Source organism: Pelobates fuscus, chromosome 6, assembly GCF_036172605.1.
Source record: "Pelobates fuscus isolate aPelFus1 chromosome 6, aPelFus1.pri, whole genome shotgun sequence".
In the NCBI taxonomy this organism is placed as follows: domain Eukaryota; kingdom Metazoa; phylum Chordata; class Amphibia; order Anura; family Pelobatidae; genus Pelobates; species Pelobates fuscus.
In genome coordinates, this window is record NC_086322.1 from 281528227 (window position 1) to 281600315 (window position 72089).

General features: G+C 41.8%; 2 protein-coding genes across 2 annotated transcripts; one reads left to right on the top strand and one right to left on the bottom strand.

The window, feature by feature from the left end:
- Window positions 1–468: 468 nt before the first annotated feature.
- LOC134565868 (all-trans-retinol 13,14-reductase-like) lies at window positions 469–16710 on the top strand. The gene is made up of 11 exons (XM_063425541.1): window positions 469–754; window positions 1776–1958; window positions 2433–2662; window positions 7051–7246; window positions 9003–9197; window positions 9571–9690; window positions 12261–12399; window positions 14059–14168; window positions 14459–14625; window positions 15744–15903; window positions 16396–16710. Exons 1-11 carry the CDS (start codon window positions 580–582, stop codon window positions 16542–16544), a joined length of 1824 nt encoding a protein of 607 aa, XP_063281611.1. The 5' UTR covers window positions 469–579; the 3' UTR covers window positions 16545–16710.
- Window positions 16711–17650: 940 nt separating this feature from the next.
- On the bottom strand, window positions 17651–34613 carry TMEM92 (transmembrane protein 92). Its single transcript, XM_063425542.1, has 5 exons — window positions 34321–34613; window positions 22300–22322; window positions 20879–20941; window positions 19160–19310; window positions 17651–18104 (listed from the first exon to the last, which is right to left on the bottom strand). The coding sequence occupies exons 1-5, from the start codon at window positions 34393–34395 to the stop codon at window positions 17997–17999; spliced, it is 420 nt and encodes a 139-aa protein (XP_063281612.1). The 5' UTR covers window positions 34396–34613; the 3' UTR covers window positions 17651–17996.
- Between the last annotated feature and the right edge of the window lie 37476 nt (window positions 34614–72089).

The following is a 72089-nucleotide window of genomic DNA, read 5'->3' on the forward strand; positions in this document are numbered from 1 at the left end:
GAGGAGTTATAGTGAGGTTATATGGAGTAATAGGAGGAGTTATAGGGAGAGGTAATATGGAGTAACAGGAGGAGTTATAGGGAGAGGTTATATGGAGTAATAGGAGGAGTTATAGAGAGAGGTTATATGGAATAATACGAGGAGTTATAGGGAGAGGTTATATGGAGTAATAGGAGGAGTTATAGGGAGAGGTTATATGGAGTTATATGAATATTTGTGTACAATACATACTCTGTGACATTGTGACATTGTTACACAGTATATAAACCAATAGAAGTTTGGTAGAGTATTGTGAAAGCTTTAAATCTCTGCGATTGCTTAGAAGCAGAGAGACCTTTGTTCCTTCTAATCCAGAAACATTCCTGCTTGTTATTAATCTGATTCTGTGTTTGTGTGCGGCTTGCCTGTTGCATGCTCTGTCATTTTAGTTAGCTTTAGATCTTTTTTTTAAAGAGAGCTTGTTCTGTTTCTGTTTTTCTCTTTTATAATTTGTTGTATGTGAAGTAGGGTTGGATGTGAATTTTGTTTGTTTGTCCAGTGTCCTTGTGTCCCTGTGTTTGTGGGAATCTTTGTTTTGCAATGCTACCTTTGGCATCCTGGGCACTGGTGCCACTCTTTCTTCTGCCTCTCCTGGGGGTATATTTGTATTTATACTTATGGTCTGGAAGAGGAAGCCCATTTCGAGAGGACTGTGTGTATCCTCCCAAGCTGCTGGTTACTGATAAGAGGAGCAGAGACAAAGTACTCAAACAAGGTATGTGTACATGTTTACAGGGATAAATGCAGAAAGTGTTCCATGAGGGGAAAAGCCATCAAACTAAATAAAAGACAAGGCAAATTAAAGGGGGTGGGGAGAGCCACTTGACCCCTATTTACCTATGCTATAGACACCCATTTGTTTTTTTGTACCCAATGTTGAAATAAGTCTAAAACTTTTATTGCTGTTTCATCATTAATGCATTCGTTCATTCATTCATTTCAAGGCCTTATCATATAAATGGAAAATTTACGTACGTTAAAGGATTTTTACAAAAACACGGGTAGGGGTGGTGCAAGATTAATCATTATTGGTATAATTGCTGGGATTTTCACTAAAGTGTAAATTGTCTTTCCATTTTTGTATACTTCATTGATTTTGCCTTGTCTAGTGGTAACACTAAAAATTTACGACAAACCTCTGGGGTTTGAATATGGTTACGGAAGGCTGATTGGATTTAGTTTTCCAGCATTGTAGCTCTGATTACCAAAGAAATTAGCAAATTATTGCATAAACCATAATTGTATATATCATTACATCTCCGCTTCATGATCCACTATGCATTTCAATTTCTTCTCTATTTTCGTGTTCATTCGTCACCTTCGTTTACACCATGTTTTCTCCACTCTCCAGCAGATTATATTTAGGTCTCCTTTACTGCTTTATTCTGTTGACTGATTTTCATATAAAAAGAGACCAAATACATGATGAGCTTTAACGGTCAACACTTCAAGTACATTACAAAAAATAGTAAACTTTATTTTAAATCCACCTTTATGAAGGCCTACTGTCCTTGGACAAAAATATTATCTGTCCCTTCTGTTTTTCTCCATTAACTGAGGCTCACAAGTTGTAGATCCATGACCATGATTTAGATGCTCAGCCATATATAGTTTGATGTTGTTATACTGAGACAAAAAAGGTGTTTCTCTAAATATATGTGATATGCCTGCATTCAATTACTCACCTTGTCATCCATTGCTATTCTTAAGTAAATTTATTTTCTATTCCTTCATAGGGTTCTCTGAGAAGAAAATTCCTCCTAACCTGGATGCTTTGGTTATTGGCAGTGGGGTGGGAGGTCTGTCGGTAGCTTCAGTGTTAGCCAAAGCTGGGAAAAGGGTTCTGGTTCTAGAACAGCATGATCAAGCAGGAGGAAGCTGCCACACTTTTCAAGAACATGGATACGAGTTTGATGTGGGTATGGATCCTCAAATAAATGTATCCCTGTGCCTTTACGAAGAGATTATATGCCTCCCATGGGATAATACGAGTTTTGCATGATAATTCTGAGTATTAAACAAAAACTCAGAAACGGAGAAACTTATATATAGTGTACAGTGACCTCCTGACTGCAGATTACCAAGACAGGCTCGACCGCTCTGGGTTTCTATATATAATGTACAATAACCTCCTGACTGCAGGTTATCAGGACAGGCTCAGAAGTAAAGTTATGTCACAAAAATATTTGGTTGAAATGGGGATAGGAAACCTACACTGTCATCCAAACCTAGGTGCCTAGCTAGACTCGAGGTGGGCAAGTCCTCAGTCATACAATAGGTTAAAGAAAATAATGGTTCAGGCACTCAGAGTCAAGCAGATTTATTGGGGGAAAATATATTTGGGACTAGATCAGTTCTTACATTTGCATATTCTTCCTAAATCAATTTCTCAGGTATACACTATGTGGGGCAAATGCATGAAGGAGGCATGCTGCGAGTAATCATGGACCAGCTGACAGAAGGTCAACTTCAGTGGAACCGCTTGGTCGATCAGTATGACTCCATAATTCTTGGATGCCGTGTTTACCGAATTTACTCAGGCAAAAATGAATTTCCTAATGCCCTGAAAAGACAGTTCCCAGGAGAAGAAGCTGCTATCGATAAATTTATGTATATGATGAAGGTATGGACATTTGTATGGCAAGGTTGGGCAAAATGATGGGCCAGAAGGTATCTGGCATTCTGAATGAGGTTGAAGACAAGTTCTATTTTGCACTGCAGGGATGTTGCTAGGGGCTTAAGTCAAAGGGTGTTATCAGGGCTGCCATCAGAAATTTTGGGTCCCCTGACAAAGCACAAGGTCTGCCCCCCCCCCCCTTCCCTCCCGGGCCCGCCCACGCCCTACCTAGTCCGCTGACAATGATGCAGGACTGAATGTGATGTGTATAGTGGAAGTGAATTAGAATGTGTGTAATGGATGTATTGTTTGTGTGTATTAGATACCATTTGTGCAGTGAATGCAGAGTGTGTGTTTGTGTAGTGGATGCAGTGTGAATAGTGAACGCAGAGTGTGTTTAAGTAGTGGATGTATTGTGTGTACAGTGATGTAGTGTGTGTTTGTGTAGTGGATGTAGTGTTTGTATGTACTAGATGAAATGTGTTTAGTGGATGCAGTGTCTGTAGTGGATGTAGTGTGTGTATTAGACGCAGTTTCTGTGTATAGTGAATGCAGAGTGTTTCAATTTGTGGTGGATGTAGTGTTTGTACTGTGAATACAGGATGTTTGTATAGTGGATGCTGTGTGTACAGTTAATGCAGAGTGTGTGTCAGTATAGTGAATCCAGAGTGTGTGCATAGTTTAGTGAATGCAGAGTGTGTGTTAGTGTGTAGTGAATGCAGAGTGTGTCAGTGTAATGAATGTACTGTGTGTGTTGGTGCAGTGAATGCAGAGTGTGTGTAAATGTGTAGTGAATGCAGAGTGTGTGTAAATGTGTAGTGAATGCAGAGTGTGTGTAAATGTGTAGTGAATGCAGAGTGTGTGTTAATGTGTAGTGAATGCAGAGAGTGTGTTAGTGTGTAGCGGATGCAGAGTGTGTGTGTTAGTGTAGTGAATGCAGAGTGTGTTAATGTGTAGTGAATGCAGAGGGTGTGTTAGTGTGTAGCGGATGCAGAGTGTGTGTTAGTGTAGTGAATGCAGAGTATTAATGTGTAGTGAATGCAGAGAGTGTTTGAGTAGTGGATGTAGTGTGTGTACAGTGATGTAGTGTGTGTTTGTGTAGTGGATGTAGTGTTTGTATGTACTAGATGAAATGTGTTTAGTGGATGCAGTGTCTGTAGTGGATGTAGTGTGTGTATTAGACGCAGTTTCTGTGTATAGTGAATGCAGAGTGTTTCAATTTGTGGTGGATGTAGTGTTTGTACTGTGAATACAGGATGTTTGTATAGTGGATGCTGTGTGTACAGTTAATGCAGAGTGTGTGTCAGTATAGTGAATCCAGAGTGTGTGCATAGTTTAGTGAATGCAGAGTGTGTGTAAATGTGTAGTGAATGCAGAGTGTGTGTAAATGTGTAGTGAATGCAGAGTGTGTGTAAATGTGTAGTGAATGCAGAGTGTGTGTAAATGTGTAGTGAATGCAGAGTGTGTGTTAATGTGTAGTGAATGCAGAGAGTGTGTTAGTGTGTAGCGGATGCAGAGTGTGTGTGTTAGTGTAGTGAATGCAGAGTTTGTTAATGTGTAGTGAATGCAGAGGGTGTGTTAGTGTGTAGCGGATGCAGAGTGTGTGTTAGTGTAGTGAATGCAGAGTATTAATGTGTAGTGAATGCAGAGAGTGTTTGAGTAGTGGATGTAGTGTGTGTACAGTGATGTAGTGTGTGTTTGTGTAGTGGATGTAGTGTTTGTATGTACTAGATGAAATGTGTTTAGTGGATGCAGTGTCTGTAGTGGATGTAGTGTGTGTATTAGACGCAGTGTCTGTGTATAGTGAATGCAGAGTGTTTGTGTAGTGGATGCTGTGTGTACAGTTAATGCAGAGTGTATGTTAGTGTAGTGAATGCAGAGTGTGTGTCAGTATTGTGAATCCAGAGTGTGTGCATAGTTTAGTGAATGCAGAGTGTGTGTTAGTGTGTAATAATTGCAGAGTGTGTGTTAGGGTGTAGTGAATGCAGAGTGTGTCAGTGTAATGAATGTATTGTGTGTGTAAATTTGTAGTGAATGCAGAATGTGTGTTAATATGTAGTGAATGCAGAGAGTGTGTTAGTGTAGTGAATTCAGAGTGTGTTAATGTGTAGTGAATGCAGAGAGTGTGTTAGTGTGTAGCGGATGCAGAGTGTGTGTTAGTGTAGTGAATGCAGAGTGTTAATGTGTAGTGAATGCAGAGAGTGTGTTAGTGTGTTGCGGATGCAGAGTGTGTGTTAGTGTAGTTAATGCAGAGTGTTAATGTGTAGTGAATGCAGAGAGTGTGTTAGTGTGTAGCGGATGAAGAGTGTGTGTTAGTGTAGTGAATGCAGAGTGTGTTAATGTATAGCGAATGCAGAGTGTGTGTCAGTATAGTAGATGCAGTGAGTGTGTTAGTGTGTAGTGTATGCAGAGTGCATGTTCTATTAGTGAATGCAGTGTGTGTATTGTATTAGTGTATTAGTGTATGTTGTGTTAGTGTATGCAGTGTGTGTGTTGTGTTAGTGTATGCAGTGTGTGTGTTAGTGTATGCAGTGTGTGTTGTGTTAGTGTATGCAGTGTGTGTGTTGTATTAGTGTATGCAGTGTGTGTGTTAGTGTATGCAGTGTGTGCTGTGTTAGTGTATGCAGTGTGTTTTGTGTTGGTGTATGCAGAGTGTGTGTTGTGTTAGTGTATGCAGTGTGGGTTGTGTCAGTGTATGCAGAGTGTGTGTTGTGTTAGTGTATGCAGCGTGTGTTTTGTTAGTGTATGCAGTGTGTGTTGTGTTAGTGTATGCAGTGTGTTTTGTGTTGGTGTATGCAGAGTGTGTGTTGTGTTAGTGTATGCAGTGTGTGTTGTGTCAGTGTATGCAGAGTGTGTGTTGTGTCAGTGTATGCAGTGTCTGGTGGTCCGGTGGGGCCCCCCCCGGCTCCCTGTTACCGCAGAGGGGGGCCAGGCAGCACACAGCTTCTTCTCTTCTCTCCTCTCTTCCAATAACTCTCGCGAGAACCGCGGAGCGTTGCCATGGCAACCGGGTCTCGCGAAAGTTATTAGCAGAGAGGAGAAGAGGAGAAGCTGTGTGCTGGGCCCCCTCTGCGTTAACAGGGAGCCGGGGGCCCGCGGCTGCACACATAGTTAGCGATATTCGCTATCTATGTGTGCAGAGAGAGAAAGTGGGGCCCAGGACTGCCAGTGCAGTCCGGGCCCCCAGGGCTGCCGGGCCCGTGAGAACCGTCATGGCTGTCACCCCCTGATGGCGGCCCTGAGTGTTATCAATCCTCCCACATGTGTGAACTGAAGCCAGCACTATACCATGCTGTAAGTCTGACCTTCAAAGGTTATTCTAAGCACCATGACCAGAAAATAATTATGATCCAACAGGGCCATGGAGCTTGTGTGTGCAGCATTTCGCTATCAAACACTGCACTTACAGAGTCTAACAAGAGTTCCAGACTGGCTAATGTCACTTCTCTGCATATTCTATGCACAGAGAGTCATTCATTGGCTAGGAGACATCAGATGGACTATGGTGCATTAAGGTGGCACTATCACCAATGAGTTGATTAAAGTTTTGGGGTGGCAAGGTATGGTGCAAGTTATAGTCTTGTATCAAATGAATCAGATTAAACTGATTCAGTATTCAAACATATTTTCTGCAAAATATATGTGGATTCTATTTTTAAAGAAAATGTAGGACTCTCTTAGATTCTAAATAGCACTTCTGTTGAGGCTCAGCTAATGCAGAAGAAAACTTTTTAGTTGGTCCAAACCCAGAGGCACCCGAGTTTCTTTGTCCTTTTAAACTATTGTTTAAACTATTTTTCATTGAGCTGTAACTGTAATGGTTATTTAACATACATGTCTTAATTAATTAACTGAATACCTCTGGTATGGTTACTTTCATGGCTAATTTCAGCTGGGAGATAAAAAGCATTGTGAGTATGTCTTCGGAAAGGAAAAAAAAATACCCAAAATATATAAAAATATTTCGACCATGGCATATGCTAATACGAAAAACATTAACCACCACAGTAAGTTAATTTATTCAAAGTATAAACATAAAATATTTAGGCCTTATTTTAATATTTTTGGATAAACATTTCAAATTATGCAATATTTCAAAAGAATTTGAATATTAATAATTTGATATTTATTTTACATATGTATTGTTTAAATATATATATATATTTTGTTTGTATTATTATTATTTTTTATATATATATTTAATTTTTTTTTTTTTTTTTAAACTCAAATTTTAGAAAATATTTAATCCCAGCCATACTTTGCTGTTTGTCGAAAAGAAGGCTCTGTATCTAAGCAATTAAAAGCCCCATTTTTAAATTGTTCTGTCGGGGACATGATAATGAACAAATACTTTAAAGTGGATCGAGGGTGACTCATTCTCTATGCTCCCACAGAAGGTGGCCCGTCACGTTGCACTGCTAGGCGCCCTAAAGATACTTCCTTATTCTTTGACTTTGCTGCTTTTGCGATCACGTCTTCTGCACTGGATTTCCCCGATATTTAGGATGGCAGAGTCCAGCCACCAGGATATTGTGGGCAACCTGACCAGCAACAAAGACCTGCAGACGGTGTTTAGCTATTTGTTTTATGGTGAGATAATGCTTCATAAAAGATTAACGGAATCTCAAACCAAGAGAAGAACAGAGGGTTTCCTCAGATTCAATTTATGAAAATGGCAGAAAGAGGGAAAATTGCACAAAGAGAACCATGAGAACTATTTTTGGGTGGTATTTATCTTATGGTTATACATTATGTAGCGTAATTTTATATATACTTATCAATTAGATACAAGATTTTGGTGCCGCTATTTACATTGCCTAGTAAATCGAGGTGATACAAATTAAGTGCGGAAGTATACATACCATATATCCTGAGGAAAGTCCCCATGGGACTGAAGCATCGATAATTGAAGGCTTCATAACTTGTTCTTTTAAGTGAACAATAAAAGTTAAGTTTTAATACGAAGACCGTTAGTGCGGACCATCTCTTGGGCTACTTTTGTATATGGATGACCTGGATCCGGCACCCGGCATTGAGTATAGATTGAATTTACAGCCTGCAGTGCAAGGTATTTTTGGATATATATATATATATATATATAAAAATATATAGTTGTACCTTGCACTCTGGCTTTAAAGTTGTATGACCGGGTGCACTACCAGGGCTCCAGTATCCAAATATTTGAAGTAGTTGGCTGCACTCACGGATTTTCTTAAAACGTAACTTTTATTCAGATGTTTGAGACAAGATCAACATTTCAGTCCCCCTTGTGGACTTTCATCAGGATCATCAAATATCCTTATATTTTTTTTTCACATTTTTCTAATTTATTTCTCATTATCCTCCAGATTCAGTGTCACTGTCCTTTTTCCCCTACTCTACTTTGAGCTGTGCATGTGGATTACCCTTTGCTAACCATTCATTAACGTTCCATAATTGGTTTACGATTCTTTAGATTACACATATGATAATCCAATTAGCTATCCAACTAATACCTTGTTATCTTCCATCCAAAGTACAGTAAAAAAAAAAAAAAAAAGAGAGGGTTGGTGGAGAAATAAACATTATGTCGCAAAATATGCAAAATCATTTATTTATTTTTTGCCTTTTTTAACAATCAGGAGATATGAAAGAAATATGTGGAGAAGCGGTCCGTTTTATGAGTAGAACCCTGATTTAATTATCTTGGGTCAGCTTTCCAAATGATCACAATCTGGACTCGGTTTAATTTGTTTGAATCACCACCGGAAATTATTACAGTCTGTTAGAAAAACATTTCAAAGGATTTACCTACAGATTAAAGTCTTCGGGAATTTTTGTAGTTTAATCACTTGAAAAGTTTTACTAACAGATTGTGTTAATTTGAAACAAAATAAATCGAGGCCTAGGTGAGCATAGAAAACATTTAAGATAGCTGTCAATGTATACTGTGTGCTTATATATGTTTATATATAAACACGTATAAAATGTAAGGCTCATAATTACTGCATAGAATTCAGCACTACCAGCTAAACAATATTAAGAGAACGTTTGTCTTGCATGGTTGTTGGGTGACACTGAGGTAGACAAAGAGTTGGAAGAAGGATCAACCTAATGAAGACGTAGCATTGTATAATAAGTTGTATATAATACTAAATAGCAAAATAATCGAGTTAGACTTGTCTTGAAAATAATTCAAATGATATAGTAACCAGGAAGATTCCGTAATGGGAGGGTAGATCGATCTATAGTGGAAAGTTAACTGAACTAATTAAAGAATGGGATAAAAGGAGTAAAAACACCTGTAAAATGAGGAAAAAGTTGGTAATAGTATGCGTCCTTAAACCTACTCTTCTCTCTATAATAGGTGTGCCTCCAAGTGATTCTAGCTTTATGATCAATTCTCTTCTAATACACCACTACAAAAGAGGGGCCTGGTATCCCCATGGGGGTAGTAGCGAAATTGCCTTTCACATGATCCCAGTCATTGAGAGATCTGGGGGACGGGTGCTGGTTCGGGCCCCGGTGTCTCGGATCCTGTTGGAGAATGGCAGAGCAACAGGTGAGTAGAGGCCTAGCTTTATCTGACGGTGTTTGGATAAATTGAAAAAAGAAGAAAGGTATAGTTGTGTTACATCTATTTACCCCTTAAGGACACATGACGGAAATATTCCGTCATGATTTCTTTTTATTTCTGAAGTTGTGTCCTCAAGGGGTTAACCCCTTAAGGACAAAGAAAAGAAAATACAGAGGAAATTCTAATGTGCAAAAGAAGTAATCAGGGAGTGAGCTAGAAAGGACACATAATGCAGAGTTAAATAAAAAAAAATGTGATAAAATAACAGATAAACAGAAACATTAATAGAAACAGATGAATGTAGATATTTGCTAACAGAAATAATATCCTTAAACCTGTCTTTTCTCTCCTCCTCAAGGAGTGGTTGTGCAGAGATCTGATGGGGATGTGCGTATTTATGCCCCAGTCGTGATTTCAGATGCAGGAATATTCAATACCTATAAACGACTTCTGCCACCAGAGATCAAAACATCCCCAGGTACAAAAACCAAAAGTCAATTAATATCTTTTAACATTGTTATTGAAGAGTTTAGGAATCATTGAGGAATGATTTGAGAAGTTATGGAACCATAGTGCGTTTTCTTGACCTGGTAATAGGTTATATGATACTTAAAGTGGAACTGTTATCTCAAAACTAATTTTTTAATCTAATAATCCTTTGATCAACATAAGATAGTGTTCTGCTACTTTTTTTATTTTTTTGTGCATACTAGTGCAATTTTTAATACTTATATATCCTGTATTAAAAAAGTTTCCAAAACAGGTTTGGTTAAAATCTGTTTAATGCAAATAACACTCGATCGTTTTAAAATTATTAGTAAATCAGCAATACTTTGTAGAATAATGAGGGTATATGGTAATTTTCCAGAATAGATATGTTGGTCTCATTATCCTCCAGATTCAGTGTCACTGTCCTTTTTTCGCAAATGTACTTTGAGCTCTACATGTGGATTACCCTTTGCTAACCATTTATGAGTTTCCATAATTGGTTTACCACTGTTTAGATTACGCATACGATAATCCAATTAGATTTCCAACTACGGTAATACCTTTGTTATCTTTCATCCAAAGTACAGTAAAGAAGGAAGTCTTTACTTTCTACTCAAAATATGCAGAAAATATGCTCTAGCATGTGTTTTTTGCCAGCATCTGAACGGAGCACCGGCCAAGTAGTTACTATAGCAACCATAGCACATGTGCTGTGGTTGCTATGGGTGCAGAACAGAGGGACCTTTTTTTGTGAGGTCTCTTTTGCTCTCTCTCTCTCTCAATCCAAATCTATACATTTGCTAGCAAAACTATTAACACGATGTATAGATAGAATTTTAAGCTCTTTTAGAAGAATGTAATATGTTTATGTGATGACATGCTCCCTTTAATAAGTTTGGGAGAGGCTAATTAAATGATGGCTGACCTGATGTCATTAATAGAATAATTATTACATAAGTATTCATACCCAATGCTCGAGAATTGTGTTCAAGAGGTCTTTAGACTATGTAGAGTAAGAGTGATGGCTTATCATATTGCTTCCCTAGCAAATAATTAAAGACAATAGAGGGAGAGACTATCCTAAAAAAAGTTCATGTACAAAAATGATTTTAAAATGTACATACCTAGCAAGAATTAGTAAACTAAGATATAATATTGATGCCAAATGATCAATGCTTCCAGAGAATGAAGGATATATTAATTCTGTCCAGTGTGTGCATGTGACATACAGTATGTGTGTTTAGACCGAAGATACAGTAATAATTTTTGTACATGTATTTTTTTTTTAGTGTAGCCCTTTACTGTTATGTTTTTATTTGGTTACATATTTATGTAGTTAGGCAGGTATCTCTATTTGCAGGACTTTCTATTTGTATATACACAGATATATACTACATTGCAGATGATCAAATGCACTATTAAATCGTCTCTGTCGCCGTCTGGGGTCTTTGTATGATTTGCAAAGACCCCCGACAGTGACCTCTCTGCTGTGGTTTGGAGGCCAAGGAGGGCAAGGGAAGGTATTTATTACATATCTGAACTTTTAGCTCACGGGCGCCTCCATCCATTTCTATACAGTCATCTTCAGCTCCTGGGGCTTCAGTTACCAGGCACTCATGTCAATGTGTTACTTTCGCACATGCATTGAGGTCCATGTAGGATCAAGCAAGACCGCTGGATCCTCCATAGAAAATGCTTTTTTGTTTTTCTTCACTAGTAACGGCTGGGGGAAATGACAAACTTGACAAAAGGTAACTCCTCCGTTTGTCAAGCTTTGTCAAGCGGAGGGAAAATATTGAGACTCCATAAGTACCCCCTACATTGTCTTAATATATCTTTTGACTGTGTTGCTGTTTCTGTGAAATTCCAACACGGTCAATGTGAGTCTTTTATGAAGATTTCAACTTTACAAAATACCCATTTTGGATATGGGGTTACAGAGGCGTTTCTTGAGATACAGAATTTGCATACATGATTATGCTAATAGCAGAAGTCAAATTCATTTTTAGGTCTCTCTAGTAATGGGGACCTTTGAGCCCTGATAACAGTAATATAAAATAATAGTATTAATTATTAATTGATGCTGAACTCTTTTTGGAGTATATCACATGTAATATGATAATCCACACAAAAATATAGTACTTTCTTTAAAGAATAATAAAAAAAAGCAGTTTGGTAAACTGGAATCTGTGCTGAATTGAAAGGAATTGCAAACATTCTCTATTTTAGCTGATCTTCCAGTTCAGTTATTTTGGCTTGTAATTTTTTTAAATCCCTTGTAAAATTCTCTACAATTCCAGATTTAGTAAATAAATCCCAATAACCTTTATCTTTAGTTCTAAAACAATGTGCTTCTTATTGTTGAGACTGAATTACAGAGATTGAAGAGTGTATGTTAACCCTGTGTATTCTATGAAAAAACCCTAATCATGGTTTTTGTTTTTAGTCTTTAATCGTTCTACCTGGCAATTTGGCTAACTTATCTATGTTTTCTCTTTTTTCTATCCCATCACTTGGATGATCTGGATCCTCTTCTCTCTCATTTCTCTCCCATGATAGAGGTCCACTCTCTTCTCTCCCGCCTGCAGTATGGAATGGGGTGCTTTTTAGTCTTTGTTGGACTTCGAGGGTCAACTGAACAGTTGGGGTTACAGTCCACCAACCTCTGGATTTACAAAGATAATGATCTGAACAGCTTGTGAGTCCACAGTTTATCTCACATAACTGAAATAACACAAGGATTTCATAGGATTATCATTCCATCAAACACAAAGACCTAATCGGCCATCTCACAAACCTCTACCAGATCATCTCAAGCACATGGAAAAAATGTTCGGTCAATTCATTTTACATTATGTTTCCCACCAGCCAATGTATGAGATTACACTATTTCGTACTTTGTTTTCTCACAACAGGTGTCATCAGTATATCTCAGGGATAGGCAACCTTCGGCACTCCAGATGTTGTGGACTACATCCCCCATAAGGCTCTTACACCCGTAATGCTGGCAAAGCATCATGTGAGGTGTAGTTCAAAACATCTGGGATGCTAAGGTTGCCTATGCCTAGTATATCATATTAATCTCTGGATTAGACCACTAAAGTGATCATTCAAAGTGATGTTCAAATTTAAGGTCAAAATGGGCAAATTGGAAAAATTCTCTAAGTCAACTATACTTTAATTTTGGATACTCTGGCTTTAAAATTGAAAATCACTTTTAATTCACTTTGAGTACTCACAAAAGGAAATATCCTGTCAAGGAGTTAACTATCATGAAAATAAAAAGAGGTACGATCCTGAGGCAAAGGAACATCAAATCACCAAGGAAACCAAGCGACTTACAACATTTATCACTTTGTACCCAGAACTATTTTATCCTGATAAACCTCCCCCTTAGTTAAATTTTTTTTTATTTTTTTTTTATCCGTTAATGAATGGAGGTGTTTTCAAAGGGAATTGAAAGATTCTCTGAGTGAAGGTACACAATCTCTAAAAAGCATAGTAAATGGGCAGAAGTTTAGAGCCACAGATTAAAAGATATAATATTGGGTTTTCTTCAGGAATTAGCTGCTCCTAAGGGGAATGGGCAGAATTTTAAATCCCAATTTGAATGGGTGGTTTGTTAGAATCTCGTGGAAAATTGACAATTTTTTAGGGTGAATGGGCAGAAGCTCAGATAATTAGGGGGGGATTTATCAAAGTACAATCAATACTTTTACGTCTAATTTTCTAAAAGGTTTCGTCACACTCTATTAAATCCTATTTTTTCATCCTTTGGTCCCTCACTTTCATTTTTGTGCTATAAACCATTTTTCCAGCAATGCAACAAATTTATCAATTTTTTGGCCACTTGGTCTGACAGAAAAGTGGTCTATTACACTCCTCATTATTCTGCCATTCTAAATTTGGTGGTCTTAGAAATGGAAAGCTCTGCAAAAACTGACGGAATTTGTAATTCAGAAAACTGTCTCTTTTTAGATTGGTCTTAGAATGATCAAAATGATGATGGAATTAGACCGTCACTTTTCAGAATAGTTTGTTAAATCTCCCCCTAAGTGTGTCTGATTCTCAGTCACACAGTCTTGAGCTGAGACGGTTTACATTGATTAAGCGATAGGCAAGTCTTTTTCTTTTGTTGACTACCCAGATCAGTTAATTGGGCTGCAATTTGAAATTTGATTTTGCATTTACCCCGTTTCACTGTTCAGGGAATAAACCGCAGTGTGTCAGGATTCACCTATTGAGCAAATTTTCACTTAAGGTTTTTAGATGATTGCCCACACAGAGGTTAAACCATGCGCATGACTACAGGAACTCTTATCACATATTTACAGGTGCCTCTTTTTCTCTCCTGCAGGATGGGGACTTTCTCGTCTATGAACTGTGAAGAAGTTAGTGAGAACCTGCCCCTGATGTTTATCACCTTTCCATCTGCCAAGGATCCTACGTATGACCAAAGACATCCAGGTGAGGATGGAGCGAGTGATAAAAAAAATAATAAAAAGTAAAATTTACAATAAAAAAAACAAGAGTGCCATAGCCTTCAGCATTGAAGTACACCTCTTAAGATGATGGCTACCTGGACAATAGGTTACCACCTGAAAGTAAAATGTTATTCCGAGAATATTAAATACTCTGCAAAAACTGACACAGTAAAAGTAATTTTCTGGTGCAAGTTAACCTTAAATATTCTATCGAGTAGATATTTAGCACTTGTGCCTCTTAAAAACCCATATCTCAATGAACTCTCCCCACAGGTCGATCCTGTATGACTCTTTTGACCATGGCTCCCTATGATTGGTTCTCTCAGTGGAGAGGACAGACGCCACGGCATCGTGGTGAAGAGTATGATGCAATAAAAATGAGACTTGCTGAGAGAATGCTAGCGAGAGCAATAGAAGAATTCCCACAGCTTGCTGGCAAGGTACCAGACACATAACAAGACATGCATGTTTCCGAACAAGAGCTAGAGATTATATGGATACAATAAATTATTGTGATAGGTGCACACATTAATTGCATCAGAGTGGAATAACCAAAAGCCCGACCTGGCATTTGCATAGGGCCCAGAGTTATACAGGGTCACTAGGACCATGATTTTGCTTAGACCCAATAACCATCCCTAAGTGAAGAATAAAGGGGGTCCCAAACTGATAACTAGCCAAGGGCACCATGGGATCGTAATCTTTCTCTGATTACCATAACCTTTTATAGATTGTGTGCAACCCCAAACACACTTAAAGGGGCATACCCGGATAGAAATTACATAATTATTTTTGTCATGCCTTGAGGGTGTGATTGAAGGGTTCATTAATTTGGCTGCAGATTTTATTATTGGTACCCTGGTGGGTGTGGCTATATTGGTACCTCCTCTTCTAAATGTCATTGCTGTGCCATTTGCTAAAAAAAAAGAAGGTGATACATATAGCTATACATGAGCATATACCTGTATACACATTCATAGACATACAGTCAGATCCTCACTCCTATACAGTCAGTAGGCAGGCTGGAATAAACACCACCTCCTTACACCCATCACATTGATCTATCCACATACAGCAACACGCATCACTCACAGCTACTCACACACAGCATACTCATACGTCCACATACATCACTTACAGCTACCCACACAGCACACTCATGGACCCACACACAGCCAAACATCACTTACCCACAGTTACCCACACGCAGACACACACCATTGCTCTCCTTTACCTATACATCACACACATCCAGCTACACGCAGTCACAACACACACATCATAGCAGCTACAACAATTACAGCCACAACACACACACTGTCACCACACACACAGCCATTACGTAAATATTCACTGAAAAAAAAATAACACAGGGAAAGAATTCCTTTAACGATGGCTGAAAATTATTCATATTGTCCCCTCTGTCCTGCCATCAAACCCTCCAATGTCGAGAGGTGTGCATTATGGGAAATGTAGTTGCCAAACATGTCAGGAGCCCATATTATCCATTGCTGCCCTTTCCTGATTTTCCTGAAATCATTGCTTATACTGAGAACAGGTGGATTACATGGAGGCAGCCACACCTGTGAGTAACGAGTATTATTTGCGAGCTCCGGAAGGATCTATGTACGGCGCTGAACAGAACTGCAGTCGGTACCAGTGTGAAATTATTACCAGGATGCGGGCACAGACTGCCGTGCCAGGACTGTATCTGACAGGTAAGAACATTGTGGTTGCCAGCGCCAGTAATGAAGACAATGTAGCACGTACGAAAGAGAATGTTAAATACTAGAGACAGTACGGGCCAGGAGAGTTCTCGTGTGATAGTGGAGATTGCGTAGGTTAATGTCAGATTAAATAAGATAACTCCACGACGCATCTTTTAGACAGGAAAAATTCCAGGACTGTATGAGAGAGGATCAGGAGAACTGTATTTGCCAAGAGACAGTCAGTACAAGAATTGCACGTCACGAGAGATGGCGAGTCTGGAGAGCGTCTGACAAAACTCAGTGATCGTGACATAGCAAGAGAGCCGTCGAAGCAGTTGTATAATCAGTGAGCTTATACATAACATATAGAGATTAATGCATTTATTGGACTGCCTCGAAGAGTTCTAGTTTAGATTTATATAGTTATGATTTTCGATTTTCATTCTAAATCTTTGTTGTTTAAATCTTTGTTAACAAATGTGTCTGTCATCTCTGTTACAGGACAGGACGTGTTCAGCAGTGGGCTGGCAGGGGCAGTGCACGGAGGGCTGATCTGCGCCTGTGCTGTTCTCAATAGGATCCTGTACCTAGATATACTGATCCTAAAAAAAAGACTTAAAAGGCGGATGAGACAGAAGAAATGTGTGTGAGAGAGATGGGGACACAGAATGAGGTGGTACACAGGCTGCACACAATTACGTACAAATGTAATGGAAAGATACACTTGAAAACAACTGTACATTGACTGATATATACTCTTCGCATTATCATTTTACATTATTTAAATTTCAAAGACATTAAATTAAGTTATAAATTGTCACTGTATGTCTGATTCTCACACATACATCATTCTTGTCAAAAGCAAAAGTGCATTTCAGTGCAAATTCAACATCTGTCCAATATAACTCCTCCTATTACTGCATATAACCTCTCCCTGTAACTCCTTCTATTACACCATATATCCTCTCCCTATAACTCCTCCTATTACTCCATATAACCTCTCCCTATAACTCCTCCTATTACTCAATATAACCTCTCCATAACGCCTCATATTACTCCATATGACCTCTCCCTATAACTCCTCCTATTACTCCATATAACCTCTCCCTATAACTCCTCCTATTACTCCATATAACCTCTCCCTATAACTCCTCCTATTATTCAATATAACCTCCCCCTATAACTCCTCCTATTACTCCGTATAACCTCTGCCTATAACTCCTCCTATTACTCCATATAACCTCTCTATAACTCCTCCTATTACTCCATATAACCTCTCTCTATAACTCCATATAACCTCTTACTATAACTCCTCCTATTCCTCCATATAACCTCTCTCTATAACTCCTATTCCTCCATATAACCTCTCCCTATAACTCCTCCTATTACTCCATATAACCTCTCTCTATAACTCCTCCTATTACACCATATAACCTCTCTATAACTCCCCCTCTTACTCCATATAACCTCTCCCTATAACTCCTCCTATTACTCCATATAACCTCTCCCTATAACTCCTCCTATAACTTCTCCTATTACTCCATATAACCTCTCCTTATAACTCCTCCTATTACTCCATATAACCTCTCTCTATAACTCCCCCTCTTACTCCATATAACCTCTCCCTATAACTCCTCCTATTACTCCATATAACCTCTCCCTATAACTCCTCCTATAACTCCTCCTATTACTCATATAACCTCTCTCTATAACTCCTCCTATTACTCCATATAATCCCTCTCTGTAACTCCTCCTATTACTCCATATAATCCCTCTCCATAACTCCTCTTATTACTCCATATAACCTCTCCCTATAGCAGCTCCTTTTGTTTTGTTGAACCAGTTAAAATAACTCCTATTTCTATATAGAACATAACATAACATCTTGTAGCTTCACACACATTCTCTCCTTCCACCATAGATCTCCTTCAGTTGATTCACATAACCACGCCAGCTGTTTTTACGATCCTCCACATTTGCCTTCTGCACGGGGCTCCAAGCGCACAGTGTAACTCTCAGCTTAATCCGCGCGATGTCTCCTGCATGGGGACAGGAAGCAGCTGCAAATTATCATAGACCTCTACACAGTCCGGTGTCCCGTGTTAGCTCTGGTCCTCCCAGACAGCTGAAGATTCTGTTGTCTGTATGACACTGCTATAGGAGGGGGGGCTGGCGTCACTGGGCGGGTATAGGAACGGTTTGGCTGTGACCTGATTAACAAAAGGAAGAATGAGAATTAGTAGAGATCCTTGGAAACACTTCTGCATTAATCTCCAGACCTAAACTATGACAGCAAAGTAAGTACGTAACCTCGACTTGGACATCTACACTCCATCACCCAAGAGCAACCTCTCAAGGGCTGTTGTTACCAAAACCGATATATAGAATTTGTTAAAGGAACACTCCAAGCTAGTACAGCTTGCTCTACTGGCTATGGTGGGAGGAGTATCCTGGCATTACACCACAGTAAGTAGTCAAACCATTTTAGCATATGTTGATGAATTAGCCCCTGCTCCAGTCTTCCCCTGTAGTTGAATCAGGTTAGCACTACAGTTCTGAGCAGGGCTATGCAGGGCTGCACTCATTGGTTGAGAGTGTCAGCCAATGAGCTTAGTCCTGCATTAACCACACTTTATTCTAGAGAGACAACTTACTTCTCCTAAAAATAGTTGCTTAGCGTGTACCTTTAATAGTTTTGAAACCATTAGAGAGTTAGTCGCTGGAAAAACTTACATGACTGACTAAAAGAGCCTAAAGGCCAACCACGTAACATCCATATGATTGCCACTGCTATTGTCGCCAGGCTCAGAAATGTCCTGCAGGTGTGAAAGAATTCTGTCTGATACCATCTGGCCTCCATGACATGATCACTCTGAATGTGGAACAATCATGTAGGCAGAAGATCATGTTCCAGCACCGAGTGGGACACCAGAGAAATTATATGGGCCAGTGGGACAGGAAAGCCAAACTCAGCACTGTCTCGCTGAATTTAAGAATGTTGCCAAGCAATGCTAAAATAATGCTCAACATATCAATGGGCTAGCCTGCTTGATTGGCAGACAGCCTGCTTAGACTTTGCAATGGATGATGGGATAAGGTGTCTTCTCTCACAATGCACAAAATATAACTATGGCATCACCTTGAGTAAGTGTGAGATCTGTAGTAGATCTTGCAGATAACCAGTTTTGTACTCTTGCGCATGTATGAGTATATAAGGTAAATGAGGTAAGTGTGTGATTCTATCTGTACAAAACATGAAACATACCTCACTATATGGTGGTGGCGGTCCCAGGTCCCTCAGTGGGGTCATTCTAGGTGACGGAGGTCCTGAGCGAGACTGTGAGCAGCAGCTGTTATTACAGATGCCACAAAGGCACAGTACAGAAAACACAATCAGCATGCCAACAAACAGAGGCCTGTAGACAGATAATGAACACATTACATAAACTATAAACTACATAAAACTACCGAACACAGTTCCAAAAATAGATTCTGAAATAGTAATAATCCCTGCCGTTTTATTGAAAGAAATATACAGTTCAAATTAATGGCCAACACTTCAGTGAAATTTAAAAGAGAAATTATTGAAACAATATTAAAGGGACACTATAGTCACCAGAACAACTACAGCTTTTTGAATTTGTTCTGGTGAGTAGAATCATTAGCTTCAGGGTTTTTTGCTGTAAACACTGTATTTTCAGAGAAAATGCAGTGTTTACATTACAGCCTAGTGATAACTTCACTGGCCACTCCTCAGATGGCTGTTAGAGATCCTTCCTGGGTCATGGCTGCCTAAAATGCATCCAAACATTCAGTGTCTCCTCCCTCTGCATGCAGACACTGAACTTTCCCCATAGAGATTCATTGATTCAATTCATCTCTATGAGAAGATGCTGATTGGCCAGGGTTGTGTTTGAATTGTGCTGGCTCTGCCCCTGGTCTGCCTCTTTGCCAGTCTCAGCCAATGCTATGAGGAAGCATTTTGATTGGCTCAGGCTACCACTTCTGATAATGTCAGCAGACAGCTTGTTTTTCTGAGGCAAACAGCATGCAGAGTTACAGGTTCAGGCTTGAATAAAGTAAGATTTTGCTATTTGTTTGGAGGCATGAAGGGCTCAGGGTGGCTAGATGGTGGTTTTAATCCTATAGGGTCAGGAATACATGTTTGTGTTCCTGACCCTATAGTGATCCTTGAAATTCTAAAAATCCCAACTTGATTAAAGTGTCAAAGTCTCCTGAAATGTTTATCCTTAAATCAGCTTAAAACAGTAATGCAGATAGATTACATCATTTTCAGATTCGGCTAGAATTACTATTTTAAAATCTGTCAGTGTTTCACTGTGTAGGTGGCCATTTTGTAACTACATCAAAATGTTAAAAGTTGTTGTAATAAAAAAAAAAAAAGTTAAAGAATAAATTAGCCCCACTATTGACTATAGTTCATTGAAACCTGGCGATAGCATCAAATTCTCAGAAAAATATAGCAAAACAAAAAAGTAACAAGAGTGTCACTGGATTTGTATGAATGAATTGCAGATATTTAAAATTAAAAAATATATTGAGAAAAAAAACAACTTTAAATGACGAGAGAAACGAGATGACATCAGTCTCAAGCAATTCAATCTCTGCTCATGACTAAATATCCACTGGATTTGAAAAAACGTTAATATTGGAATTCTGCCTTATCTATACAGCTCTTGTAAATATTTAACTGCCAATGATGGCTAGTGAAATATCATTTTCACTGGATTATTGACCAATCCAATATGGCTGATAAAATTGTGAGACTATTAGCCATTTAGGACCTCAAAAAACGGACAAAGTCAAAAAGTTGAATACCCACTTTTTTTGCCAAATTGCTGGATTCTGCATTTGACTACCAGCAAATGACGCAGAAAGTTACATCGCACCCTACCAACTTTTCATTGGAATGAATTAGGGAGACAGAAAAAATTTGGAATAGGGAGTGGTTGCTGATACTTACCCATACCAACTATAGTCCAGGTAGAACTTAGACTGTGAATCACAGCAAGAGCCATCTAGACAACTGTAACATACAGAATATTGGACATCATGAGACATAAAGTAATAGGAGGAGTTATAGAGAGAGGTTATATAGAGTAATAGGAGGAGTTATAGGGAGAGGTTATATGAAGGAATAGGAGGAGTTATAGAGAGAGGTTATATGGAGTAATAGGAGGAGCTATAGGGAGAGGTTATATGGAGTAATAGGAGGAGTTATAGAGAGAGGGGTATATGGAGTAATAGGAGGAGTTATAGAGAGAGGTTATATGGAGTAATAGGAGGAGTTATAGCGAGAGGTTATATGGAGTAATAGGAGGAGTTATAGGGAGAGGTTATATGGAGTAATAGGAGGAGTTATAGCGAGAGGTTATATGGAGTAATAGGAGGAGTTATAGGGAGAGGTTATATGGAGTAATAGGAGGAGTTATAAGGAGAGGTTATATGGAGTAATAGGGGGAGTTATAGGGAGAGGTTATATGGAGTAATAGGAGGAGTTATAGAGAGAGGTTATATAGAGTAATAGGAGGAGTTATAGAGAGAGGTTATATGGAGTAATAGGAGGAGTTATAGAGAGAGGTTATATGGAGTAATAGGAGGAGTTATAGCGAGAGGTTATATGGAGTAATAGGAGGAGTTATAGGGAGAGGTTATATGGAGTAATAGGAGGAGTTATAAGGAGAGGTTATATGGAGTAATAGGGGGAGTTATAGGGAGAGGTTATATGGAGTAATAGGAGGAGTTATAGAGAGAGGTTATATAGAGTAATAGGAGGAGTTATAGAGAGAGGTTATATGGAGTAATAGGAGGAGTTATAGCGAGAGGTTATATGGAGTAATAGGAGGAGTTATAGGGAGAGGTTATATGGAGTAATAGGAGGAGTTATAAGGAGAGGTTATATGGAGTAATAGGAGGAGTTATAGAGAGAGGTTATATGGAGTAATAGGAGGAGTTATAGGGAGAGGTTATATGGAGTAATAGGAGGAGTTATAGAGAGAGAGGTTATATGGAGTAATAGGAGGAGTTATATGGAGAGGTTGTATGGAGTAATAGGAGGAGTAATAGAGAGAGGTTATATGGAGTAATAGGAGGAGTTATAGGGAGAGGTTATATGGAGTAATAGGAGGAGTTATAGAGAGAGGTTATATGGAGTAATAGGAGGAGTTATAGGGAGAGGTTATATGGAGTAATAGGAGGAGTTATTGGGAGAGGTTATATGGAGTAATTGGAGGAGATATAGAGAGAGGTTATATGGAATAATAGGAGGAGTTATTGGGAGAGGTTATATGGAGTAATAGGTGGAGATATAGAGAGAGGTTATATGGAGTAATGGGAGGAGATATAAGGTAATATTATATGAAGCAGTTTGTGTATAATACATACTCTGTGACACTGCACCGTGATACCTACAGATGGAAAGAAAGAGATAAGGTGAAGTTGGAGACAATATAATACACTGTATTATGCAATGCAGAGCATCATTCTATTAACTGACCTACAAATGGAAAGCCATCTTCCCACACCCTGCATACAGATCATTGCTCTACTAATCTTACCAGTCATTCTGACCATTGCCCTTCTACCCAGCCTCTTGCCTTCCAAGCAGAGCATTGCCACCTGCCCCGTGTCCTGACAGCGTAGCTAACTTTACCCGTTTCCTAGCCGTCATGCAGAGTATTGATTTCCAAACACTTCTTGTGCCAACCCTGCAGAGTGTCGCTCCACTTCCCTGTTCTGATCACCGTGCAGATCGTCACCCCACTTCCCCTTCTGCCAGCTGCACAGAGCATTGCTCCAGTCATTATTCACCGGGAATTTGTCAGCTCAGCATGACCTGTTCTTATTAATTATATATTAACTGGAGAGTCAGCTCGGCAGCTGGTTAATACTGGATGTGTACATATGAACAAACTGTGTGTAACCATGTAAGACAGAAATTATAGTGTGTTCCAAAGTAATGTGTGGGTGTACACGGACAGGTAAAGGCATATGTATTTTACATATAATATCTCCATACAAAATTAATTAGACTTTTAAATTTATGTTTCGAGAGAAAAACTAAACCCAGAAAAACTAAATCAACCATAATGTTAAAAATGTTTCGTGCCCGTCTCTTATAATTTGATGCATCTGCATTCCCCCTGAAAAACATGCGCAAACATTCTGTTTGTTAGGGATTTTGAAACCGCCATCTTGGTTTTTAAGTTGACTCCTTCAACTTCTTCAAATTGCTTGTAGACTATGGCCTCCCTCTTTGTGTTCCCTTTGCAATGGGCAATATTTATATTAATAAAACAAGGTAAGTTTATATTCACAGATGGTATTAGTATAAAAAACAGTTGCCAAGGTTCTTCATAACGATGAATCTCAGCATTTTCAATGCTACATGCATTGAGAACTTCCCTTAGTTCCCTTTTCCGCTAAGGTAAAAGCTCACCTGTACCAAATGATGAGGACTGGTGAGATGTCTCCTGAGAGAAAGCCCCCGAAATACACTGACATTTCCTGACATTGCTCAACTGGGGAAATACTCACCAGCACTTGACAAAAATTAGCTTGTGCACTTCTCGTAGCCTCCTAGGAAACCATTTGGTACAACTTGTACCATAGGTTGAAAATATTGAGCTCCACGGAAGTACTTATTGGGGTAAGTAATACAGCAGGAATAGAAAGAAAAACTGTACTCACCCCTGCAATATTTTACATTTTGGTGTCTCTGTGATGCTCCTGGTGCTTGTGGTTGCACAGATATTTGGGTAAGAAAGGCATTATTTCAATAGTGCTGTATGCATGAGGGTTAAGTTCATTTGCATGTTATGCCCTGGCTGTGCCAAGACTGTCGAGCATTCAATATAAATTGTAAAAGCCTAGCTTCTCAGATTTATTATTATTATTTTTTTTAACGTAAAGCGCAACCCTTGGGCGACCTTTTTGTTAACAATCAGTTTGTGCGTAAACCTCAAACGTGGCAGTTCTGCTTTAATTCAAATAAGTTGTCACTATGCTGGTCTTTTAAAGAGGATTAAATGCGTCAGGCGGCATAGGATACAAACTCATCCGTACCATTAAATATCTACATCCGTTTTGTACTTGTACAATATATAATTTATGGTGTTTATACTTATCCACGAAGTGTGTAACATTGTCGGTGCGCGTTTTGCTTTGGCTATTTAATTATCACCTTGATTAATTAGAGGTAATTAAGGTCAATTACAGTGGCTCAGGAACAAATACGTGGCAAAAGGAATAGTCTTTGTATGTGTGCCATTGTTTTTAATGAATAGGTGTGCTAAAGTCCCATTATCTAGCACGGCTAAGTATACAAAGTTGACTTCCTTGTCATTGACGTAAAATTCCACATGGAAACTTGGAAGCCTTTGCAATTACTGCTCATTGTGTTAACCGATTCATAAGCCATTATGGTGATACTATGTCACAATATGCCATGTGAGCAAGTGAGATGGTTCTAAAGAAAAAACAAAAATGGTACTGGCAAAAGGTATATCAAGCCTTAAAGAATCATTCCACATATCAAGCACTCCAAGTACTATAACCACTACAGCCCACTGTAGTGGTTATGGTTCCATGAGTGCCATGGTGTTGTGACTCATCAAACCGTTTTAGTACATTTTGACAACTTACCTGGCAGATCCGATAGTAGAAAAACCTGTGTCTTATGTAGCTGACACTCGCAACAACATCAATCGTTGAATGTCAGTGTGATATCTTTTCTTCAATAAATCTTCCTTGAGCTACAGTCCTTTCTACTATTGGATCCGCGAGAGAGCTACAGCTTGAGTTGGTTGCACTCATGGTGTCCCTACTATGAGTGCATTCTCATTTTTAGTGTAACAACTTACCTGGGTCACGCTGGACATCCACAGTTGACACCGTGCTTCCAGGATTCTCCTGCAGGAGAATCTCATTATTTCGACTGAGCTAATCAGCGCCAAGCAGGACTGCGCTCAATGGCTAAGAGTGTCAGTTGAGAGTTAATGACTTTATTGTTGAGTGCCAATGACTGTAGGTCTTCATCGTTGAGTGCCAATTAGTGTAGGTCTTTATCAGCTCTGCTGAGCTAAACAGAGCCACACAGCTTCTTGTGCAGATGAAGGAGGATCCAGGTGTGTTGGCAAATCATTCTAAACTGATTTGACATATTACACTAGGACAGCGCCACATAACTCCTGGCGCCATAACCACTACAGCAGGATCTCTCATGGCCTTTCATTAGGGAGTTTATACAGCTCTAGTAAGCGATCCATCTCAGATAATCTTGTGTGGGGTGGGATGAGAAAGGAAATATGCCTCTCACTCCTGTAGTCTAAATGGATTATAATGAATTTGCCATGGTATTATCGTAACAGGGTGTAATATGGATGTTCAATTCCTTTTACTCATTGGCGGTAGATTTGCTAGGATGTATATATGATATCCTGACTTTTGGGTATGTTAATGTGTTAATGTGACATCAGATCCACCTTATGTTCTTACACACCTTTCATTTTTCATGCTGTTGGGCAGCACATGAAATATTCTGCTGTTCTGTGTATAGAATTATCAAGGAGAATAGGAACAAGGTAGGTACACATTGTACAACCCTCTCCAAGGTGTCACTGACCATAACAAAACCACAATTTAGCTCCCTCGTGTTCCTCTTGTCCCTCTTTCCAGTCTCACATTGAGATGCAATCAGAGTGCAGTAGGCAGACGGTGAATGCATATGATTACATGTCAAATCTTGCCCCTTTGACCACTTTCTGCTCAGACCTCCCATTTTGACAGACATGAGGGTCCTCTACCACAACCCAGCAAAAAGCCACACAACGGTAGTGGAAGGTGATGAGGAAAGAGACACAAAAGGGGAAGGGGGTATAAACAGATAAACAAGGTAAGCCAGGAGATACAAGAGGGTGAGTTGGGTGCAGAGAGACACAAAGAGGGGTTGACCAACAAACAAAAAAATGACACTGCCAATTGCTAACACACACTTCCACATGGAGGTCAAATAACCTTGGTTCATCTCTAAGTAGATCTTTTGTGATACTTTGTGCCCATAAAAACACTCTACGATTAAAATAACCAACAGACCTGTGTAAAAAAGAAAAAATATATACTTTGCTTTTTTTTTTATACTAATAAAAGTCCATAGAATAGAGCATCACATGCGTAGATGAAAGACAGCATGTAGCTCCCCAAAAAAAACAACTTACGCGTTTCACGCCCCAGAGTGCCCTTAGTCATAAGCAGACTTCAAAATGTAATAAAGTCTGACATAATATAAAAGCACTCAAGTAATGCTGATTCATTAATTACGGAAGTCTGTTGACTCACATTACTACCAAAAGGTGCTAATAAAATATCTGCCTTTCAAGGGCTCCCAAGTTTCTTAAAGAGACAGTGCTTCATATGAGAGTGTTGCATTTTATATAGTAATACTTTACCATACTTAAAAGAGGGCTAAAAGTCCATACTTCAGTCTTAAGTGGATTTTTTTTTTGTATAGAAAAGGGCATATTGTAAGTCAAACGTATCAAAAGAACAAAGAAAAAATAATAATTAAAGGTACAGTAACCTATATTTCAGTACATGTTTTGGGAAAGTTAATGAATTTGTCCAGAACCATTTAAGTAAAACTGATTTAACTTACCCATGTAAGATAAGCTAGTATCAGATTGAGTATATAAGACAGATTAGGTGTAATATGAAACACAAATTATATTAAAAATACACAAACAAAAAAAATAAAATACAAAAAGTAATTTTATGATTCCTTATTGAATGTGTCAGTTAAAGCATAGGGGATCAACCATCCACACAATCATTCCACATTTTTATCGCAGTTGCTTTACTAACAGTTGGACTGTGCTGTGTACAGCTGACAGTGTAATGACGTTTTTTGAAGTAGTGAGCGTGAATATAGATTGCTCAAGGTCAAGAGAGACAAATGAAATGAACAAAGCATTTTCTTTGTTTATATTAAATGCATACTGTCTGGTTTATTCACTAGAGTCAGGGATCTGAAGTGAAGTGAATTCAAAGTGAATTAAAAGTAAATCCTCATTTGGGCCAGTGCTATGATTTGAAATTTAAATTCTTCAACAATTCCCAATTTAGTAGATAACCTTACTTTTGTGTAAATCACCTACTGTTATCCATCCCTTCCCTCTCCTGTCCCTCACTGGCCATCTCCACATATAACACTACCCTCACATCTGCCTTGAACACTGCAGCCCCACTCCAAACATGCACCACGAGGAGAACACGACCCCAACCTTGGCATAATAAATCAACACGCTATCTGCAGAGTTGCTCCCGCTGTGCTGAACGCTCCTGGAGGAAGTCCCGCACCCAGGCAGACTATCTTCATTATAGATTCATGTTGCTTTCGTACAGCGCAGCCCTTGCCCTCGCCAAACAGTCCTACTTTTCCTCTCTCATTAGTTCATGCTCCCGCAATCCCAGACGTCTCTTTGACACTTTTAATTCCCTTCTCCGCCCTGCTGTGGCCACCCCCCAAACTAACCTTACAGCTGATAGCTTTGCATATTACTTTACTGACAAGATTGAACAGCTAAGGAAACAATTCTCCCCTCCTTGCCTTTCTCTTTCTCAACCACACATAAATCATGCTTTCCCTACCCTTCAGACTTTCTCCCCAGCTACTGAACAAGAGGTGGCTGCACTTCTCCATTCCTCTCGCCCCACCACTTGCCCACTTGATCCTGTCCCATCTCACCTCATCAGATCTCTCTCCCCTTGTCTTGTGCCTATCCTAACACACATCTTTAACTGCTCTCTCTCTTCTGGCACTGTTCCTGCTGACCTTAAACATGCCACTGTAATACCTATCCTGAAAAAACCATCTCTTGACCCGTCCTCCCCCTCTAACTATCGTCCCATATCCCTGCTCCCTTACTCATCAAAGCTTTTGGAAAGACTTGTCTTTACCCGTGTGTCTCACTTCCTTAATTCCAACTCTCTCCTTGACCCTCTTCAGTCTGGCTTCCGCCCTCTCCACTCTACTGAGACCGCTCTTATCAAAGTGACTAATGACCTAATCTCCGCTAAATCCAAAGGTCACTACTCCATATTAATTCTCCTTGACCTCTCTGCTGCCTTTGACACAGTTGATCATGCTCTCCTCCTTCAAACTCTTCAATCACTCGGTCTCTGTGACTCTGTCCTCTCTTGGTTTTCCTCCTATCTCTCCCAACGCTCATTTAGTGTCTCCTTTTCCAAGGATACCTCCTCCCCTCGCCCTGTCTCGGTTGGAGTTCCCCAAGGCTCTGTCCTTGGTCCCCTTCTATTTTCTCTTTATACTGCCTCTCTTGGAAAACTTATTGCCTCTTTTGGATTCAACTACCACCTGTACGCTGATGACACTCAGATATACCTCTCCTCACCGGACCTCTCCCCGGCCGTCCTGCAACGTGTCACTGCTTGCCTCTCTTCCATCTCTGACTGGATGTCGTCACGCTTTCTCAAACTTAACCTCTCAAAAACTGAACTCCTTGTCTTTCCTCCTCCTAATACTGATCCTCCTCTCTCACTCTCCCTTCAAGTCAGTGATATCCACATAAGTCCATCCCTACAAGCGCGCTGTCTTGGCGTCATACTTGACTCTGGTCTCACCTTTGAGTCTCACATCCAGTTTGTTGCCAAGTCCTGTAGGTTCCAACTCAAAAACATAGCCCGCATCCGCCCCTTTCTTACGCAAGATGCTACCAAGGAGCTTGTCCATGCTCTAGTAATTTCCCGCATGGATTACTGTAACCCTCTCCTGATTGGTCTCCCCAAAAGCCGTACTGCCCCGCTACAGTCTGTAATGAATGCTGCAGCTAGACTGATTTTCCTATCCAGTCGGTCCTCTCACACCTCGCCCCTCTGCCAGTCCTTACATTGGCTCCCTGTATCCTATAGGAGTCAATTCAAAGTGCTAACCCATACATTTAAAGCACTGAACAATTCCAGCCCCTCTTATATCTCTTCACTGATCCAGAGGTATGCCCCTCCTCGTACCCTCCACTCTGCCCGCGACCACCTCCTGACCGCTGCTCGCACCCGTACGGCCAACTCACGCTTGCAGGACCTCTCACGGGCGGCTCCTCTCCTATGGAATAACTTGCCTACTGCCATCAGACTCTCCCCTAGTCTTCAATCATTTAAGAAGGGCCTTAAAACCCATCTCTTCAGGAAAGCGTATGGCCTCCCAGAGTAATCTCTCCCTTACATACCTGTCGCTTGCTCTCCTATGGGATAGTGCTTTGCTCTCTCCTCCAGCTCTGCTTCACTCCTACTTGATATTTCCTATCCTAATGTTTCTAATACCCCACCTCCTATAGACTGTAAGCTCATTTGAGCAGGGTCCTCTTCAACCTATCATTCCTGTAAGTTTTCTTGTAATTGTCTTATTTATTGTTACATCCCCCCCTCTCAAAATATTGTAAAGCGCTACGGAATCTGTTGGCGCTATATAAATGGCAATAATAATAATAATAATAATACTGTTGATATAGATACATATATAATTCTCAACAAAATCGTAACTATTTAGCCACCTTTCAGACACTTTAAGACTTTGTACATATTTCAGTGGTATGCAAAATAAAATAAACTATTTTTAGTGCCCCCTACTAAAGAATTTAAAAAGATCTAGATGTATATCATCATTGGACATTAAGGTGACATTTTCATAGATTCATTGTGGCATTAGAACAGTGGTTCTGAAAAACTTTTTATCACAAAAAATTTGGGTCCAAAATTACGCAGGGGACTCATTCTTCAAGTGTGCAATTAACTGACTGGCCCACTCTTCAACTCTAAGATAATATTTAATAAAATGAAAGGGACGCTATAGTCACTAAAACATTTACAGCTTAGTGTAGTTTTCTGGTGTGTGTAGTATGTCCCTGCAGGCTGAGCACTGTAAACACTGCTTTTTAGGAGAAAAGGCAGTGTTTACATTACTGTCGAGGAACACCTGTAGTGTCAGTCACTCAGGCGCCCACTAAAAATGCTTCCTAGGTCAGTGCTGCACAATGTGCACTGACGTTCACTGTCTCTACACTCTAAATGGAGGCGTTAAAGATTCCTTATAGAGATGCATTTTGGCGCACGTATGCATTAGCCTTCCAACACTTTCCGATCAATTTTGATGATCTCAGCCAAGGAGGCGGGGCGAAGGCAGCAATGGCAGACCCGTGCAACGCTGTAATATTTAAAACGTTTTCACCCTTTTTTAAGGAGGATAAGGTGGGCCGGCCACCTAAAATGGTTTCTTAACACTATAGTGTCAGGAATACACATTTCTATTCTTGACACTACAGTGTTCCTTTAATTCTGCAAAATAACTTTCTTAGACACTTCCTGTCAGATATTCGCTATGTACTGTATTATTGTAGGCAGTTGCCTGGTGCCCTCCATGACGAATGCGATGTGCATAAACCAACATGTAGGTACCAGTGGTGAATGGTAGAGTTTAAAGATGGTGGTGCGTGGCCTCCCCCGACTTGTTAGACTCTTCCTGATTAAACCCAGGAGATGCAATACCGTGTTCAAAATCATCTACACCCCCAGTCATCAATAAAAGACAGCAAGGAAACTAGAGATATAGTCATCATGTTTGGTTTTTTTCTAACACACACACACTTATCAGTAGTCCTTACAATGCCATAGGGGCTATGGCCCAGCCTCCACTGTTGGGGACCCAATATTGTCTCCTAACTAAATACCTAAGAACTACTATATTAGAAAAGTCAAAATTTGTATCACCTTTCTCCCTTGGAATACAAGTTGGGGTTGCTGGGAAAGAGGAAATTTGGGCATGTAACACACACTCTGATTATATTAACAACTAAAAGGGGTTTATTCACTAAACAGTTGTAGTGAGTTGACAACTTACTAATAAACGCATTCACTTCTGTCAGGCATGGTACAAAAAAAAAAAAAGAGTCACCAATCCTTTTAAAGTTTCAGAGTTTTTCTCAACTCTTCACAAGTCAAAGTTTAGTAAACACCATGCTGTAATAATGTTTTAAACAAAGAACCACTGAAGATTTACAAAGTGGGACAATCGCTGTGAAACACCAATACCAGTATGTCAGTTTCCATGGTGATAGATCCCGTTTTAACATTGTACTCCATTTTTCTGTTTGCCCCACATTTCTAAATACATACTTCCCCAAATGTCAGACAAAGAGGGACACTTTAATTTTAGGGGTGTGAGCGGAGGTGTGACTAGGAGGGGGCTGTTCTGAGAAATTTTAGAGGATTTACTAATAACAATTTATATATACAGTAAAAACCAAAGAAAAAGTTACCTGCGCTCTCTCCTAAATCCCTATGTATATTTAAACAAATGGAGGTAATTTAGTTACTCCAATGGCCATTGGAGGGAATGCCCGCCTGCCAACGTCAAGGCAGACCCCCTCAGGTGGGTCCTACACTGACCATTCACCTTGCTTCCTTGAGCTTCTGGCAAAGATATCTCTAATGAGACAAAGAGGGGTATTTTTTATATACCCCCCTATATACTTATTAACCCTTAATAGGGAACACATGGGATGGGCGGCAGCATTGTAACCAGGCTGTGTGATACAAAGTAAATACAAATACAAAAGGAGAAGTCCTGCGCTCACTCCCATCACTCCTGGGCGGCAGCAACGACCACGGTAGGACCCACCTGAGGGGGTGTGCCTTGACGTTGGCAGGTGGGCATTCCCTGCAATGGCCACTGGAGTAACTAAATGACCTCCATTTGTTTAAATATTCATAGGGATTTAGGAGAGAGCGCAGATAATTTTTTCTTTGTTTTTTTACTGTATGTACTGGGGCTGATGTGTACTGTGGTCGTTGCTGTCGCCCAGGAGTGATGGGAGTGAGCGCAGGACTTGTTTTTTTGTAACAATTTATATATGTTATGAATGATTTACATCTTGAGTTTTAAACTTAGTTTCAAAATTACATCCAGAGTTTTTAAATTGTTTTGTAGGGGGCACTGAAAATAGTTTTTTTTATTTTGTATACCTCTAAAATAGTTACATAATTTATATAATTAAAGTGTAATTTAGAACAGGAACAATGTAGTTTATTTACACAGACTGATTTCTAAACACATTTATTGGAGTTTAGAGACACATTACTGGGAGTATTATTACTGTGGAGTTCTGTTATACACTCAGACACATTACTGGGAGTATTATTACTGTGGAGTTCTGTTATACACTCAGACACATTACTGGGAGTATTATTGCTGTGGAGCTCTGTTATACACTCAGACACATCACTGGGAGTATTATTACTGTGGAGCTTTGTTATACACTCAGACACATTACTGGGAGTATTATTGCTGTGGAGCTCTGTTATACACTCAGACACATTACTGGGAGTATTATTGCTGTGGAGCTCTGTTATACACTGAGACACATTACTGGGAGTATTATTGCTGTGGAGCTCTGTTATACACATTACTGGGAGTATGATTGCTGTGGAGCTTTGTTATACACTCAGACACATTACTGGGAGTATTATTGTTGTGGAGCTCTGTTATTCACTCAGACACATTACTTGGAGTATTATTGCTGTGGAGCTCTGTTATACACTCAGACACATTACTGGGAGTATTATTACTGTGGTGCTCTGTTATATACTCAGACACATTACTGGGAGTATTATTGTTGTGGAGCTCTGTTATTCACTCAGACACATTACTTGGAGTATTATTGCTGTGGAGCTCTGTTATACACTCAGACACATTACTGGGAGTATTATTACTGTGGTGCTCTGTTATATACTCAGACACATTACTGGGAGTATTATTGTTGTGGAGCTCTGTTATTCACTCAGACACATTACTTGGAGTATTATTGCTGTGGAGCTCTGTTATACACTCAGACACATTACTGGGAGTATTATTGCCGTGGAGCTCTGTTATACACTCAGACACATTACTGGGAGTAGTATTGCTGTGGAGCTCTGTTATACACTCAGACACATTACTGGGAGTATTATTACTGTGGTGCTCTGTTATACACTCAGACACATTACTGGGACTATTATTGCTGTGGAGCTCTGTTATACACTCAGACACATTACTGGGAGTATTATTACTGTGGAGCTTTGTTATACACTCAGACACATTACTGGGAGTATTATTGCTGTGGAGCTCTGTTATACACTCAGACACATTACTGGGAGTATTATTGCTGTGGAGCTCTGTTATACACTGAGACACATTACTGGGAGTATTATTGCTGTGGAGCTCTGTTATACACATTACTGGGAGTATTATTGTTGTGGAGCTCTGTTATTCACTCAGACACATTACTGGGAGTATTACTGCTGTGGAGATCTGTTATACACTCAGACACATTACTGGGAGTATTATTACTGTGGTGCTCTGTTATACACTCAGACACATTATTGGGAGTATTATTGCTGTGGAGCTCTGTTATACACTCAGACACATTACTGGGAGTATTATTGCTGTGGAGCTCTGTTATACACTCAGACACATTACTGGGAGTATTATTGCTGTGGGGCTCTGTTATACACTCAGACACATTACTGGGAGTATTATTGCTGTGGAGCTCTGTTATACACTCAGACACATTACTGGGAGTATTATTACTGTGGTGCTCTGTTATACACTCAGACACATTATTGGGAGTATTATTGCTGTGGAGCTCTGTTATACACTCAGACACATTACTGGGAGTATTATTGCTGTGGAGCTCTGTTATACACTCAGACACATTACTGGGAGTATTATTGCTGTGGAGCTCTGTTATACTCTCAGACACATTACTGGGAGTATTATTGCTGTGGAGCTCTGTTATACACTCAGACACATTACTGGGAGTATTATTGCTGTGGAGCTCTGTTATACACTCAGACACATTACTGGGAGTATTATCACTGTGGAGCTCTGTTATACACTCAGACACATTACTGGGAGTATTATTGCTGTGGAGCTCTGTTATACACTCAGACACATTACTGGGAGTATTATTGCTGTGGGGCTATGTTATACACTCAGACACATTACTGGGAGTATTATTGCTCTGTAGCTCTGTTATACACTCAGACACATTACTGGGAGTATTATTGCTGTGGAGCTCTGTTATACACTCAGACACACCAACAATATGGAGCTCCTAGAAAAGAGGGACAGAAGGATTTGAGCCAAAAATAGGGAGGGATATAAAAGAGGGACAGGGGATTTTGAGCCAAAAATATAAATTGTTCCTCTTAAATAGGGACACTTGGGTGGTATGTAAATCCACCGTCGTGTGTCATCCCTTGCAGTATGATTTTATATCTTTCTCCAGGCGTGAGCTTGCGTCACAATATATGTGTGAGCGGTTTTGTGTTTGTATCCATGGAAAAAGGCTTGTCACTTACCGCTGTACAGAAAGGTAAAAGACAAGTGGACAGGAGTTTTGTGTAGACAGTCCTGTGAAAAGCATACACCATCATCGTTCTTCTGTCTATTGTTCTGTATAACACCTTCTGTTTGCTTTCCCCACTTTTTTCGTTCGCTCTTCTTTGTTCTCCCCAAACTTTGTTTTCTCTCTTTCGATTTCTCTTGCCTCTTCTGTTTATCTTTTGTTCTTTGCTTTGCGTTGTCTCTTTGTCTTTGTCCTGTACTTTCGACTGCTCCTTCTTGCTTTCTCACACTCTCTCTACCTCTTTTACTTCCGTCTCTCTCTCTCCTCCCTCTGTTAACAGGTCTCCACCCAGTGTCCCTCACACACTCCTTGAAGTCTCTCTGTGTCAACGCCTCACTCCAATCCATCCTGTCTTACCCTTCATCTCTCTATTTCACCTTTCCTTTTTCTCCAGTCTGCTTTTATCGGCTGGCTAACTCCCTCTTCTTTTCCTCCCTGTAAATTCTTTGACCTCCTTTTTTCTTCTGTCTTGTTTTAAATGGTCTGCTTTTTTTTTTTATCATTTTCTCTCCCCCTTTTTTAAATCAAACTAACTGTTCCTAATTATCTTAAAAAAAAAAAAAAGTTTGTTAATCTAACAAATGTTAATTGTTAAACTCTAAATGTTAATATTTACCCCGTGTGATACTTTTTCTTTTTTTTCACCAGACGGGTGATGTCAGTAAATCAGTCAACCAGGAATTTTGGAGAATTTATCAGGGAGTTATAAATTGTAGGCCAAACTAGAAAATCGCTGAATTGGTGAATTTTTCGATGGTGACGAGTTTGGCCTAAAATGTGTAATTCTCATTTCAATTCACTGTTAATCTCTATTTTGTGAATGAAATCAGTCTATGTTATGCACTAAACTCGTGAATTAACTCTATATGTGAAAATTCAGACCAGAATAGCTGGCCATAGTCACAACTTGGCTATTTTTGCCTTGATTTTGCCAGTCAGACTTAATCTATAAAAAAAAAAATCACATTTTAGTTAAACAACTGAAAATGTTGACTGTGCATAAGTCATCAGTAAAAACATTACCTGCTTGAACTTTCAAGAGGGCAAAATGCAATCGGACCATTGAGCTCGCCAAATTTGATTATCCATTTATTAATTAAATGTTTTGTTTTTTTCCCTGAATTTCCGGCTTATATCAACATCTTGTCCTCAGACTGAAATAAACTGCAACTATGCAATTGAATAAGCTATGTCAGCATCTATGTGTATGTGTGTTTGAAATGCTAAAAAAAAATTAAAAGAAAAGGCAACATTCTAATTCAGCCATGTCACCTGACCGTTAAAGGACCACTATAGTGCCAGGAAAACAAACTCCTGGTCATTAGGTCCCCCAAAGCCTCAGGGCCCCCCTCCCGCTGGGTTGAAGGGGTTAAAACCCCTTCAGCCACTTACCTTGCTTCCTCGGCGCTGGGGAACTCTCCTCCCTCTGCCGATGTCAGCTCCGAATGCGCGGCAAGAGCCGCGTGTGCATTCAAACCGCCCATAAGAAAGCATTACTCAATGTTTTCCTATGGACGTCCAGCGTCTTCTCACTCTGATTTTCACAGTGAGAATCGCGGAAGCGCCTCTAGCGGCTGTCAATGAGACAGCCACTAGAGGCTGGATTAACCCTCAGTGTAGAGTTAAAACTAGAGGGACCTGGCACAAACAACCGCTTCATTGAGCTAAAGTGATCTGGGTGCCTATAGTGGTCCTTTAAGAGTGACTTAATGGGTATCTGTAATGGAAACCTAATTGAAAGCGAACCTTGTGCTGTGGTTGCTATAGTAACTACCTAGCAGGGTCTGCTAGCACTGGCTAGCGAGTATAGGAATGGAGTGATGTAACGTGGAGGAGGTCTGCCCTACATGGGGAAGTGTCCCCAAGCGTGGCAAATCATCAGATACCAGAGGAGAAGTGCTGGTGGACAGGAGGTGGGTGTAACAGATTATATGAGGTGGAACTTTTCAGATGTTAAAGTTTCAGTATAGGCAGCTTCAACAGCCCTGTCATTGTCCCTGTAGCATGGACTTGTCACAGCAGCAGGTAAACCCTGAAGGCAGAATGTCAGTCTGTATGGCAGGTGTTGCAATTATAGCCATGTATGTACATAGTGGGGAATCGCGATGCAGCATGATACATAAACCAACCCAAATCATCCCCCTTCCAAAATAATGACAGACAACGTAGTATGGATGAAACAGGCCACAGCATTTATTATACCATATGATAAAATACTGTATGACACATCCATAATTTATTTAATAAATTTCTCTTCATTTCTGTAACCAAAACGTTAAACATAAATAACCAGAAATTAACATATATATGCATATAACTTAACACATAGTGTCATACAGTGAACCCAACCGTCCTTGCCAATAAACTGACCAAGCGCCTATGTGCGACTTCCTCTCACCTCCCCCCTCAGCATAAAAATCATTTCCTTCCAATGCCTGCCATCAGCCGACCTTATCTGCGCTCGATGGGCACGACACCCCAGGTAACCTAAGGTTAACCCTTTGAAGCAGGGGAGGTTGAGACCTTAAAAACTTGTTCAACTCATTCCATATACTTAAACGTAACCCCTCAAACTCAATTGGCAAGGACATACCGAATCCCCGAATCCCAAGTGGCACTGAGGTAAGACCTCCCCCACACTAACTTACACAGAACATAATCCCACCTATACATTCTTTCCCAACAAATCCCATGCATCTATCCCCACACTCATACATGTGCTCTTGTCCGCTTAGCTGCGCTATCTCCCCAGGGCATTGATGCAGGGGACTTAAATCACTCCTGGCATCCAGGTGATAGGAAGAGGTAAATTAATAAAACACATGCACAAACACATCCAAGGGTAAATACCCATCAAACCAGTTGAAAATCCCAGATATGACAGATTATCAAAACACTAAATGAATATGTAAAAATAAGGACAACCGATTTTGTGATAACACTCTGTAATAGTGTTACAGTGCTGTATAGCAGAATCAGGCTATGTTGATATTATATGCCATTTCTAGTACTTAGCAGAATGGATGTCGGGGAAGTGAAAGTAAATGGAAATCCTGAAAGGCACTAACAGGCAAATTTCAATCTCACATTCACATTCACATTCAACATTCACATTCATAACATTCATAGACATTTTAACAGCTAGCAATGAGAAGCAATCACTACCCCACCAGTCTGATACTGTTCTAGAGCTATTGAGCTGGTATCCAGGTGAGATCATGTAACTGTATTATTGCAGACTGAAGAACATTGCTCAAGGACAAGGATATATCCGCCAAGCCTGCAGACCCTGGAACTTACTGCGGAACCCCAAGCGTGGAACAGCTAAATTCACATGCACAGCATGGCCGCTATAATAATCAAAAGGTGACATTGTGACAGCCCCCCGTATTAAAACTCAGTTCCATTTCCACAAAACATGTGCTTGCATGTTAAATAAAGTACATTCAAACTATGTTGTTATTCAAGAAAAGGTGGCTAATTATCAAGTTGGGCTCCATTAGGTATGCAAATTAATCATCAAACATGTAGGTTAAAACAGGGATGCCTAAAAGGTAGATCCCCAGGAGTTTTAAAACTACAGCTTCAATAAAGCTTTGCCATTCTAAAGCATTCTAAAAACATGCAACGCATCATGGGAGTTGTAGTTCTACAACATCTGGGGTTCTGCCTTTTGGGCTCCCCTGGGTTAGAAGATGCACATACCCTAGAACAGGCATAGGCAACCGTCGGCACTCCAGATGTTTTGGACTACACCTCCCATGATGCTTTGCCAGCATTACGGGTGTTAAAGCATTATGGGGGATATAGTCCACAACATCTGGAGTGCCGAAGGTTGTCTATCCCTGCCCTAGAATACTACATGTATTGACATGTGTCTTATTTTTGAGTAGAATGTTGCTGGTGCACCCTTTTGAAGTTACTGCCTATGTTTATATTTTATTTGTTGTAAAGAGGTCACCAAGCTAGCACAGGAAACAACACGGTTTTATATCCATACATCTAATAGTTGTTTTGCTAGCAAAATAAATAAGTGTAGCTGGCACTCTTTACAAAACAGGCCCGGGTCTTGTTTAACCTCAGCTGAACAGGCGGTTTTAATTTGTACTATGCCTACGACCCTGTGTGGTTTAATGTGAATTCTGTACTAGAGTACCAACTGAATGCAGAAAAATCTGGTATGAACTTGGAGACACAGGCTGTATGCAGAGGTTCAGTATGTGCTTTAGTGAGATGAAATACATTGGTCTGTGTTCTGGCCTGGACAAACTCTATAGTTGCGGGGTTATGATGTTTATGAGACAGTTGTTGGCATCTCTATAATTGAATCAATTGCTTTCTATAGGGGATACTGTCCTATATTACGGACCCTCTTGTGCCTTATATTAATTAAATATATCTAAATATATATATATATATATATATATATATATATATATAAACAGAAAAAATTGAGAGCACTCCATGGATTTTGTAAATCAAAAAAATGTATTAAATCAAACGCATATAAATCAACGTTTCGACCGTCTAGCGGTCTTTATCAAGATCGAAACATTGATTTATATGCGTTTGATTTAATACATTTTTTTGATTTACAAAATCCATGGAGTGCTCTCAATTTTTTCTGTTTGTATTATTGCACGGAGAGGCACCTGGTAGTTGCTGATTTAATTATCTTTGTTTGGGATGAGTGCCAGAAACAGTTGCAATTTCACTCTCTCTCTCTATATATATATGTGTATATATATATATCTCATTCATAGAAAGTAATTTTGTAACTAATATAATATTAGCTGAAAACAATGTGTTGACATTGAGATGTTTGACCAGTTGTCCACCTGAGCTTTTTCCGTAGATCTGCTCCAAATACCTTTTAGTATTTTTAATTAATATGAGAGACACAATTATGGATTCTAAAAGCAAAACGCAAAGGAGGAAGTAACTGATTTTATTATGAATTTAGAAACTATCTGTAAAAATACTGTTGCATTCCCATTCTAGAAGCCTTGACTCTGGTCTTGGGATTTTTTGGTTGGGAACCTCTATTTAGGTGCGGCTGAATATTAGACTTTTGTTTTAGGTGTGTCCGGGCATTGATGGAGTGGACTTCATGCTTCCGGTTTTGTTGCTAATGGATTTAGGATCAGCTGGTCAAAAGTCTTTGTTTTTAGATGGGGCTGGGAATTGATGAGTGGATTTAAATACTACTGGATGGTTGCCATGAGATCGAGGTGTGGCTGGACACTAGCCATTGGACTGAGGTGTGGCCGGAGATTGATAAATAATTTTAGGTGCGGCTGGAAACTGAAAATGCGATGTATACAGAGTAACTTTTCGTCTGCCTATATTCTTAGTAGGTTTTGAAAGAAGCTAATTTTTCATTATGATATGTTCATTAATCCGTCTGTTTTACCACATTCGGAGTTTCTCTCCTTTTCCTTATGGTTGCGATGTAACAATTCATGTAAATGGAAATTTATTCTCATCATTTACAATGTTGCAATTTGCCAATCGACAAGCCAGTACCTCTAATAGTTAAAAATGTGATTTAAAATACTTTTATATTGAGCCAATACACTTCCATCTGTCCTGTTGATCAGATAGTTGGTTTCATAACTTAAACAAATGTACAAATCCTTTGTTGATTTGAAAGTGTTTTAATTGCATAAATCTCTTTGGTAAAATTAACAGTTTTCTCCTTAGTTGGTACCTTTGCTATTACTGGGGTTTACACCACCCCTTCCCTTCCCCCCCTCCCCCTCCCCCTCCTTGTCCCTCCCCCTCCCTTCCCCGTCCCTCCCCCATCCCTCCCTCATCTCTACTGTTAATTTTGGAAAAAACAAATTTTCAATTTGCTCACTTATTTTTGTTTTGGTTAAAAAAAAAAGTTACACTATAAGAAATGTCTGAATATTGTCAATTGCATTATTTATATATAACAATATAATATTTTTATATTATATATATTTCTTTTAAACTTGAAATAAAACAAAAATAAAAAATAATATATTTACACCACGGGTACCAGATAGGTGACAACGAGCACCCTGGGATGCCTGTTGTGGTTGGTCTTCCTCCTCCTCCTCAAAGCTACATTCCTCCTCTGACTCCTCTTCCTCACAATCCTCTTCCAGCGTTACCGCAGGTCCAGCAAGCAATGCTGATAAGGCTGTTTCTGGTGGTGATGTTGACCACAACTCTTTCTCTTCCTCTTCACGCTCATCTATGGCCTGATCCAGCACTCTTCGCAGGGCACGCTCCAGGAAGAAAACAAATGGTATGATGTCGCTGATGGTGCCTTCGGTGTGACTGACTAGGTTTGTCGCCTCCTCAAAAGGACGCATGAGCCTACAGGCATTGCGCATGAGCGTCCAGTTACGTGGCAAAAAAAATTCCCAGCTCCCCAGAGGCTGTCCTAGCACCCCGGTCATACAAATATTCATTAACAGCTTTTTCTTGTTGGAGCAGGCGGTCGAACATTAGGAGTGTTGAATTCCAACGTGTCGGGCTGTCGCAAATCAAGCGCCTCACTGGCATGTTGTTTCGCCGCTGGATATCTGCAAAGTGCGCCATGGCCGTGTAGGATCACCTGAAATGGACACACACCTTCCTGGCCTGCTTCAGGACGTCCTGTAAGCCTGTGTACTTATGCACAAAGCGTTGTACGATCAGACTACACACATGTGCCATGCACGGCACATGTGTCAACTTGCCCAACTTCAATGCCGCCAACAAATTTGTTCCGTTGTCACAAACCACTTTGCCAATATCCAGTTGCTGCGGAGTCAGCCACTTTTCCACCTGTGCGTTCAGGGTGGACAGGAGTGCTTGTCCGGTGTGACTCTCTGCTTTCAAGCAAGTCAAACCCAAGACGGCGTGACACTGCCATATCCAGGATGTGGAATAGTACCTGGGGAGCTGGGGGGGTGCCGTTGATGTGGAGCAAGACGCAGCAGCAGAAGAGGACTCAGCAGTACTGCCTGCAAGCCACCAACTCCTCTGCAGAGCCACGCATTCCATGCTTGGCAGCCGTCAGCAGGTTTACCCAATGCGCAGTGTAGGTGATATACCTGCCCTGACCATGCTTTGCAGACCAGGTATCAGTGGTCAGATGGACCCTTGCCCCAAAACTGTGTGCCAGACATGCCATTACTTCCTTTTGCACAATCGAGTACAGGTTGGGGATTGTCTTTTGTGCAAAGAAATTTTGTCCGGGTACCTTCCACTGCAGTGTCCCAATAGCCACAAATTTTTTGAACGCCTCAGACTCCACCAGCTGGCGGGCTAATAGTTCAGACAAGCCAGCTGTCAGACACTGGGCAAGGGGGTGACTTTCTGACATTGGCTTCTGATGCTCAAACATGTCCTTGACAGACACCTGACTGTGGGCAGATGAGCGGGAACTGCTCAAGGCGAGAGACGGAGTGGCGGATGGTTGAGAGGGGCAAGGAGGACAGCAGTGGTTGACGTGGCTGAAGATGCTGGACCAGGAGGAGGATGGCGGCTTTGAGTTTGTGTGCTGCTTGTACTCATGTGTTGATCCCATAGGCGTTTGTGATGTGCGATCATGTGCCTACGCAAAGCAGTTGTACCTAGGTGGGTGTTGGACTTCCCACGACTCAGTTTCTTTTGGCACAGGTTGCAAATGGCATCGCTGTTGTCAGAGGCAGACACACAAAAAAAATGCCACACTGCTCAGCTCTGCAATGACGGCATTCTGGTGGTGGACACAGCATGCGTTGATTGGCGTGCTGTCGGGCTGACCCCGGGTGCCGATGCATGCTGTCTGACTGTGCCACTAGCTCCTTGCGACGACCTCCCCCTGCTTCCAACTCATCTCCTCCTCCTCCTCTCTGTCTCCCCATCTGAACTTTTGCCCTGTTCTTCTTCTTGCCGAGCGGGCACCCACGTGACATCCATGGACGCATCGTCATCATCAACCGCTTCACTTGTATCTGACAACTCAGCAAAGGAAGCAGCAGCGGGTACAACATCATCATCATCACACCGTACGTCCATGTGTGTAATGCTGCCTGCCTGAGACATATCCCTGTTATCTACATCCTCTGGCAATAATGGTTGCGCATCACTCATTTCTTCAAACGGATGTGTAAATAACTCCTCTGACATACCAAGTGAAGCGGCTGTGGTGCTAGTGCTGGTGGTGGTGGCAGGCGGGTGAGTGGTATCTTGAGAGGTGCCCGAAGCTAAGCTGGAGGAGGATGGTGCGTCAAGGTTCCGAGTGGAAGCTGTAGAAGATTGGGTGTCCTGTGTTAGCCAGTCAACTATGTCCTCAGAACTTTTCAAGTTCAGGGTACGTGGCCTCTGAAAACTGGGCATTATTCTAGGGCAAAAAGGTATCACAGCACCACGACCACGATGGCCCCTGCGGGGTGGCCTGCCTCTGCCTGTCATTTTTTGGGGGATTAGTGGTACTATGCGTGCAAGCTACTGTGAGACCAGATATGAGTAGCAATGTGCACTGGCAGAGGTTGGCAGAGTACACGCTGTAGGCCTGACATCCGCTTGAAGACAACTAACTGCTATTCAATCTATAACAGTGGAAAAAGTTTTTTGGTTTTAAATGCACGCTATAGTGACACCAGATATGAGTGGCAATATGCACTTGCAGAGGTTGGCAGAGTACACGCTGAAGGCCTGACACCCGCTTGAAGGACACTGACTGCTATTAGCTTACAGTGAAAAACTTTTTTTCTTTTTAAAGGCACGCTATTGTGACACCAGATATGAGTGGCAAAGTGCACTTGCAGAGGTTGGCAGAGTACACGCTGAAGGCCTGAAACCCAGACGCTTGCAGACAACTAATTGCTATTCAATGTATTACAGTGAAAACATTTTTTTGTTTTTAAATACAAGCTTAAGCTATTGTGACACCAGATATGAGTGGTGGCACTGGGCAAGTGGGCACAGTATCCACTGTGAGCCTGACACAGAAGCTGGAAGGCAGGCAACTGCAATTACATTACACAGAAAAAAAAAAAAAAGCAGACTGATGTTCTAGCCCTAAAAAGGGCCTTTTGGGGTGCTGTCCTTACAGCAGAGATCAGATGAGTCCTTCAGGACTGTAGTGGACACTGAATACCCTAGCCTAGCTATCAATTTCCCTATCAAATGAGCAGCAGCTACACTTTCCCTCCTCTATCTAAGAATGCAGCTTCAGAATGAATCTAAAATGGATGCTGTACAGAAGGTGGGAGGGTCTGGAAGGGAGGGTCTGCTGCTAATTTGTTAGAATGTGTCTTCTGATCGTGAGGCACAGGGTCAAAGTTTACTCAATGATGACAAATCGGGGGCGGATCGAACCGCGCATGTGTTCGCCCGCCGTGGCGAACGCGAACACGCTATGTTCGCCAGGAACTATTCGCCAGCGAACCGTTCGGACATCACTACACACTCATACTCACACTTATACTAATATACATAAAACAGTCATACACTCATATTCACACACACACTCATGCACACACACTCATACACATACACACACACTCATACACATACACACACACTCGTACACATTAAAACACTCACACACACACATACACACACTCATACACATACTCATACACATACACATACACACTCATACTCCTACACATACACACATACACACTCAAGCACACACACATACACTCATACACACACACACACTCACACTCATACACATACACACACATTCATGCACATACACACACTCATACATACACTCATACACATACAAACACTCATACACATACTCATACTCACACACATACAAACACTCATACAAGGGCCGGTGCAAGGATTTCTGCCGCCCTACTCACTGACAGACACACACACACAGAAATCACTGACAGACATACACACACACTCACTGACAGACACACACACACTCACTGACACACACACACACACACACAGAAACTCACTGGCAGACATTCTCTCACTGACACACACACAAAAACACACACACTCACTGACAGACACACACACACTCACTGACAGACACACTCACCCAGACACTCACTGACAGACACACACACTGACAGACACACACACACTTACTGACAGACATATACACACACACACACTCACTGACAGACATACATTCACTCAATGACAGACAGACACACACACTTACTGACAGACATATATTCACTTACTGACAGACAGACACACACACACACACACTTACACTTACAGACATACACACATATACTCACTAACTCACTTACAGACACACACACACTCACTCACTGAAAGACGTAAACACACAGACACTCACTCACTGACACACATACACTCACTGACAGACACACACAAGCAGACACTCACTGACAAAGACTCACTCACTGACAAACACTCAAACACTCACTTCCCAGTGTGGGGTAGCTCCTCACTCCTCCCACCACTGTTTAGTATGCCGGGCCGGAATGACATCATACTCCAGCTCCCGGCATCACAGAGGGTGCGCGAGGGAGGAGTGAGGAGCTGCAAGAAGAGCCTTCCTCGCCGCCTGCCTTCTCCTTCGGTCACCGGCATTTAAAGGCAGAGCAGACACCTATCATCAAGGTAAGAAGGTGCCTGCTCTGCCATACTGTGACAGGGTTCCTCTTGGCACCCCCACCTTCGGCGCCTAGAGAAGCAGCCCAGCGCTGAGGGGGAGGGGGGGGGGAGGCTCTAGAGCCGCTCGCCCAGCGCTGCAGTTCAAGACAGAGGGAGCCCACCAGGAAATATGAGCGCCCGCAGCTGGCCCTGTCTCATACTCGTACACACACAAGTGATTTTTTATTTTTTTATATCTCCAGCCCCCCTCCTGTTGGCTTACCTTATGTGCCAGGAGGGTGGCTTGGAGTCCTGCTGCTGTAGGAGTGAGGGGTCTGAAGCTCTTCATGCTCCTCTCCCCTCACGCTGCGGCTACCTCCTCTCCCTCCCCAATCATAGCACCAGCGGCACCCCTGTCTGCAGGTCTCGGCGCCCTAGGCACACAGTTTGGGAACCACTGGTATACAACATTTAGTAGAGAATAGAAGTGCCCCATGTCTAAGAGGGATAGTGTATCTGTCTGCAGAACTGACTGAGTTCTAGGTATCTCCCACCAATCCAATGTATTGAAAGCCTACAATTTAAGGAATAGTTTCATTGACTCTATATATGTTCACCCAGGGCCGGTGCAAGGATTCTTGACGCCCTAGGCAGCAATCCATTTTGCCGCCCCCTCATGAAGGCAACTGCATTCTCTCACAGGTTTATTTACTAAATTCTGAATTGTAATGAACACACTGCGTAAAAACACTCATCCAGTATATGCATACATATAAACACACTGCCTAATACATCCATCCACACAGACTGCCTATTACATACAATCAACCATATGCACATTACATAAATCCTCACACACACACACCGCCTAATAAATACATTCATACACCCATACTGCCGAATGCATAGATCAATAGACACATACCGCCTAATAAATATATCCACACACTCTTTTTCAATGCATGTGGTGCTGTTTCATTTGTAATAATATTGAGATTTAATTTATGTTACTACTAACATTTTTTCGGTTTAATATAGAATTCTATTAACATATATTTTAAATATAATTTAACATATAAGTATCTAATTACATGGTCACACACTAGCACACACACTGTCACACACACTCTGACATACATACACATTTTCACTAACACACTTTCACTGACATACATAGTGTCGCTTACACACTCACTGACATACAGTGCCAGTTAAACACACAAACACTGACATACACAGTGTCACTCACACACTTTCACTAACACACACTCACTGACATAGTGTCAGTTACACATTCACTGACATACACAATGTCACTAACACACACACAGTGACACTCACACACTATCACTGACATACACACAGCTTCACTGACACACTGTCAGGATCGGGACAGGGATCCAACACGCAGAGTACAAACAGTAGAAAGGTACGTATACCGGGCCTTAGAATGGCCGGACTAACGTACAGAGAATAATAGAGAATGGTCAGAGACAAGCCGAGGTCGAGGGAACGAGAAGACAGGTAAGCAAGAGACAAGCCGGGTCAGAGGGATAACAGAGATAAGGAGAATAGTACAACAAGCCGGGTCAGAACCAAAGAGAATACTAGAATACAAGAGCACTGAGTGACTAGACAAGCTAGAACCACGACAGGGCAATGAGCTGAAGATAGAAGCAAGCTTAAATACCCTGACTCCGGGGAGTAAACACGCCTCCGACGAGTCCTGATTTGATATCGGACAATTGAGTGACAGGTCACTCGGGAATGGCGTCATGACGTCACGTACCGAGCGTCATGTTAGAAAAGGAAGTGGATCCCTCGCGGCCAGCGTTTAAGTGACTGGATGGACCGCGAGGAACGGAGGAAACGGCTCGTCTAGACGGATAAACGACTAAGTCTCTACCTCTCTCAGAGGTAGAGACCTCAGGTACCCTGACAGTACCCCCCCTCTCAGATACGCCCACCGGGCGGAAGGAACCGGGACGAGATGGAAAGCGGGAGTGAAACGCCCTGCGGAGGCGAGGGGCATGAACATCCTCCTGAGGTACCCAACTCCTCTCCTCAGGACCATATCCCTTCCAGTTGACTAGATATTGTAGCTTCCCCCGGGAGACTCGGGAATCGATAATGGAGTTGACCTCGTACTCCTCCTGACCCTCCACCTGAACAGAACGAGGTGAGGAAACCGTAGAGGAAAATCTGTTGCAAATTAGCGGTTTCAGCAAAGACACATGAAAGGAGTTGGGGATGCGTCAGAACCCTGTAAGGACCTATGTAACGAGGAGCAAACTTCATAGAGGGAACTTTTAAACGAATGTTCTTAGTACTCAGCCATACTCTATCCCCAGGAACAAAAACTGGAGCCGCTCTTCTGTGCTTATCAGCGTGTTTTTTGAACAACATAGAATTATGCAGGAGAATTTGACGAGTCTGATCCCACAACTTCTTCAGATTGGCGACATGATCATCAACCGACGGTACTCCTTGGGAAGAAGAGACCGAAGGAAAAATGGAAGGATGAAAGCCATAGTTCATGAAGAAGGGGCTAGAACGAGTAGAATCACAAACGAGATTATTGTGTGCGAACTCCGCCCAAGGAATCAAACCGACCCAATCGTCCTGGTGTTCGGAAACAAAGCAGCGCAGATATTGTTCAATCTTTTGATTGGTACGTTCAGCAGCCCCGTTAGACTGGGGGTGATAGGCAGAGGAAAAGTTCAATTTGATGCCTAATTGAGAACAGAAGGATCTCCAGAATCGTGAGACAAATTGAGAACCTCTATCAGAAACAATTTCAGAAGGTATCCCATGTAAGCGAAAAACCTCTCTCGCGAAAATCTCCGCCAATTCAGGAGAAGTCGGGAGTTTAGGTAACGGCACAAAATGAGCCATCTTAGTAAATCTATCAACCACCGTGAGAATAACAGTCTGTCTCTTGGAAGCAGGTAAATCCACAATAAAGTCCATGGCCAAACAGGACCATGGTTTCTCTGGAATGTCCAAGGGGTGTAATAGACCACATGGCGAAGTATGAGGCTGTTTAGTCTTGGTACAAATCTCACAAGCTCCGATGAACTCTTTAATATCCTTTCGTAAGGAAGGCCACCAGAAATCCTTGGAGATCAGGGAATATGTCTTGCGAATGCCAGGATGACCAGCCACCTTACTTTCGTGGAAACACTGTAAGAGCTCCAGTTGGAGTTCAGGAGGAACAAAGTTTCTTCCCTCAGGAGTCTGTCCAGGTGCCAGATGTTGTGACTTCATGATCTGGGCAAGCAACGGAGAATGGATTTTGAGACTTGTGTTAGCAATAATATTGCATTTAGGTACAATAGAGGACAGAACCGGTTCAGATGAAGCAGAAGGTTCATATTGGCGAGATAGGGCATCGGCTTTAGAATTCTTCGAACCAGGCCTATAAGTGAGAACGTAATTGAAATGGGTGAGGAATAACGACCAACGAGCTTGCCTGGAAGACAATCGCTTGGCCTCACCAATATAGGACAAGTTCTTGTGGTCCGTTAAAATAGTAACAGGATGTAATGTCCCTTCCAATAAATGTCTCCATTCTTTTAAAGCCTTGATAACAGCTAGTAGTTCTCTGTCACCAATGTCATATCTGCTCTCAGCACCAGATAATTTTTTAGAAAAAAATCCACATGGATGTAACGGTTTATCCACACCTAACCTTTGGGATAGGATAGCACCTATGCCAGTCTCTGAGGCGTCTACCTCAAGTAGGAAAGGAAGAGTGGTATTAGGGTGAACTAAAATTGGAGCGGAAGCAAAGAGCTCTTTGAGAGTTTTGAAAGCAAGGAGAGCTTCCGTAGACCAATTCTTAGTATCAGCCCCCTGTTTGGTCATATTGGTGATAGGCGCAATAATAGAAGAATATCCCTTAATAAAGCGCCTATAATAATTGGAGAATCCAATAAATCTCTGAACGGCCTTGAGACCCTTTGGTAAAGGCCAATCTAGAATGGACTGGAGTTTATCCGGGTCCATCTTAAATCCTTCCCCAGAGATCACATAACCAAGGAAGTTTACTTGGGATTGATCGAAACTACATTTCTCCAATTTGCAGTACAGGCCATGTTGAAGAAGTTTGTGCAAAACCCTTCTGACTTGTTCGTGGTGAGTCTCAATCTCTCTAGAATGTATGAGTATATCATCCAGGTATACAATAACACACTCATGCTGAAATTCCCTAAGAACCTCATTTATCAGATCCTGGAATACAGCCGGTGCATTACATAACCCAAAAGGCATTACAGTATATTCATAGTGACCATATCGAGTATTGAACGCCGTCATCCACTCGTGTCCCTGCTGGACTCTCACCAAGTTATATGCCCCTCTGAGATCTAACTTGGTGAAAATGTTAGAACCCTTTAAACGATCAAAGAGTTCGGTAATCAAAGGAATGGGATAAGCATTCCTAATGGTTATCTTGTTCAAACCTCGATAATCAATACAAGGTCTAAGTGTACCATCCTTCTTTTTAACAAAAAAAAATCCAGCCCCGGCAGGAGAGGAGGATCTCCTAATGAATCCCTTGTCTAAATTCTCGTGAATATACTCCTCTAGAACTGAATTCTCTTTAGTAGATAACGGGTATACATGTCCCCTGGGAGGCATAGTACCAGGGAGTAGGTTAATCTTGCAATCAAAGGACCTGTGTGGAGGTAAGGTATCGGCTCTCTTTTTATCAAATACTGCCTTCAGATCCAGGTACTGAGGCGGTATTTGTGTCTCTGTAGGATTGGAGGAGTTAGCCGACGTGTTAGCTAGGCAAAGAGGCGAGACCCTCCGCAAACATTTCTCTTGACAATTCTGACCCCATGAAACTATCTCCCCTAACTCCCAATCAATGATAGGGTTATGTCTCTTTAACCAGGAGTACCCCAGGACTATGGGAATAGAAGGAGAGGAAATAATCAATAGGGATAGGTCTTCCTCGTGCAAGATACCAACAGTTAAATTAACAGGTATGGTCTCACGGAAAATAACAGGCTCAAGTAAAGGTCTACCATCTATGGCCTCAACGGCCAGGGGTGTCTCCCTTAACTGGGATGGGATAGCATGCTTGGTAACAAAAACTTGGTCGATAAAGCTCTCAGCAGCTCCAGAATCGATCAAAGCCATGGTTTTTACTACTCCCTTCTCCCAAGTCAAAGAAACGGGTAACAGAAGCCTGTGATCTTTATAATTGTGAACAGAGGACAAAATAGATACACCCAAGGCCTGTCCTCTAGAGAAACTTAGGTGCGAGCGTTTCCCGAACGATTGGGACAATTTAGGCGTAAGTGACCTCTGACTCCACAGTACATACATAAACCCTCCCTTCTCCTGTACTGTCTCTCTTCCTCTGTGAGGTGAGTATTACCTATCTGCATAGGCTCTGGGAAACGTAAGGTTTCGATCTCAGAATTTTGAAATGCAGGAGCTAGTTTAAAGGAGAGTCTATGAGTCCTATCTCGAGTGTTCTGCCTCTCTCTTAAGCGTTCATCAATGCGAGAGATAAAAGAAATTAAATCCTCCAAATTCTCAGGGAGCTCTCTAGTAGCGACCTCGTCAAGGATTACATCTGATAACCCATTCAAAAATACATCTATATAAGCCTGTTCGTTCCACTTAACTTCTGCCGCCAAGGACCTGAACTCTAGTGCATAATCCACAAGTGTTCGATGTTCCTGTCTAAGGCGCAACAGTAATCTAGCTGCATTGACCTTTCTACCAGGGGGGTCAAAAGTTCTTTTAAAGGCAGCTACAAAGGCATTATAATTATAGACTAACGGGTTATCATTCTCCCATAAAGGATTAGCCCATCTCAGAGCCTTCTCAATGAGTAACGTAACAATAAATCCAACCTTCGCTCTATCTGTAGGATAGGAGCGGGGTTGTAATTCGAAATGGATGCTGATCTGGTTCAAAAAGCCACGACACTTCTCAGGAGAACCGCCATAACGTACTGGTGGAGTAATACGAGAAGAAGCACCTACAGTGGCTACCTCTAGACCTGAACTTACAGGAGAAATCGAAGGAGTACGTGTCTCCTCTGGTGGGTTACTAGCACGAGACAATAGCGCCTGTAGTGCTAGGGCCATCTGATCCATCCTGTGTTCCATGGCATCAAACCTGGGGTCGGGAGAACCAAGCTGACTGTTTGTACCTGCAGGATCCATTGGCCCTGTCGTAATGTCAGGATCGGGACAGGGATCCAACACGCAGAGTACAAACAGTAGAAAGGTACGTATACCGGGCCTTAGAATGGCCGGACTAACGTACAGAGAATAATAGAGAATGGTCAGAGACAAGCCGAGGTCGAGGGAACGAGAAGACAGGTAAGCGAGAGACAAGCCGGGTCAGAGGGATAACAGAGATAAGGAGAATAGTACAACAAGCCGGGTCAGAACCAAAGAGAATACTAGAATACAAGAGCACTGAGTGACTAGACAAGCTAGAACCACGACAGGGCAATGAGCTGAAGAGAGAAGCAAGCTTAAATACCCTGACTCCGGGGAGTAAACACGCCTCCGACGAGTCCTGATTTGATATCGGACAATTGAGTGACAGGTCACTCGGGAATGGCGTCATGACGTCACGTACCGAGCGTCATGTTAGAAAAGGAAGTGGATCCCTCGCGGCCAGCGTTTAAGTGACTGGATGGACCGCGAGGAACGGAGGAAACGGCTCGTCTAGACGGATAAACGACTAAGTCTCTACCTCTCTCAGTGGTAGAGACCTCAGGTACCCTGACACACACACACACACTCACTGACATACACAGTGTCACTTACACACTCTCACTGACATGCACAATGTAATTTACAGTCACTAACACACAGTATCACACACACACACTGTCACTGACATGCACACACAATTTCAGTTACACACTCTCACTAACGCACACACTGTCACTCAAGCACAAACTCACACCACTTTACATATAGTCACACTTTATTTACACACAAAAACACAGCAATTCAATAAACACAGACTAATTTACCATCATACACTCATACACATAATCAGTTCCCCCTACCTTCAGATCTACCATTCATAAGTGCTGTGAATGGAGCAGAGGGGTCCATCCCGCAGGTAGCTGGTGCTGTTCCTGGTGGGGGGAGCAGGAGAGCGTGCACTGTGAGCACATGCTGCTTCCTGCTCCCCTCAGAGTGCTTCCGGTGTTCACAGGCAGGGGGCAGCCGGGATACCAAGTCATGTCCCGGCTTCCCCTGCCTGCTGGAAGCTGAGTGCTCTGCTCGGGTGCTGGGGTTACAGCATACCCCTCTCCCGAGCAGGCAAGTGGCTGCAGAGAGAGCCCAGCAGCTGAATGACTGCGCTGAGGGGTGGCTAAGAAGCCGTTCGCCCAGCACACCAGCCCCAGGCAGCCCACCAGGAAACCTCACGGTGGGCGCCCCCCAGAGGCCGGCGCCCTAGGCGAATGCCTTATTCGCCTTAATGTTAGCGCCGGCCCTGTGTTCACCAGGATGTTCGATGGACAACTGGTAATATGAATAATCCTTGGTGTTTGTTTATCAGCTTGCTGAATTTTCTTTTTTAATCCTGAATGATTAATGTACATCCCTTGTGTTAACCTTCCCGTATTCTCCACTGAACACAGTCAAATGCCACCAGTGTTAATTGGCTTGGGCTCTTACACGGGGCTGCAAGACTTCTAGGTTGGAGTCGAGATGAGATAGATAGAACGGAGGTAGCCAAACATATTTTGTGCTCAGTTTATGCACTATTTACAGAACCACTAAATGCACCCAGACCACTTCATCTCAATGGCGTGGGGACAGCTGTAAGAAAAGTAAAACTCACTTTTCAAACCATGACAGGTGAGAGGGGGGAGAGGAGGGTGTGGAACATCAATAGGTAGATTAAAACTATAGCATTAGGAATACATGTTTGTATTCTTAATGCTATAGGGTTCCTTTAAATCCATATATAGATTTAAAGTCAAAGTTACTATACCCCTCTGCAGAGTATCTTTACAGGAAACAAGCTAATGTCAGGAAATTTTTATCACAAACACGGGGAGTACCTACCGTATATACTCGAGTATAAGTCATTTTTTGTGCTGAAAAACCCCAACTCGACTTATACTCGAGTTAATGTCTGTATTATGGCAACTTACATTGCCATAATACAGACCAGGACCGCCGGGCTCATTACAAGCCCGGCGGTCCTGTTAGGGGCTGCAGAGAGCTCTTACTTACCTTTCCTGCAGCTCCTGTCAGCTCCCTTCTCTCACCTCCGGTCCAATCAGCTCCACTGTAAGTCTTGCGAGAGCCGCGATAGACCGTGAGACTTACAGTGGAGCTGACAGGGGAGCTGACCGGACCGGAGGTGAGAGAAGGGAGCTGACAGGAGCTGCAGGAGAGGTAAGTAAGAGCTCTCTGCCAGCCCCCTCCTACACAGCCCATCCACTGGACCACCAGGGAATGAGAGCCCCCCTCCCTGGCCAGCTAACAAGCAGGGAGGGGGGACGAAAATCAAATTAAATAATAAAAAAATATATATATTAAAATTTAAAAAAAATTAATAATAAAATAAAAAAAAATACAAAAAATAAAAATAATAAAAATGCCCTCCCCCACCCAGTTCACACATACTACACACACATTCATACAAACACACACTCTACATTATATACACACACTCATACACACACACTGCATTATATACACACACACTCATACAAACACACACACAATCTGCATTATATATACACACACACACACTCTGCATTCACACAAACACACACATTCTTCATTATATACACACAGTGTGCGTATATAATGCCGAGTGTGTGTATGAGTGTGCGTATATAATGCAGAGTGTGTTTGTATGAGTGTGTGTGTATAATGCAGATTGTTTGTATGAGTGTGTGTGTATAATGCAGATTGTTTGTATGAGTGTGTGTGTATAATGCAGATTGTTTGTATGAGTGTGTGTGTGTGTATATAATGCTGTGTGTGTGTGTGTGTGTGTGTGTGTGCGTGTGTGTAAATAATTATAAAAATCACAGAATTTCCAAGTTTTACCCTCGACTTATCCACGAGGCATAGCATATTTCACAATTGTTGGTCACAAAACTGCACTCGACTTATACATGAGATCGACTTATACACGAGTATATACGGTATATAACTAGTAACAGGGACACTAAAGCCTTAGGAATACAGGGTTGTGGACAACATATAGCATGGATGGAAGCTTAGCATCAGTGAGAAGGTACTGAAATGGAAGAAGCAAGTACCAGGGGAGATAGAACGTTTCTAATGGCAGAGAGACTTTATTAAAGGATCTAATATCAGAGAGTAGAGATTGAATGGATGGGAGCTAATATCAGGGACCGTCAATATCATGGAAATATCTAATATCAGACAAGCAACAGAAAAAAAACGAAAGAAATATCTGGAAAAGAAGATAGCACGGAAGCCATTGTTAAAGGTGAATTGGTCTTCCCATGAATTTTAATATTATTGTATTAGTGTATGAAAAAAAAAAAGTATGGACAAAAAAATTAAGGTATGAAAAAAACTTAGAAATCCACACCTCCTTATCCTGCAATTGGGCGCATCCAAACCCGGCTGCCTGTCAATCTTTGCTATAAGCTCTGTTCTTTGCATCTGGCAATCAATGTTAAGAGAAGAGGGAACGTGAAACATTTCCATTTCTCCTCCTCATTTGCATTGTGTGCCCTGGCTGTGCCTGGGATTGTGCTGTAATTTACTAAATCAGTAATATATATTTTAATGAAAAGCAAGCATCACGTGAAAAATAATCATAACTCAAGTTAAAGATACTTTTTATAATTTAATTCAGTGATATATGTATGTATGGAAGCGATGTTTCTCCTCTAAAGAGGACCGAAAATAAAGAAAGCCAATGTCAGGAATATAGATAGGAGGGGATATAGAGAAATTAAAGTGTCCTGGTTATGTGACTGGGATATCCATTGAACAGGTGAGGGCCCTTCTTCCTGTCCACATCAATGTGTCAGTTATTTGCTGTTTTACATCCCCATGGTACAGCACCACACACTACGTTGGCGCTAAAGAAATTATGATAATACCTATATGAATGGTTACAACTGAGCCCTGAAATACGTATTAATGCATTTCCTCTCTAGTAACACAAGGTGTCACTGTTGCATTGGATTTTGTAAAAGACTAATGCAACTTCAATAATCAAGATTGGTCATATTATAAAGTTATAGGAAAACAGTCTCTTTTTACTATTTTGTGATCAGGATTACCACCAGAACTCTTGGACCCCCTTGCAAAACTATTGGCAGGTCCCCCAATGCGCATGATCAGACACAAACAAACCCTACACAGATACACACATATGTATAGCACAGATACACAGGTGCACACAGCCATACACAGATACACAAATATACACACTAACCTACATATACACACAAATACACAACCATATACACACTACCAAACACATGCATACTGCTACGCATACATACAGTACTTACACAGATACACACATTCACACAGATACATACTCACACTGCCACATATATACACACATGCACAAACATATGTACATACTAACACACACATATACAGATAGATACATATACGCATACACGCAAATGCACAAGCATACAAACACTGGCACACACAGTTACACAATGCCACACACATGCATGTTGACAGACACACACTGCCATACACATGGTCTTAGTGAATACTGATGGCTGTCCTCCTTGAGATACATTTTTTTTTACCTTATTACATTTATTAGCTAAACTTCAATAAGATCATCTACTTCTATATGCAGCTCCTTGCTCAACAGCAATAAAAGATAAATGTGAGAACAAAAATGTTTGCAAAAATATTAACTAGACATACTTAGCTCAGGAGCCAGCCGGGGTGCCCCGGGTCTGCCGCCCACGGGTGCACGGAGCGTCCGTCGAGGGTGTCGGGAGTGAGGCCTAGCAGTATCGCCGGACGGGTGAGGCGGCCGATCCGCTTGCTCTTCGCAACCTAGTGCCCTCCAAAGCTTGTAACACAGCCCTGTTCCCCCCCACCTCTAGAAAGGTGGGGGTTATCACGGTCAGCCCTGGCTTGTACCTGGCACCAAGTGAATTTAATTTAATCACCCTAACTAGCTGAGTTACTGCCCCAGCGGAAACACACAAGATGGCGGCCCGACCCTGCAAGACGAAAACTCCCAGAAATCCGAGCCGGAGCCTCTAAACCCGGCACAGATCACCCAAAGGAAGCTGGACGAAATCTTTACCCGCTTCTGGGCCGAGTTGGAGGCACGCCAAAAAGCAGCAAAGCCCCAACATTAGGAGGACGACCGGGAGGTTGAGAGCCGGATGGTGAGTGGGCCCCCTTTGATCGTCCATGTCTCCAAAGCACATAAACCTCCTCCCATTAAGAGATCACCTAGGCCGAGGGCCACCAGGGGCAGAACCCCACGGCACCGTCCACACAGGCAGAGGATCACCCGCTACAAGCGGCCACCTACCACCAAATCCTCCTGCTTACCCCCTAGAGGGGAGAACTAGGACACCAGGAGCCCCCAAGTCCGTGGCACGAAGATGCTGGCCTGTCAACCGGCCTGGGACTGGAGGGATGCCCAACAGAGCCATCAGAATGCTACAGCCACCTTTGCCCTCAGTGCACAAGACTCACACTTCCCATCCTTGGGAATATGATGAACTTAAGCCCGCTGCCTAAGGCTGTACCGCCATTATGGGACTAACCACTTACAACAGTTGCCACTGCTGGGACTTCCATATATGACTCACACGGGCCAGCTTGAATGGGTTTCACATACGCATGTAGGCTGCAGCTGTCTTAGCTTTATATATTTTTTTTTACCTGCTTTTATGTTAAATTTCTTCTTAGGCTAGTTGGGTCTTAAACATTAGCCGGCTCTCTGCCTAACTCACTATCATACTACATAGATACAGAGCCAGTGGTGTCTAACTCTTTTAAATCAGCACAACACAACTACGCAGCAACATGATTCACAATGTCACCCAGTGTTAAGACGTCTGCACATGTAATGCTGTCCCTCTCTGTCACTCCTCTGACTGCTACTCTCTGATATGCTCATCCTGTTAACTAACCAAGCGAGACCCTAAGCTGTAGTGATTTTGGCTGAAGTATTAATGTTTACCCCTCTCAGGAAAGCAATGCCATAAAACTCCTCATACTCTTAAGCGTAATTAAATTGATCATATACACGTCTAGCCTAGCATGTTTACTACGAACTACTGATGTTACACAGCCTGTTATTTTCATGTTTAAAAAAATAAAATAAAAAATTGTGCTGTTTAAACTGCCACATGTTGAAATGCTACGAAAATGCCTACAGCGGCTGTCGGGGCGCTGCACGCGTGTTGTTGTTACATCATGCACAAAAGTCTGTGTAGCAGACGTTTCATTTATAGTGTAGGAGAAATAAACTGCATTGCAGAATCCACATGGATTCTTTAACATGTAGTTATATCATTAATCTAATTTTGACAGGAAGAAGTATAGTAACAAGGTAACAATAGCTCCATTTAAATCTCAAATTCACAAACCTCTTTCTGCAGTTTGTATATTGCGCTAGAGGAGTGGTTAAAAGCTAGGCTCATGGGAGGTGTAGGCCATCTATCATAGGAGATCTACATTTTGGGGATCCACATTTTGGCTACAATTTTGCACTTTTTTGTAACACAATAAATTACACTTTGCTGCGTAATTTGTTATTGATAAATAAATAAAGTTAATGAAATTACGTTAGACAAGAACGGTCACTTATGACTTGGGCCTATTATGATAGCTAGCTAGAAGCTAATAGTTAACAATGTGTTTTTTTTTTATTTTTTATTTCTTCTTCTTACTTGTTTAGATTTGCTTCAAGCTCCTCTGACACAGGAAAGCACTCAATGCAATTCCCGAACTTCCCATGAGTTTTCAAGCATTTCATGCAAATCTAAATTAAAAAATAATTCTGTTAGAACCTAAATCACATGCAGGGAAGCATTGCAAAAAGACAAAATGACAAAGGTTAATACCCAGTTTGTGATCTGGATGTCAGTACATTTTTATTGATATCCACTGCAAATTACACCCAGTAAATGCTATGATAGTGTTTATCGGGGCAAATAGAAGCACAAGGAATTGGGATAAGAAGTTGTGAAAAACATTTTAAGTTAAAGCCATGTTGTCTTTATTCCCCTCAGTTTATCTTCTCTTATTCTTGTATCTTAATGATTTTATTTCTCCCAGCATATCCCATGCCTCCAGGGCCGGATTAACATAGGGGCTGATGGAGCTGCAGCTCCAGGCCCAGGCCCATGGAATAGGCCCATTTAAAAAAAAAAAAAAAAAAGTTTTTTTTTTTTTTTTTGGTTTTTTTTTTACACACACTTCTCATAGGTTTGCCACCTGACTGGTATTTTACTGGCACAGCCAGTATTTGAGGCTGCCTGGCCATGCCAGTATTGCAGTAATATCAGCAAATGCAGGTATTTTTCTCAGAATAAATGGAGATTACTCTGCAATACCAGCACCGGCCAGTAGGGGTCACTGTGTGTGGAGAGATGCAGGGATAGGAAATTACAGCATATCCCTGCCTCTCTCTACTACTCACTGATCCGTGGGGGAGCAGCAACACAGCACAGAGTCCAGACAGCAGCTCTACAGCTCAGGTAAGTGAGGGATGGGGGGAAAGGCAGCAGGGACACATGGGGACACTGAGACACTAGGGGACACATGTGGACACTGAGACACTAGGGGACATATGGGGACACTGAGACACTAGGGGACACAGACACTAGGGGACACATGGGGACACAGACACTAGGACACACTGAGACACTAGGACACATGGGGACACAGACACTGGGAGACCTGGAAAACATGGGGTCACTGAGACACTAGGGGACACTGGGAGACACTATGTCCCCATTTCTCTCAGTGTCCCCATGTCCCCCATCCAGTGTCGCTAGTGTCTCGGTGTCCCCATGTCTCAGTGTGCCTAGTGTCCCCATGTGTCCCAGTGTCCCTATAAGTCCCAGTGTCCCCATGTCTATGTCCACAACTGTCCTCATGTCTCCCAGTGTCCCCAAGTATCTGTCTCCCAGCCAGTGTCCCCTAGTCTCCCAGTGTCCCCTAGTCTCCCAGTGTCTGTGTTCCCATGTCTCTGTCCCTAGTGTCTTAGTGTCCCCAAATGTTTCAGTTTCCCCATGTCTCCCAGTGTCTGTGTTCTTAGTGTCTCAGTGTGCCTAGTGTCCCCATGTCTCCCAGTGTCCCTATATGTCCCAGTGTCCCCATGTCCCCCATCCAGTGTCGCTAGTGTCTCGGTGTCCCCATGTCTCTGTGTGCCTAGTGTCCCCATGTGTCCCAGTGTCCCTATATGTCCCAGTGTCCCCATGTATATGTCCAATACTGCCCCATGTCTCCCAGTATCCCCAAGTGTCTGTCTCCCAGCCAGTGTCCCCTAGTCTCCCAGTGTCCCCTAGTCTCCCAGTGTCTGTGTTCCCATGTCTCTGTGTCCCTAGTGTCTTAGTGTCCCCATGTCTCCCAGTGTCTGTGTCCCTAGTGTCTCAGTGTCCCCATTACCCCCAGTTTCCCTAAATGTCTCAGTGTCCCCATGTCTCCCAGTGTCCCCATGTCTCCCAGTGTCCCCATGTCTCTGTGTCCCCATGTCTCTGTGTCCCCGGGTCTCTGTGTCCCCATGTCTCTCAGTGTCCCTGCGTCTCTCAGTGTCCCCATGTCTCACTGTGTCCCCAGTATCCTAGTGACATGGGGACACACTGAGTCATGGGGACACTGGGAGACTGGGTGACATGGGGACACTGACACTGTGATACACTGGGTGACTTGCGAGACTGAGACACTGGGAGCAATCCATCTATACAGCAGAATCAAACTGTGAGTAGTTTGTTGGTGATTTTACAGAATTTTCTCTGATGTCACTCCTTGTGATTATACAAATGATTAAGGCTGGTATTTTGTTTCAAGAAAGGTGGCAACCCTAACTACTCTTCACATACTCTTGCTTAACCCCTTAAGGACACATGACATGTGTGACATGTCATGATTCCCTTTTATTCCAGAAGTTTGGTCCTTAAGGGGTTAAAGGAGCACTATAGGGTCAGGAACACAATCATGTATTACTGACCCTATTATGTTAAAACCACCACCCTGGCCCATTCTTGGCTCCGGAAGTATAGTAAAATATGCTGCTGGGTCTGCATCTGAACTAACTGTCTGCTGACATCATCAGAAGTGGTGGTCTGAGCAAATTACAACACTTCCCCATAGGATTGGCTGATACTGTCAACTAGGCAGATCAGGGGCAGAGCCAGCACAAGCTCAACATAGCCCTGGACAATCAGCATCTCCTCATAAAGATAAATTGAATCTATGCATCTCTATGAGGAAAGTTCAGTGTCTGCATGCAGAGGGTGGAGACACTGAATGGCAGGGCTGCACACTAGGCAGTACTGCCACAGGAAGCCCCTCTAGCAGCCATCTAAGGAGTGGCCAGTGGGGCTATTTTCTCTGGAAAGACAGTGTTTATTGCAAAAGGCCTGAATGGAATGATTCTACTTACCAGAACAAATACAAAAAGCTGTAGTTGTTCTGGTGACTATAGTGTCCTTTTAAGTTTGGAAGCTTAAGAGGGATGTATGGGAACAAAACCTGTGTGGACTGGCTGACAATAAAATTAGTTTAGGTAATGCTGTTGGTCTCTCTAACACTGTGGCATGTACCCTTTATTCTACACTCACTACATACACCTTTTCTCTGTCTCAGACTATATACCAGGAACTTCTGCCTGCTAGTAAGAAGGTAAGGAGACAAGTGGACCAGCGAGTGCTAGGGGACAGTCCTTAGAAAGCATTGAGCGAGCGCATCATTAGATGCATTTATGCCAAGCTCAGGGTGCTGTCTGCATAGTATGCCCTTAGTTGGACAGCCTGCATCATTGGCGGGCAGCCTGACATGCATTCATGCCAGGCTGTCCTTCAAATTCTTTTGGGCATGTTCTCCCCTTTTGGCAGTTCTGGTTACGTGATTTGCACCAGTGGCCCACCCTTTTACCCCGCCCATTGACTTCCTGCTTCACTGGACACTGCTGTTAGGGGGTATGGATTTACTTGGAAGATGAAAGCATAAATTAGAGAGAGATTAGCATAGAGTATGTGTTTTCTTATAGCTGCATCCTATGAGTTTCCCTCCAGCACCATCTCCATCAGATACATGACGCTTGGGAGGTATGACTGATTTTGTGTTTTTGGTTGATAAAATTCCGTAATTAGGCCCATCATAATTGTCAGCACCAGGCCCAGTGTGCTCTTAATCCGGCCCTGCATGCCTCCCAACATATCAAATGGACAAAGACACTAATTTTAGGGGTGTGAGTTGGAGTATGGCCGGGGCTGTTCTGAGAAATTTGAAGTGTTTACATATTATGCAACTAAAATGTATCTAGAATAAGACCAATGTATCTTATTTACACAGACTGATTTCCAAACACATTTTTTGTAGTTACTGGGAGTATTATTACTGTGAAGCTCTGTTATACACTCAGACACATTACTGGGAGTATTATTGCTGTGGAGCTCTGTTATACACTCAGACACATTACTGGGAGCATTATTGCTGTGGGGCTCTGTTATACACTCAGACACATTACTGGGAGTATTATTGCTGTGGGGCTCTGTTATACACTCAGACACATTACTGGGAGTATTATTGCTGTGGAGCTCTGTTATACACTCAGACACATTACTGGGAGTATTATTGCTGTGGAGCTCTGTTATACACTCAGACACATTACTGGGAGTATTATTGCCGTGGAGCTCTGTTATACACTCAGACACATTACTGGGAGTATTATTGCTGTGGAGCTCTGTTATACACTCAGACACATTACTGGGAGTATTATTGCTGTGGAGCTCTGTTATACACTCAGACACAATACTGGGAGTATTATTGCTGTGGAGCTCTGTTATACACTCAGACACATTACTGGGAGTATTATTACTGTGCAGTTCTGTTATACACTCAGACACATTACTGGGAGTATTATTGCTGTGGAGCTCTGTTATACACTCAGACACATTACTGGGAGTATTATTGCTGTGGAGCTCTGTTATACACTCAGACACATTACTGGGAGTATTATTGCTGTGGGGATCTGTTATACACTCAGACACATTACTGGGAGTATTATTACTGTGGAGCTCTGTTATACACTCAGACACATTATTGGGAGTATTATTGCTGTGGAGCTCTGTTATACACTCAGACACACCAACAATATGGAGCTCCTGGGAAAGAGGGACATTAGAACAGAAAAGAGGGATCCACAATAGGGACTGTGCCTCCTAAATAGGGACACTTGGAGGTATGCTAATACATATATTTTATTAAGTATGCTTTCTTCCTTGTGTCACGTCTTGATAGACCGGTGCCGCCATTTTGTTCTCTTTTGTCTGAAGATTGTTGCCCTTTTGTGGGCGTGCATTAGAAATCTTGCATTTCATCAACATGTTACCCAATTTGTTTACAATTTGTTTACAAAAGCCTAAACTAGGCCTTTGGGAGAGGGCAGTCAGGACAAAGTTAAGCAAACACTCTTGACAGATGGATTGTGGGTAAATTGGCTTGGCAACGGAAATGGAACCTTCCTTAGGCCCATTGCTAAAAATTATTTTTAAAAAAAAAAAGGTGAATATAAGAAAAAAAATTTTTTAGGAAAAATAGATTGCGGTACCACAAAGGATTCAATAAATAAAAAAATAAATAAAAAAAAAGTGACATTAGCTCTTTAAATGGACCATCGCTCCACAACTAGGTAACAAGTGTCCTGAGAAGCCAGAGGAGGTTAAGCAGTGGGGATTATGGTTAGTAGTACATATTTTTCTCCCACAGTAAAACTAGTAACTACTGGGTATTTTAACTTAGTGGAGGGCCCAGCACAATATAACCATGGTTTTCATGTGAGGTATGTTTTGTTTGTTTAGGATATTTTGTTGAAGCACAATCGAGCCAGTTCCTCTTAGAGGAGCACTCTGGGCACCATAACCACTTCAGCTCAGAGTAGTGATAATATAAGTCTATAGCCACCGTCTCCTATTTTTGGGGTGATTTCTTATTGTGGTTTGAGAGAAAGAGGGCTCTTCCCACCACCCATAGCCTACTTCATCTTCACCAACACTGACAACGTGGAAAGTACACTTCAACATTTTGTAGTACGAATTTTTCCAGCCTCGAATGTTATGAGATTGGATGGAGTCACACTTGATCATGTGGAGTATTATACTCTGTTATTCCAAGTCCTAGTTATTAAACTTGCATTTGATTTCGAATGAATTGCAATTCATCCATACATTGAGTGATTGGCTGGTCCTCGAGATTCTGTAACCCTGAAAAAATGCGATATGACCAAATTACGAAAACAACCGATAATGGACAGACAGTTTAATCTAAATTCCTGATTCCGAATTCTACCCACGGCACCAAAAAAATAGATGATTGGTGGTTAGGTGAAGCCAATAAATATTAATTTTATTCACAGATCAATATATTTCAATAGAGGGAAAACATTTAGCAATAGTAAAAAATTAAAATCTACATTTGTATATTTATATATTGTAAATGTAATAAATATAGATACTTTTTCCCATTATTGGTTACTTCTTCTAATTTGATCTGTGAACCAAATGGTGGGAAAATGCGCCTATAAGTGTACTGGAAAATATAGACGTAATATTTATATTATGTACATAATAATGTGCAATACAAACCTTGAAATTTAGCGTTGATCACACAATAACAAACATCTGATCAAGGATAGTCTGAAACATTTTTAGTTTAGTCTGTGTTTCCTTATTACCTTTATAGTTATTTGGTTTTTGGTGGAAGCGTTGTCCATGTACTCTTTTGAGTAAGTGACCCCTTTTTTCTAATGCTAGTTGTAATTATACATTGTGTTTTTGCAGGTTACTGTCTGGAACAGCTTCTTGATCAACACATTGATACATTTTACAGGTATGCATGGATATGAGACTTCTATTAAAACCTAGCTATTTTCCGCAATACCTGTATATATTACAGCAGGGGTGCCCACAAGATAGATCCCCAGATGTTGTGGAACTACAACTCCCATGATGCTTTGTATGCCTTTAAAATTACAAAGCATCATGGAATCTGTAGTTTTAAAACGTCTGTGGATCTACCTTTTGGGCACCCTTGTAGTACAGGCCCTGTAACTGTAGTAAGAAGGTTTGGACCATTCCTGGTAAAAACTTTTAGTTAAACTACATTCCCCATAATTGTGTTGTTGCCTGCAGAAGCATTACTATGGAGGGGAACTTTGAGGGCTAAAGTCCACTATATAGAGTTCTTTAGCCCCAGGTTTCTACAAGTTATGAAGACCACAATGTACTAATTTTTTTAGGATGTTGCTGTTTTCTTTTCCACGTCAGGAAGCTTATTCTCAAAAAGCCACCTGAAATGAAAAAGGTTTACAAGCATACTACATCTCCAGGCTTACTAGCGAGAAGGGAATGGTCCTCCTGGTGACAGTCAAGATGGGGTGTTGGGCAGAGGGCTTGTTCCTGCATTGTTTAAGTATTGTGTCTAGATACGATTGTATTGAATATTTGGCAATGCAGCATGTTTTTTTTTTTATGTCTATTATTTTTCATTGACATCCTGGCTTGCATGGTTGTCAAGGTTTGCACAGAAAGGTGGGGATACGGCTGGTAGAGTGCAGCATTAGGGTAAGGGTCATCGAGTTCTCCTTTGGACTGGAGCCCCAGGTGGAATCTAGCCAAGGCCTGGCTGTAGTTTGGCATTGGTAATTTAATTACGATGTACCAAATATTTGTTCCATTACTCTGTTATTGCTGTTACTGCATTATTACAGATTGCTGGTATCGACTGTAAATTCCCAGATTTTACTAGTAACATGACGTAAAGTCATGATTTTATTAAAGACACGGAGGCGAGTATTATGCATAACTCTTTCTTTATTTCCTCAGCAGCAAAGATAGAGGAATATAAATATTATCGAAATTGAAAGTAAAAAACTGTACAGGCATAACAGGCAGCCAATCACATAATAGAGGAAGTAGCTATATAAGTCCTGTGTCTCCCACAATCCCCCTCTTTCTTGCGAAACCGAAGACCAGGTAAGATGAACGATGCTCCATTAGATCCAAACAGGAAACGGGAAACAATGCGAAAACTTCAAGCTAAAAAAATAGAAAAATATGGTAATTTCCAAACTCAAAACTGTAGACTTACCAAACATAACCGTGAGGAGCCACACATAACACTGGATTCTGAAATATAAAATATATAGAATTAGAAATTAGCAAAAGCGTCCAAAATCATCCAAAAACATGATAAAATACATGAAACAAATACATGATCTAAACACATGATAGAAATACAGACCTGATTGAAAACATACCTGAATAGTATCGAAGCATCTCTTATCCCAAATCCACACCGGGAGGGTGGGAGGGAATAATACTCGCCTCCGTGTCTTTAATAAAATCATGACTTTACGTCATGTTACTAGTAAAATCTGGGAATTTTATTAAAGACACGGAGGCTCATATTATGCAAGTTCAAAGCTGTGCCACCACTCGAGATGCGATGTGTTCAATAGGTCTGAAATAGAAGTCTCGGAAGGTCGATTCCCGGGACCAATCTGCCGCTCGTATAATATCTTCCAGACGGCATCCGACTGAGGAAGCTTTCGAAGCCATTGCGCCTCGCACAGAATGAGGCGTAAATACAGAGGTGTCTATACCCGCAGAGGTTAACAGCCAACGCACCCAACGTGCCAGAGTGGGTGTCGAAAACTGGCCGATGAGGAGACTTAAAAGATTCAAAAGTAACACCCTCTGGGGTGAATGCAACGGCGTCCCAATCCAGGGCCCTGACGTCAGAGACCCTCTTGCAAGAGATCAAACATAGTAGCATTACCAACTTGGATGACAATCGTTTTAACGTCAGTTCTCGGTTAGGGTACCATGATGAGAGGAACTGCAACATCACGTTGACATCCCAAAAGGCCGAGAAACGAGGCCGAGGAGGAAGAGCAAGGCGAATACCCTTTAGAAGACGACATACAAAAGGATGTCTGCCTACAGGGAAACCATCCAAACCCTTGTGGCCGGCTGAAATAGCCGAGCAGGAAAGATTGATCGTGTGGTATGCCTTGCCCGAGTCAAACAGGGACGTGAGGAATTCCAGGATCAAACACAGAGGGGCAGATACGGGATCCACTGCCCGTTCCATTCACCAACCAGACCACGATCTCCATGAAGCTCGATAGGCTGTACGGGTGCCTGGGGCCCAGGCGTTATCGAGGAGCAGGAGAGTTGCCTGCGGAACGTCTGGGACAGTCCAAGGTCCCCTGAAAGGAACCACGCTATCAGGGGTAGCTGGTGTTGCAACACCAGCTCGTGTGAGTTCCCATCCGGATCCAGAAGGAGGTCCTGGAAGACAGGTATCAGCCGAGGGTAATCTATCGATAACTCCATCAAGCGAGGGAACCATGGTCGAGATCTCCATAGAGGGGTGATCAACGCTAAACGACAGTCGAGCAGCAAAGAAAGAGGGGGATTGTGGGAGACACAGGACTTATATAGCTACTTCCTCTATTATGTGATTGGCTGCCTGTTATGCCTGTACAGTTTTTTACTTTCAATTTCGATAATATTTATATTCCTCTATCTTTGCTGCTGAGGAAATAAAGAAAGAGTTATGCATAATATGAGCCTCCGTGTCTTTAATAAAATTAATCTTTATTTTAGGAATGTGTATTTGGGTGTACTACTCGTCATTGTCCCCATGTTCTTTGTTTTTAATATTTACTTTATTGTAGTTTTACTTTACTTTATGTGTAGCTGTTTAATTACTGTTTGAATATTTTTATATTAATGTTTGTGATGGGGAGAGTAAGACTTCTTTTTTTTTCTCATATATATTCATTAATATTTCATTTTTATCTTAATGCATTTGTACTAAACAGGACTAAAGGTCTATTTCACAAACCTTTTATGAAAATAAAGTAAATACCTACCCTGCGCTCCAATTCTCTTCCTTTCTCTCTCTCTCTCTCTCTCTTTTATTCTCTCCCATTTCTCTCCCTCTCTCTCTTCCCGCTATTATGTTCTATCTGTGTTTATTGTCCCACTTCTATCTTCTTTTCCCTCGTGTACACTCTCATCCCCCCACCCTTTCTCCGATGTTCTCCTCCATTTATATTTAATTCCCCCCACTCTCGTCTCTTCCACTGTGTTTTCCTGCACCCCTCTCTTTATTTTCCCCTTTAGATCTTTTTCCATCTCTCAATGTTTTTTCTTCATAGAATGAAAGCCCCAGCACTTGGCCATTTCAGGTGCAATGTACCGGTATGTTTTATTCAGCCATCCAAAATGACAGGCAACGTTTCGACACAATGGCTTGATAAAGACACACGTTGTGTCTAAACGTTGCCTGTCATTTGAGATGGCTGAATTAAACACACATTGCACCTGAAATTACCGAGTGATGGAGCTTACCCATGGCACAGATACAAAAAAATCTTGGAACCTGAATAGTGCCCCCCTCCCCTCCACTATGTACTTAGTTTCTTATTGGTGTATCACATATTGTCAAAAGGTGAGTGTACCTAATACAAATTATAAAAAAAAAATAAGGTTTTGATTGGGCCTTGTTAATATTATTTAGGTGATTTTTAATGTAAAAGAAGATAGCCAGGGCTATTCACTAAAGTGAGAATTCAAGGTGAATTTCAAATGTAAGGTTAAAATAGCCAAACTGAAAAATCTCTAACTCAGCTATGCTTTCAGTTTGGCTACTCTGGCCCTTTCATAAATAACCCAGAGCAATGTTAGTTTAAAAAACATGACATTCTGCAAAGTAACATATTGCTGTTTACCTTATTTATCCTATATTTATAATCCAATACTCCATAGTACAGTGTCCTCCCATAAGATCATTAGCCTGCCTGCCCTACTAGTATTTGTCTTGTGTGTATCCCTGGGATTGATTGAAATAAATTATCTACAATGTGATAACTGCAAATTTTGTAGGTAAATAATTTTAGAACAACACACTGACTCTTACACTGTGATACCCACTCCATACACTAGAGGGAAGCACACACTCATCTGTAGAAAACCACAGACTTCATAAAAATAAAGTTTAGTTACAGGGTCATGTTTCGTCTATGGAATACAGGGTTCTAATAATAATACCTAATAGGAATTATTATTAATGTGACATATAGATACCTAATAATAATGAGTTTTAAGCATAGTGATCAATATTTTGTATGTTATATTTGTTGATTATGAACCATGTGTTTTCTTAGTGGGAAGGAAAATGATTAAGAGATTGGTCAACTAATTAATTGTTAATTAATCTGTCCTCGTCATCAGATCTTTCATGTCGCACTAGCATTCCTCTGTTATTTCGTATCGGGAGGACTGGGGGAAAGTTTAGAGCGAGCACGTGATTATCTGCACTTGCTCCTCATTTGTTATTAATTTCAGGGTATTTAAACCTAAACATTGGTACTTCAGCAACGTTCAACATTAGGCAGTCCTAACTGGCCCTTGTGCCAGGCATTCTGCCAATTTAGAGATGTTTCCCTTGATAAATTGCGCCACTGGCCACACTGTCACCCACTACCCCCTACACTTGGCATGTCTGCATTCAAACCATCATGGTATAATGCAAAGAGTTTGATGTTGGGCATCAAATACATTTTTTTGAAGTGAAAAGTTGTTTTATTGATATTTTTCATAGACTTTACCCAGGGCCGGATTAACATAGGGGCTGATGGAGCTGCAGCTCCAGGCCCAGGCCCATGGAATAGGCCCATTTAAAAAAAAAAAAAAAAAAGTTTTTTTTTTTTTTTTTTGGTTTTTTTTTTACACACACTTCTCATAGGTTTGCCACCTGACTGGTATTTTACTGGCACAGCCAGTATTTGAGGCTGCCTGGCCATGCCAGTATTGCAGTAATATCAGCAAATGCAGGTATTTTTCTCAGAATAAATGGAGATTACTCTGCAATACCAGCACCGGCCAGTAGGGGTCACTGTGTGTGGAGAGATGCAGGGATAGGAAATTACAGCATATCCCTGCCTCTCTCTACTACTCACTGATCCGTGGGGGAGCAGCAACACAGCACAGAGTCCAGACAGCAGCTCTACAGCTCAGGTAAGTGAGGGATGGGGGGAAAGGCAGCAGGGACACATGGGGACACTGAGACACTAGGGGACACATGTGGACACTGAGACACTAGGGGACATATGGGGACACTGAGACACTAGGGGACACAGACACTAGGGGACACATGGGGACACAGACACTAGGACACACTGAGACACTAGGACACATGGGGACACAGACACTGGGAGACCTGGAAAACATGGGGTCACTGAGACACTAGGGGACACTGGGAGACACTATGTCCCCATTTCTCTCAGTGTCCCCATGTCCCCCATCCAGTGTCGCTAGTGTCTCGGTGTCCCCATGTCTCAGTGTGCCTAGTGTCCCCATGTGTCCCAGTGTCCCTATAAGTCCCAGTGTCCCCATGTCTATGTCCACAACTGTCCTCATGTCTCCCAGTGTCCCCAAGTATCTGTCTCCCAGCCAGTGTCCCCTAGTCTCCCAGTGTCCCCTAGTCTCCCAGTGTCTGTGTTCCCATGTCTCTGTCCCTAGTGTCTTAGTGTCCCCAAATGTTTCAGTTTCCCCATGTCTCCCAGTGTCTGTGTTCTTAGTGTCTCAGTGTGCCTAGTGTCCCCATGTCTCCCAGTGTCCCTATATGTCCCAGTGTCCCCATGTCCCCCATCCAGTGTCGCTAGTGTCTCGGTGTCCCCATGTCTCTGTGTGCCTAGTGTCCCCATGTGTCCCAGTGTCCCTATATGTCCCAGTGTCCCCATGTATATGTCCAATACTGCCCCATGTCTCCCAGTATCCCCAAGTGTCTGTCTCCCAGCCAGTGTCCCCTAGTCTCCCAGTGTCCCCTAGTCTCCCAGTGTCTGTGTTCCCATGTCTCTGTGTCCCTAGTGTCTTAGTGTCCCCATGTCTCCCAGTGTCTGTGTCCCTAGTGTCTCAGTGTCCCCATTACCCCCAGTTTCCCTAAATGTCTCAGTGTCCCCATGTCTCCCAGTGTCCCCATGTCTCCCAGTGTCCCCATGTCTCTGTGTCCCCATGTCTCTGTGTCCCCGGGTCTCTGTGTCCCCATGTCTCTCAGTGTCCCTGCGTCTCTCAGTGTCCCCATGTCTCACTGTGTCCCCAGTATCCTAGTGACATGGGGACACACTGAGTCATGGGGACACTGGGAGACTGGGTGACATGGGGACACTGACACTGTGATACACTGGGTGACTTGCGAGACTGAGACACTGGGAGCAATCCATCTATACAGCAGAATCAAACTGTGAGTAGTTTGTTGGTGATTTTACAGAATTTTCTCTGATGTCACTCCTTGTGATTATACAAATGATTAAGGCTGGTATTTTGTTTCAAGAAAGGTGGCAACCCTAACTACTCTTCACATACTCTTGCTTAACCCCTTAAGGACACATGACATGTGTGACATGTCATGATTCCCTTTTATTCCAGAAGTTTGGTCCTTAAGGGGTTAAAGGAGCACTATAGGGTCAGGAACACAATCATGTATTACTGACCCTATTATGTTAAAACCACCACCCTGGCCCATTCTTGGCTCCGGAAGTATAGTAAAATATGCTGCTGGGTCTGCATCTGAACTAACTGTCTGCTGACATCATCAGAAGTGGTGGTCTGAGCAAATTACAACACTTCCCCATAGGATTGGCTGATACTGTCAACTAGGCAGATCAGGGGCAGAGCCAGCACAAGCTCAACATAGCCCTGGACAATCAGCATCTCCTCATAAAGATAAATTGAATCTATGCATCTCTATGAGGAAAGTTCAGTGTCTGCATGCAGAGGGTGGAGACACTGAATGGCAGGGCTGCACACTAGGCAGTACTGCCACAGGAAGCCCCTCTAGCAGCCATCTAAGGAGTGGCCAGTGGGGCTATTTTCTCTGGAAAGACAGTGTTTATTGCAAAAGGCCTGAATGGAATGATTCTACTTACCAGAACAAATACAAAAAGCTGTAGTTGTTCTGGTGACTATAGTGTCCTTTTAAGTTTGGAAGCTTAAGAGGGATGTATGGGAACAAAACCTGTGTGGACTGGCTGACAATAAAATTAGTTTAGGTAATGCTGTTGGTCTCTCTAACACTGTGGCATGTACCCTTTATTCTACACTCACTACATACACCTTTTCTCTGTCTCAGACTATATACCAGGAACTTCTGCCTGCTAGTAAGAAGGTAAGGAGACAAGTGGACCAGCGAGTGCTAGGGGACAGTCCTTAGAAAGCATTGAGCGAGCGCATCATTAGATGCATTTATGCCAAGCTCAGGGTGCTGTCTGCATAGTATGCCCTTAGTTGGACAGCCTGCATCATTGGCGGGCAGCCTGACATGCATTCATGCCAGGCTGTCCTTCAAATTCTTTGGACAGACATGCCCCCTTTTTGGGCATGTTCTCCCCTTTTGGCAGTTCTGGTTACGTGATTTGCACCAGTGGCCCACCCTTTTACCCCGCCCATTGACTTCCTGCTTCACTGGACACTGCTGTTAGGGGGTATGGATTTACTTGGAAGATGAAAGCATAAATTAGAGAGAGATTAGCATAGAGTATGTGTTTTCTTATAGCTGCATCCTATGAGTTTCCCTCCAGCACCATCTCCATCAGATACATGACGCTTGGGAGGTATGACTGATTTTGTGTTTTTGGTTGATAAAATTCCGTAATTAGGCCCATCATAATTGTCAGCACCAGGCCCAGTGTGCTCTTAATCCGGCCCTGACTTTACCACATTGATGGTTTAATCATCAACAACTTTAAAAAAAAAAAAACGTTAATTACGGGCTTTGATAGGTAAACTGTACTTTGAGCACTTTGTTCAGTCCATATGCTACCTGATAATAGTCACTTAGGCCTCAATTTAATAATTTTGGATACGCTTTTCAAATGATCACAGACTGTCAGAAAAAACTTCAAGTGATTTTTCTGCAGAAGTCCCAATTCAAAAAGTCTGTG

Excerpts from the sequence above, each read along its gene's own strand:
- LOC134565868 (XM_063425541.1), top strand. The coding sequence starts at position 580 with ATGCTACCTTTGGCATCCTGGGCACTGGTGCCACTCTTTCTTCTGCCT. Across the intron at positions 2,663-7,050 it reads AATTTATGTATATGATGAAG|AAGGTGGCCCGTCACGTTGC; the intron begins GTATGGACATTT and ends ATGCTCCCACAG. Across the intron at positions 15,904-16,395 it reads GCCAGGACTGTATCTGACAG|GACAGGACGTGTTCAGCAGT; the intron begins GTAAGAACATTG and ends TCTCTGTTACAG.
- TMEM92 (XM_063425542.1), bottom strand. The coding sequence starts at position 34,395 with ATGATGGTGTATGCTTTTCACAGGACTGTCTACACAAAACTCCTGTCC. Across the intron at positions 19,311-20,878 it reads CTGGACTATAGTTGGTATGG|GCCTCTGTTTGTTGGCATGC; the intron begins GTAAGTATCAGC and ends ATCTGTCTACAG. Across the intron at positions 18,105-19,159 it reads CGCCACCACCATATAGTGAG|GTCACAGCCAAACCGTTCCT; the intron begins GTATGTTTCATG and ends TTTGTTAATCAG.